The following is a 71,019-nucleotide window of genomic DNA, read 5'->3' on the forward strand; positions in this document are numbered from 1 at the left end:
TAAACTGTTTCATGGCATTCAACACACCTGAACTGATGAAACGATATCACTTCTTGATAACATTACAAAAGGCCAAAAAAGGACTAGATTTTTCATTTTCCCAAAGATACATTGTGATTTGATGTACGCTTATACTTGTTTGATGCGCTGATTAAATAGACTAATGTACCAAATGTGGAGTGAAGTCACTTTCAAACCATTGTTTGTTTTCCATGTCCTTTGAGGTCTTGGGTGTTGAGCCTGTTGATGGGAATTAGCTAGGTCACTTTCAGTTACGGTCCTCTTATTGTGGTGTGGGTGAACATATTATTCAAAATACAAGACTTGCTTTAAAACTATGGACATATGAACCTTGTCATATGGGAAAGAATACTTTTTTTATATGTAAATTTTGCCATTTTTTTACATTTAAAATTTCATTACTTTGTGATGCTTTGCCTGTAATTTCTGTTTATTTACCTTAGATTCTCTGCAGCTCTGAACTGTAGATACAGAGACGTTCCTTAATTCCCCAAACATTACGGTCCAATGCGATTTTTTCCTGCAGTCTCTGATAGACCATCTCCATCCTAGAATACCACAGATCAACCCTACTGCCAAATTACAAAGACAGCAGTTAGGCTCTGGTGAACATTGCATTAATGAGCCGTTTAAATAATTTCTCAGCCTCATAGGTCACTGAGAGTGGCCGGCATGAGAAGATGGCTTTCCACTATTTCATTGCTGACATTCCTCATATGCCCAGAGCCACTCAAGCGGTTTCAGCCAGGCTACTGAAACTGATAGAACAGGAACGAACAACAGATTGATTTTTTCTTTTAGATGTTGGGAGCATCCAAGATACAGACATAAAGCTACTGGGTTTTTATTATTTGCATTATTAAAGAACTTAGTATACAGAAGTTTTTTACTTTATCCTGTTTTGCAGAATTATCTATGTAAATTTGGTTTTATGTCAAATAAAATCTCTAATAACCAAAGGGCAGGATAGTGTAGGAGATTAAAAAACTTAAAAGCGACCCACACAGATAGATAGATAGATAGATAGATAGATAGATAGATAGATAGATAGATAGATAGATAGATAGATAGATAGATAGATAGATAGATAGATAGATAGATAGATAGATAGATAGATAGATAGATAGATAGATAGATAGATAGATAGATAGATAGATAGATAGATAGATAGATCAGTCCTTGCCCTCTCATTTTTCTGCCTGACCAGCAGGTATCGCCAGTGTCCCCTTTCCTGGTCTTTGTGTTTGCCAGTAATCTGTTTGTTTGTATCTACTAAAAGCCCTTGGGTTGAACCGAATGTGCTAATGGGTGGAGAAGTGTGACTCCATGGTGCACAAGAAACTTGACCAAAATGAGTCTTGGAGCTTCTTTCAGATGGGGGGGGGGGGGCTGGGGGCTCATGCCATGTATGGGATGCCACCAGAAGAAAACCAGTGTAGGCTTGCCCTCCAGACCTACCCTGTAAACCTCTCAGTAATTACATACATTCAGTTTAGCAGAAGCTCCTTTTCTGTCACGCCGCGTGCAGGGTGAGTGGGGAATCAGGGTCAGACAGACGGAAATCCAAAACACAGGGTTCATTGCAGGCAGACAAGGCACAACATGTAGACCTCAATGACAGAAACCTGGAAAATAAAACAAGACCATTAACAGGGTACCAGAAACAGGATGGACACACAGAACAGGCACAGGGACAAGAAACAGGACAACCACTGACATACCACAGGGAATGCAGACAGGCAGAGGGGCACCAAAAAAGGAGACACAGTGGGAACACCAACAGGAGGAACAGAGGGACCAGGAGTGGACAATGGAGACACAGAGGGACGAGAAGCAGACACAGGAGGCCGGAAAGGAAAGGATTGGGGAGCCCGAAGGAACCCAAGCGGGGAAAGAGGCAGCAGTCGCAGGGGCTGCAGGTGACTGTGAGGCCGGAGCCGGAGGGACCCTCAGCGAATGCGAAGCAGGAGTAGGAGGGGACCTCGAAGGGGGTGAGGAGGCAGGCGGAGGGACAGAAGGAGGAGGCGAGGTGGAAGTTGGAGCGGGTACCATGGGAGGCGAGGAGGAAGTCGGAGGGGACCTCAGCGCAGGTGAAGAGGCAGGCAAAGCCACGGCAGGTGATGGCGTAGCCACAGCTGGCAAAGGTGTAGCCAACTGACAAGTCGGAGTGGGGGGACCCGCAGCCGACTGAGGAGCCAAAGCAAAGGAACCCACAGGCAACCGATGATGATGCTGGGGGCGGGGGTCAAAGATGGCCGACGAGGCACCGGAGGGGGACACGCAGGCGACCGCCGAGCAGAAGCCTGGGGGACCACAAGCATCTGCTGAGCAAGAGCCGGAGGACCCATAGGTGCCCCTCGAGCCACCGCCAAGGAGACCGAGGGCAAGCCAGGGGGCAGGATGGGCGGGACTCGACCCCAGCGCAGGTGTCCCCTCCCTTTCCAGGAGACTGAGAGGTGGAGAACTGGCCAGGATCTGTCCTGTTTTGGTGGCGGAGGAGTTACTTCCCTGGAGGGGTCCACTGCGGCCATCAGGGAAATCCACAAGGGGTCCCATTTGAGTGATGGTCTGGCAATTGACCTCCTCAGTTACAGGGACTGGTGTCACGGGGGCTGGTGTGGCGGAATCTCAGTCAGGAACCGGGGGGACTGAAGCCGAAGGGATAGGAACCAGGGGGACTGGATCTGGAGTCTCTGTGGGCAGGGCAGGGAGGAGCAGAGCAGGAGCTGCTGTGGGCGGAGCTGGGACATCAGGTACAGACAGGTCAGGCACATCAAGTACGGGCAGGTCAGGAATCGTGGGGGAGTGGAGCATCGTCCGCTGGAACAGGAACCTCCGGGGGCGCAGATGGAACAAGCGGCGCAGGAACCTCTGAAGGCACAGCCGGAACCTTGGGCGGCAGCGGAGGTACAGGAACCTGGGGCGGCGGCGGAAGCGCAGAAACCTGGGGCGGCAGTGGAGCAGGGACCGCCGGTACAGGAACCTCAGTGGGTGCAGCGGGAACCTCAGGCGCTGCCAGGGTTGGCGCCTTAGGAGCAGGCGTTGCCCCTTTAAGGACCTCAGAGAGCCATCCAGGAACAGGTGGGGCAGGGACCGGCAAAGCAGGGGACTGCACCCCTGCTGTGGGCATCACCTGCTTTGGAGTCTTGGGGACCCGCGGTATGGCATCCCAAACGGACCTGGCCAGTCCCTGAAAAGGGGCAAGCTGCCGATCCAGGCAGTAAAACAGCAGGCGGCAGCTGTGAAACGGCGGTGTCGTTGTCATGCACCCCCATGGGCGAAGTAATGGTGTCATCCAGAGCGAACACCACCGGATTTAACATTTGGAAGGGCTCCTCTCGATGTACGGCGGGTGAAGAAGCGAAGACGGAGATGGTCCCTAAGAAAATTGTCGGTCTGTCTTCTGGCCTCTGATTTTTCTTCTTCTTCTTTTGCCGGCGAGCTGTTATTGGCGGGGGTAGGGGTTCTTCAGAGAGGACTGACGGTGAATACGGGCACAGCTCGCTGTTAAGCGGTATAAGCTGGGTCCTAACCTCGGTCACCCTCCTGAACAATTGCTGGAGCTTCTTGCGCACCTCTTCCACAAGATGCGCGTCAGTGTCTAGGGACATCCCCTCGAGGGTCCTCCCGGACTTCAGACTGTGTGAGCCAGTATAGTACCGCTTCTACTAGACCGAGGTAATGATAGATAGCGATCCTTAGTCAGGGGGGTACCTTTTTTGTGAGTCCTGTCATTCTGTCACACCACGTGCAGGGCCACCAAGCACCGAGTGGAGAATCAGGGTCAAGCAGACAGAAATCCAAAAGACAGGGTTTATTTCAGGCAGACAAGGCACAACACGGTGTAGACTTCAGTGACAGGACTGGGGAAACGTACTCGAACACGAACTGAAATACACAGGACTTAATGGGAAAAACAAGTAACAGCTGATAACAATCGGGATTGCACGTCAGGTTAATGAGGGTGTGTGGTACACAAGAGGACCGGACGAGCAGGTCATGACATTTTCCTAACATGCTGATGTTAACAAGAATAGCTTGTTAGATAGCTAGGAAGATTGTTCCAACCTCCAGAACCACACACATAGATAGATAGATAGATAGATAGATAGATAGATAGATAGATAGATAGATAGATAGATAGCAGGGCCACCTATTTATTGAATAGTTGTTTTGCTTGATTGATTGGCTAATTGATCGGTTGATTGGCAGATTGGACCACCTATTATGTTTCCTTATTAATATATTGATTGATTGATTGATTGATTGATTAGACTTCCTATTATATATTTATTGCTTCACTTCTTATTAAATAATTATTGATTGATTGGTTGATTAATTGGTTGATTTGATCTGATCCCAAGGGTAAATTTTGTAGAGGAAATTTCCACCTGAAGTGTGGCACAAAAGAACGAGAAAAAAAAAAACAAAAGGAGACCACTGATTACAAAGATTGGGTGCAGATTAGTCTTCCTTTGCAAAGCTTTTATATAAATTATAACTATATTTTCACTTAGTTGTTTCCATGACACTTTAGACAGTCACGCTTTTCTCTTACATGTGACTCCACAACCTTTCTTGGGCTGTGAAACTGGAGAAGTTGACACTATCCAATTAAAACTGAAAAGGCAGCCTTTTCTCTTTGTGATGCTGACCTTTCAGTGTAAGTTTCTGAGATCCTTATGAAAACGAAGCTGCTATCACCTTCTAACACACGGTGTGTCACTTGTAAATGTTATGGGATTGGAAAATTAAAACAGAGTTATTCAAATTCTTTCCTGAAGTGAAAAAGTCATCCAAGTTAATGTACATCACCTCACTCATGACAGATAAGTCATCGGTGGCATTTTTAAAGGTCGATTTCATAAACAATAGTTATTAATCAGGTAATAAAGAATCACAGGCATGTAAGAGTGTTTAAGCTCTCCAGATCCTGGAGAGTAATTAATTTACCTGCAGAGATACAAACTAAATTAAAATAAAATTGCACGCATTAGTGAATGCCACAGGGAAAATCACTACAAAGTTATATAAGCCTATACAAATAAAGTAAATCGTTTAACCTGAGGTGGCCAATCTTACCTTGCTTTTCCATCACCTGCTGGTATCACTCCACCAGCCTGCAGCACAGGACCCACCTGCCCAACACAGTGAAAGTCTGCTCTATGATCACCGGACTCCCGGTCAGAGCATTTTCATCCCTGAGTGAGCAGCAAACTGTGACAACAGCATGTAGGATTCTGCATCCCCTCCCATGCTCTGTTCCCAGAGTCTGAGTGGCTCCCCTCAGGACGACAGCTTCACTGTCCCGGCTGCAGGGTCGCAGAAGAGGAGAGTGACCTTTGTTCCCAGGGCCGTTCAACTCCTGGAACCTGTCAGTCATTCCGCACTTGTCATCCCCCCCCCATTGCCCACTAACAATCCCGCATAAGGCCAAGTGTGTATTTGGATAACCTTTAGTGCTACAACAGTGCTAACCACTGCGCCATCATGCCACCCCCCCTTAAGACCATTTTCTCTGAGTGATATGTACCAGATCAGTAAGAGTTCAGGTCATAAATATTTACAACTGCCTGTCAATATGGCAAATAAAATTGCATGTAAATGGTTGGGGTTGTTGCAGTAGCTTCTGTAGGATATTACATAGCGACAAAAGGATCTATATAACATTTAATTTCAACTCAAGGCAAATTAACTTCTACTGATTCAGCTCTTTCTGCAAATAGATCTCTATTACACCTGGGCTATTGTGCAAGACAACTACGTGGGGTTATTTAGGGCAGGGCTGTCCAACCCTGCTGCTGGAGATCTCCCACCCTGCATGGCTTAGGTGCAGCACTAATTTAACACACCTGATACAGATAATCAGGCCCTTCAGATATATCTCAGTATTAGTCAGCTTAGCTTCAACATAGCTGGCTCTAATAATGACATGCTACTGAAGGCTCTGATTATCTCATTACACACCTAAGCTCGGCAGGGTGCTCGACCTCCGGGAACAGGGTTGGGCAGCCCTGATTTAGGGCTTGCTCTGGTATGACACACCCACCGGAGAGGACAGGACCTGGGAACAGAGCAGCGACAGCTATCTGTACAGCAGCCTTCAGGGTTATGCACCATGTTCAAGGACCCAGCAATGATGTAGTCACTCTGCCAGCCATGGTATTTCGATGAGTAACCTTCCATGCGCAGACCTAAGCAAAGCACAACCTTAAATGTATGAAGTCCCACCGAGATTCCAACAACTCTGATCGCCGAGTTCAAAGTCTATGGTACTAACCATTACGCCATAGACGTTGCAAATAGCCGACAAAACACAAGATTAATTCCAAGCCCTTCCTAGCCGGTTTAAATATAATTTGATGTGTATGCGGTTGAACTTATATCACAGACTGTGATGAATGTTAAAGACTCAAGGCCAGTATTTATAGAAGATTTTGAACTGCTAATTAATTATCTTATTCATCATACACTACCTTCTGCACCTTCAAAAAATGGAATGAATTTAGCGTTATATAGTCAAGTGTGATTTGTTAATCCTGCGTTTGATAAATACGAACGAAAAACTGCCCTCCAATAAAATTTTATAATGACAGTTCATTTCATCTCAATCTGCAATACTGTGAAGGTATTGATGGGTTCAAAGGCAAGTCCTCGGAAAACGCTATAGCGATAGATCTTAAATGCATCAATTATTTTAAAACCGTTTTAAAATAAAACGTCCGTTTTCTAAGACTTCATCTACTTCCATTCGCTACACTTATGCAAAAATATATACTTCACTTCAAAAGAAGGTGAACAATTGATTCGTCTGTTTAGCAATAGCATTCCCATTCATTCCCTCCCTCGTCTTCGGTCATACTGCAACTATATATGCATATATATGGAATTTTAATTTTTAATTTCACCTGAATCATGAATTTCCTCAGAGCCATTAACTACTTTAGTCAAACGCGCCTAACCTCGTATTTGTTCTGACCGTTATCTGGAAGGGAAACTTATAGAAATTTATCAACATATAAAATACATTTTAATTTACTATAATCGGCAATATAAATAATCGTAATTATTAATATAATATCAAATGTACCTGGACTGTATGCCAAAAATGCGGATTCTTACTGCCATCTAGTGGTCATTAGTGTACATGTCTTTAAATTAACGACTCAAAAGCGCGATTACTTTTAAATATTACCCGCAATATTCTTTGCTTGACCCGATAATGCTGAATAAATACTCTTCATATATAAAATAATTAAACCGGATATAACTATGTGCAACGTTGTCAGTAGAATGTCAGAGAATTTATCTGCTGTTGTTTATGGCATAGGCCTATCAGTATTGCTTACTAGTATAAGTGAGTTTTTAGTAGCACTACTTACTATAAATGCCGTGCATTTCGCAAAGCCAGTCTATAAAATAACAATAAATTATTAATAGGCAAAAAAAGCGTTTTATTGGCAAATGTGTGATTATTTGCACAAAAATATCTAACAACAGTTACTGTAGAAGTTACCGTATAGTTGTAATACCCATTGGAAATGTAGTAGAAAGGACGTAAAATTTCTCTATTTATCCGAGAATAAACCTGCGGAAAAGATGACCCACGGTCCTGTGGGTGGCGCTGTTTCAGATGAAGCGCCAGAGTCAGTGTCGAAGACGGGAATTATTTCCCATGCATACACCGCATAACCGTAGGTTCAAAGTGAAGAATCCGACTGGCATTCTACTGAGCGTCTACCCCAGCCGTGTACCCTAGAATAAGCTGTAGGCCCAACGCGAGTCTGAATGGATGGATGGATGGATGGAATCGAAAAGGGAGCCAAATTTGATCTCCACTGAATGAAAGTGAACCTTATTTGGGAATAAACCAACAATCGATTGCATGTGGGTACAAACAATATTTACTGAGCAGTGGCTATAATATTAATCTTTTTTTTCTTAAATTTCTGGTTTCAGCATGGCTATGGCAAGGAAATGGACAGTAAATGTTACATGCAACTGAAAGCAGATCAGTCAATGGCGACATGATCTATGCGTGATGCTGTGAATTATGATCGAGTGGCTACACCATTATCGGTGAGAGGATGCTATATTGACGGGGGAAAACCCAGTCATGCTGTCAAAACCGAGAAAGCGGAATGACTGAGCTGAATTTGATGATAAGTAAAAATCCCTGTAGTTTCAACATTAAACGTACAGTCTCATGTACGCTTTGGGATGACCCTGAACCAAGAAATATGAATAGAATATTGAAATTGTCTTAATAAAACACTAAGAATAACTTATATTAAAATGAATGTTTTTGCGGCTTATAAAAATAAGGTTAGAGGTGTCCCTGAAATTAGAAAACAGTTTTAGGAAATGCAATCTAACAGAACCGCTCAATGTGTGCGGAGGAAGGATAATCCCATCGTCGATTTAATCGGTGCGGCTGAAACTGGCGAGTTTGATTTTCGCCACTGAAATTTCGGACATTAAAACGCCGGCATCCCTAAACTGAGCGGGTGTAGGTATACATCCAGAAGGCTCCGGTACGGGTGGCGGGGGCGTGGGGGGCGTTGTAGGTCGTTGGGACGCATGCGCTTGGACCGAAAGCAGTCGGTCTGGAAAGCCCACAGCAAACGGATGTAATCAAAGCAAAGATTTACCTCTTATCTAGCATACATGGTGAAATTGTAAGTACCGGCACGTAGGAATGTGTCTGCAGACTCTGTGATTGTATGAGGAATAATTGTAGACATACTCCAATGTGGCAATCAATGCAAGTTGATATAAATGACGATTTTGTTTCTAGTGACTGTCCTGCATAATTTAAACCACAGTCTGCCGAAACAGTCTTTTTCGATGATCTGATGAGTGACAAAAACCATGCATCTTGAAAATGCATTTGCGGCGATCGGAAGTGTCTGTTGCACAACATGGTTTGATGCGCTTTTGCGTTAGTATTCTCGATAATAATGAAATCACCAGGAGCATTTCGCTCTTGATTCCGCTGTCGATGTTCACGCCTGTTTTAGGGTTTAGATACGTCGCCTCTGAGTTTTGGTGGGCTGCTGGTTTTTTTGGGTACGGTCGCATTTGAGAGTAAAGCCTGCTACCGTTATCGCAGCTTCTGCCACTATACTTTGGATAGATGGGGGACGCCTGCTGTCACTGCTGGGCACAGTTTGCCTTTCCTATAAACTACACGTATTATATCATTAGGAAAAGGTGAATAAATGAGCATGCACGTGCTTGCGCAAAAAACAAACAAACAAAAAACATATGTCGCTGCTGTGTATTTGCTAAAACTCATTACAGCTCCTTCAGAACTCTGGGCATCTATTTGCAATATTAACCGCCTTTAAATGTTTTATCTTATACACGTAGACTAAAGTAAAAACAGGGAAAATATGTTATCACGTCTAATGGTTCGACTTTTATAAGTTGTTCCGCTGGTGATTTTATCAAGGTAAGATGCGGACTTTCCCCGTCGTAACGGCGTAAATTGGTGTTTTGTAGAATGAACGCATTTTATAACGTCTCAAATAAACGCATACGTGTAACTATTATTCTGAATTGTGTAATTAAGATTAAGGCAGAATTATATTTATTAATAATTTATTATTATTTATCCGTTCTATATTGATAGGTCAGGTAGCTTTCGAATATGTCCACCTGTAACATGCCTTATAGATTCTTATAACTCGTTTAAAATATTATAGATTGTTTTTTATTAGTTTTGACGTATCTGTAAAGAAAGCGCTCTTTTTGGTTGTGCGGCTCCCCTCACGTTGATCAGCATTCTAAACCGTTCGCGTACAGGCGCTGCCGAGCTGCTGCACGCCCCTGCGGCCGGAAGGTGGCGTATTCGCGTCCCAGGAGAGGAATACAATACCATGCTTAACACTAATCGATGTAGTTCATCTTAAATATGCATGTCTTGTTCGTGCTAAGGACGTTTTCAGTGCTATCTGTTTAAATTTGTGTAATTTACTAACAAAATGTCGACGCCCAGATGATATATTGTATTAAATTTTACTGTAATGGAAATTTTTAGTGTAACTGTGCAATAAAATATTAGCAGTACTTAGCAGTAGTGACCCTTTACTTGATCTGCGGTTAGAAAGTTGCTGGATAGATATATGTAGGCCTGTCTAATTAGCTGTAAATTATGAATTAAGGAATCCTTGGATCATGTGGCCAGTGCTGAGCAGTGCTGGCCGATGTACTTATTTACAAACTGTCAGGCCGCATGTATGAGACAGGCAGCAAATATAAAGAAACTGCACCCATAATCTAATCCAGTACAGATGATGACGCGTCTGTTCCTCTGTCCACTGGGGGTGCCCTTTGGCGCTGTCTTGGGGATGTCCCGCAGGGCAGCGTTTTACACCGTATTTTGAAAGGTATACAGACGCTCCTCTACTCACGAAAGAGATACGTTCCGAACGGCCGTTCGTGACTTGAAATGTTCGTAAGTTGTTATTCAGCATCATTTAAGGGTATACTCAAATCTGCATGCATAAATAAGTATGATATAATGTCAATACATGTTGTCTTATCATAAAACACATTAATAATGATACATAAAACAAACATAATCTCAAGAAAGCACGTTTTACCGTTACGCAAGTACAATGAACTAGGATGCTGGGAGTACGCACGCTACTGTTCTGGTAGCCCAATAAACCCAATTTGGACTTACAGTCCTCTTCGTTCGTATGCCCGAAAGTTTGTAAGTTGAAAGTAAGTCTGTACCTATATCGAAAATTTTCCTGCATCATTAACCTACAGCTCTAATTATCTATCCATCCATCTTCCAACCGCTTATCCAAGACATGATCATGGGGACAATTTAATAAATTATATGGCATTTCTGTTTGTTACGTAAATACCCATAATCAAAACACATAATTTGTCGTTAGGATACGCAGTCTGTAACACTACATGAATTCTAAAAAAAAGCGTTTTAGTCTTGATACAAAACATATAGAGCTGCTCGTTTACATGCTGAAATTTAAGTGTATGAAGTTAAAAGTTCATTACGGCAAAATGATTTTTATGCCCGTCTACTCCAGCCTATTTGGGGTCTGCTTTGTTAGTTTGTTATATGTTGGTCTTCATCCAACTATATCTAGTGATACATAAAACAGACAGGCATCTATAAATCGCCTTTACTGTCTGGTTCTGCATGTGTGTGCCCTTTGATGGACTGGAATCCTGCCCACAGTGTTTATATCTACCTTGTGCCCTGTCCTGCCTGGGACAGACTCCAGGCTCACGTGACAGTCATAAACCATTATGGAAGATGGATGGACGTTCAGATTTGTAGATATTCAGCTGCTGACATTCGCGCTACATTTTATGTATGTAATAGGTAGGGGGCGCTGCTGGTGTTTGCCAACATTACATGAGGGGTGGAGATACCGGTTAACGGGGGCATACAGTAAAATTCAGTTTGAATTAACATGGAAAGGGATCATTTATACAGATTGGAACCGTGGTGTAGATGTCTTCTGCTATGAACAGTAACTCAAAGTAACCTCTGTTGCGGATAAATGTATCTGCCAATTATTATCTTTAATTTCGCAATTTGCTAATTATTAGAAGTTAGTGAACATTACCATACCGTATAGTTATGAGGCTGCTTGCAAAGACTATATTTGGAGGGTTTTTTTTCAGGGCGTATAAGGCGCGTATGGCTGATGCAAACTGCGCGTGAATGTGGCGCTCGCATTATTGCAAACCGTTCCCCTGCTCCTTGTTTATCTGATGAGCTCCCAGCTGCTCGAACACGTGGCTAATTAATCTCTCCGGGCAGTCACGTGACCGCTATTCTCTTTGTTTTGTTGTATCCATTCCCCAGGAATGTCGCCTTGGGAATTACCATATGGTTAATGTGAAACAGGATATACAGGGTATCAATTTGGTAGAAATCACTTTTTTCCCAGAAGGAGGAAAGTATGACTCGTAAACAATTTGTTGTGTTGCATGTCATATTTAATAAATTGTGGCAGAAAAGTACATCCACAAAACCTTTCAGTCACGGGGAGTCCCGATTGTTTTCGCAGGTTTGAGTCGTTCTTAGACTCTGTTATGCGTCATTGCTGTTATTCATCTTTATTTGGTTGTTTTTACCATTACTTGGCGGATGCTTTTTCAAGAAGTGACACATTTTTTATAAAGCAGGGTCAGACGGTCCCTGGAGCAATTCAGGTTTAGGGCCGTGCTGAAGGGCCCAATAGTGACATCACTGTGCTGACCCTGGGATTTGAACCAGCAACCTTCCGATCACAGGAACAGAAGCCTATAACACTGCTGGGAGATGTATAGCTGATGATGTATAGCTTAAAGCTCTTCATTTACACAATGTATAAATCTGGTAGATTTTAGCAGAGAAAAAAAATCAGAATACATGGCATGTAAGGTTTTTTTCCATTTTAATCTCAACATTAACATTTTGAGTATCTGCTAATTGTGGTACAAATGCAATATATATTTATCAACTACTAAGCTTTAAATGAGGTATTTGTCTCAGTACACTTAAAATACATGGCAAACTATCTACATTTAGTGTTGTAGCAGCATTGTGCGAGTATGCTAACAGGGGAACGTAATGGTCATGTTGCTGAAAGTGAAGCTATGCCACTACGCCACAGGAATGAATCCCCGACCAACATCATTCACACAAACCTGCTTCTTTGTTATATTCAGGTACAATTTTCACAGAAATGAACAGAAATATGTAGAGTATTTCTTAAAGCGCAAATTGTGCACTGTTTCCAAATTAAATGCAATAAAGAAATCAGCCGTAAAAATATCACTGTATTTCACGATATTTTCTCAAAAAGTCCACATGCGTCTCTAGCACAAAATATACAATGGAGCGCAGAAAAAACCTTTAAGTGGTCATTAAGCAAACTTTAAAAAAAAGTCTGAAGTCTGCATACGTTTTATCGTGGCCAGAGATACATCTGAATTCTCATTGGTGCCATATCTACATGTAATGGTGGTTTGGGGAATATGCTGTATGTATGTTTTGGAATATATTTAAATGTGTTTTTTTATGTTTTAAATATGTAAGAACATCTGTCTTTCTAATTATTGCCATATAATGTGCTACATTGCACATTGTGTTATATAATTACATTTGCATTGCATTTACATGTATTTATTTGGCAGACACTTTTGCCGAAAGCCCCGTACAAGCGAGGCACAAACAGTACAGTATGAGATTCAAAGCTGCATAACAGGTGACCTCACTGTCACCTCACGCCTCCTCAAGGCAGGGCTTAAAAATTCTGCCTCCTATATGAGGCTGCTTATCCTCCGGACGTTTGCGATGTTTTCCTGCATAGCGTGTGAACGTGTGTCCTGCGATGGACTGGCGTTCCCTCCAGGGTGTGCCCCCCCCCCCCCCCCCCCTTGAATCCCGTGCTTCATCGAATCGCATCGTTATCGCTTTTGCCTCCCTATTGGATGAGCATCTGAAGATGAGTGTGTGAAGTGACCCAGATTGCGTGACGTATCTGCACAGCCTCTCATCTTGGGGGTGGGCTGCTTTTAGCGATGCTTCTACAGAGATTGAATGTCTCTCCTCTATGGTTTCTGGGTCTTCAAACAGTCCAATGGGACGCTGGTCACCTGACTTGGATCCTGTGCTCACTTCAGTCCGCTTCGTGGGGGCTTCCAAGATCGTGTGCACCTTTAGTGTAGTGTGGGCACATGCAAACAGTAACAATCAATCTCCGTCCAAGACACTAGTACCAGTCAGAGTGGCTCAGGTTTATTTATTGGCTCTGATATTATATTTGCGTTTCTCAGGGGACTTCTTTGATTGGGCCTCTGGCCTACTGTAGTGGTGTTCAATTCCCAAGACAGATGATGACTAATCACCTGAGGTTAATTATTTCATGGAGGGCAAGACCGGAATACGCTTGCAGCCGAAATGTTTTCATGCTACGTGACTAGTAACATGTCTGACTTCTCGCCATTAAATACATAAATATTCCTGAGTTTCTCAGCAGACTAAGTCCCTGTACCTTTGATCAGAAGATCACCAGCCCAAGCCCTGGCCTCAGCAGAATAGTCACATGTTTGTGGGCTCTTGAGTGAGGCCCTTAACCACCGGTTCCAGCCTCCCCCCCCCCCCCACCCCCACCCACACTCTTACCTCCAAGACCTTTCGACTTGACATATGTCTCATGGAGAGCAAAGAGAATCATACCTGTACTCATACTTGTACAACAGCAAATAAGATTAAATGAAGATTTAATTAAAAAAAGAAAGACAGTTTTGTACACATACTACTTGGCATAATCTCTTACGTTTACCCCAATAAATAAAACAACTTTATATAATATATTCTTAGCACTGATAGCATCAAGTCTTAGAATTACATATAAAGGCAACACTTTACTTCATTGGGCACAAATAATACAGAATTTCACTATCACTGATGTATTAATCACCCACAAACTACGTCTTAGTTACATACTGGTCTCACATTGTTTCATCACTTACTATATTTCTTACTATTTATGTTAATTCTGTAAACCTTTGTGAACTATTGAAGGAATTACAGAAGGGACAAGTAATGAATAACACATGTGAGATACTGATCTCATGTTTGTTCATGAATGAATCGTGACACATCTTTTATATCAAGCTGTGACCGCCTATTCTAACGATTACATAGACTTAGCAGACACCTTCATTCAAATCAAAGTATGCGGCTGAGAAAAAAGTAGAGTCGGACAGTCCTGGAAGCAACTGAGGGTTAAGGGCCGTGCTCAAGGGCCCAATAGTGACATCACTCAGCTGACCTTGGGATTTGAACCAGCAACCTGCAGAACAACATGCTAGGTTACTCTGAGTGATTAAAAATGAGACAGACAGACAGATAGATCGAGCAGTATCTTTCAGTTGGATTTTCTGCCATTCTGTATCTCATCCTTCCCAGTACTCTGTCGCCCCCTGCAGGCCGATGGGATCGGAGCGGAAGGAGACGGAGCATCGGCAGCCAGAGGCAGAGGAGGCGGCATGGTCGCGACCCGCCGCGAGAGAGCGCGCCCCCAACGCCTGCTGCTTCTGCTGGTGCTGCTGCTGCAGCTGCTCCTGGTGAGAGTGCGTGGAGGCCTCTTGCTCCACCCCCTGGCCGTCCCCGTGAGGTGGGGGCCAGCAGAATGAGGGGTGCACAGCTACAGGCTGGAGGAATGAGCTGCATAATTCTCTCCCTCTGGGTGGGTGGTGCAGCAACAGATGGATGCATCCTCATTAAAGCCTGTTAACACTTCATTGTGGCGAGGCGGGGGCTCAGAATGAAATCCCACCCGGGGTCGTAATCTCATTACACTCAAGCGGACTCCCCAGCTGCTGCAAAGCTGGCTGGATTAATTACCCAGGCTGGTGAGTGGGGGGGGCTTCACTTGCAGCCTCCGCCCTTGCAGGAATAGGTGTTTGCAGGTTCTGGAGGAAAAGCACCTGCGCTCCCAGTCTAAATATCACTGCACATGGGGAGGGATGTTTGCATGATCAAACATTGCACTAAATAGGGGGTAAGACATGGAGCTATGGACCATGAATAAATGTATACATCTGTTACCATGGCAACACTGCATTAACAAGGCTGGTGAAAAGGCGGTTCAAATCCTTTAATGTGTAGATCAGTGGCATACCATATGGGGGACTTGAACCAGTAAACGTCAGCCTATGTGTCTGTGACCATGAGTGCTCTGGTGCCCCCTACTGGCTGTGCGTTGTATTTTTGGTGTAATACATGCACTGTGGGAGTGCTTCCAGGAGGGGCTGTTGCGGGGGAAATGGCCTACCAAACACACAGCGTTCTCCATCCAATCAACCGTCTGTTGCCTTGCAGTCTCACTGTGCGGAATGGAGATGGTGGAGAGGGAGAGCCCAGCAACATCAAGATAGAGGGGGCAGGAAACTGCGAAGACAGGTCAGTTTGACAACGCCTCCTGTGTCCAACCCCAGTAGCACAGCTCTACTACAGCTTTCTGCGGCAGAATAAGTTTCATTTGTGAAAAACTTGAATGAAGCTGGTTTTCAAACCACTGTCAAGTTGGGGACTTAAAATACTGAGAATACCTCATAGAGATCCCACTTACAATGTTTTTTCTCTCAGATTCTGCTTCACTGCATGTCCACTCAGTAGGTTAGGGATCTCTGCCCATATCCGGATGGTTGTGGGTTCGAATCCCATGGGCGATATCTCACTGTTACCGCTAATATGATATCCCGTGTTGGCCGGACTGTGTGCACCGTGTCCAAGGTGTCCTGCTGCCTGTCCCCCCACCTACTCCCCAGCACTGATCTCACCGTGGAGGAGGTGTGTTCCTGGGGGCAGTCCTTTGACCGGATGATGAGCTGCCCCACTGGGAGGGAGGCCTTCCGCAGCTTCCTCAGGACGGAGTTCAGTGAGGAGAACATGCTCTTCTGGCTGGCCTGTGAGGACCTCAAGAAGGAGACTAGGGAGGGTGCCATCAAGGAGAAAGTCCGGACCATATATGAAGACTACATCTCTATTCTTTCACCCAAAGAGGTCAGTGGGATGCATTTTATCGAAGCCTGGTTATATTTGTGCTGCTCCAAACTTCCTGTACAAATTTGAAAAAAAATGTTGCGCTGAAACAAGGTCCCTTTGTACGCTTTTCCCTTCTAAATCTAGTGTCTGTACTACTCCTTACTTTTTAAAAGTATGAATAAACTTAAGGGAGGGAAGTGAAACTGGCACTGTCACCATCAGCGTTTTGTCGGCCTGTTTCTATGACGCCTAAGTTGGGATATTTAATGCTGAATATAAATAACACTTCAGTTTCAATTAGAAATGTACAGGTGCTCCCTGTGTTACGATGATCTGTGTTCGGATATTTGAAGTTTACAACGGGCGAATGTATCTCACTTTCAGTACATTACTCTAAAAAATACACAAGACATTCAACACTTTATTAAAGAAATGGGCAAAACCAATAACAGACAGCCTAGCTGTGGGCTAATGTAAGTATGTTTGAGGTATGCTAGGTTAGGTTGCATTTTTACCTTATGATATTTTCACCTTACGAGAGGTTTATCTGCACGTAACCCCTTTGTAACCCGAGGAGCGTCTGTACGTACACCCAGCATGTACACTGTCTTCACTACCATGAAAAAATGACTGCTACCAAGCAGACCAATCACATTTCCCGCGGTGTGCCTTGCTGTCAGGTGTAGTTACTTTCCTGCGGAGCTGCACATCAGGCTACGGTGTAGGGTCCACGCCTACGATTTACTTACAGTGTGGAGTCGACGCAGGAGTATAAATCAGACTATGCACTCATAGTCTCTGGTTCAAGTCAATGTCTGTTCTGTAATTTGGAAAATGATGTGCAGCTCAGTGGTTTAGGTATCTGTAATCGGAAGGTTGCTAGTTTGAATCTCATACTTGGCAGAATAACCCCACATCTGCTAAGGCCAGTGAGCAAGTACCAACACTTCTGTATGTTATTTCTTTATTTATTTAGCAGAGGGTTTCATGTAAAGTGACAAACACCTTTTTGAGACAGGGTTAAGGACCTTGCTCAGGGGCCCAACAGTGACATGTGAATTCCTCCTCTCCCCGGAACGTAGGTCAGCCTGGACTCCCGGGTCCGAGAAGTGATCAACCGGAACATGCTGGAGCCCTCGTCCTGCACATTCGACGACGCCCAGTTTCAGATCTACACCCTGATGCAACGGGACTCGTACCCACGCTACATGGCCTCACCGGCCTACGCTGACCTCCTTCAGAGGCTTGTGGAGAAGGAGCCCAAATCGTAGGCCCCGCCTTCTCTCACTGGCTGTTCTCCCTAACTCTCTCGGAGTAGAATGACAGAAAGGGCCCATGTGTCCATGCAGGGAAATTTTCCCGCCAAAACATTGGCTTGAGTTGAAAGGGTGATTCCCGACCTGGATATTCCTGCACCATGACCACAGGCTGCGTTGCATCCCAAGTACGAGCTGTTTTGGATTTACACGGAAAGATGATCCGGACAAAAACAAACCTCTTTTTTAATCTGTTTTTGTTCCACGTTACGTAATTTTTTGTTATGGATCGAAGTGAGAAAGGGGTTCTTATAATTGTGAAAAGTGAACTTGTAGGTTGTGTCTTCGGTGCTTTTGTTCTTACGGTGTTTAGAAAAGGGAATTTTGACATGGTCTTTAATGTCTGTGAGCCGAATGGGAAGAATCAGTCCAACAAGGCAACGCTCTCGGAAGATACCGGAATGTGGCCCGAAAGGCATATTTATAAGATATCAGATCTTTCTTGTGTGACTTGCATTTCTCCTTGACTCCATGATAGATGTGACAACACCACCCAGAATGAAGTGATTTCCATTTTTTCCAAATATTTATATTTTTAAAAGAATAGTGGACTTTGAATGCCCATTTATATTACATTTGACTATGAACCATTCCACTTATTGTCCGTTCAGTTCAGGGATCAAGCATAATAATAATAATAATAATAATAATAATAATAAAGAAATATTATATTGTATTTTATTATAGTAAAATCCCGTTATAACGGACTTCAAGGGACCTGGCAAAACAGTCTATTATATCCAAAGTCCGTTATATCCAGAGTTGCTGTATGGCCAGAACACAACTACAGGACGCCATTTACTCACGCCACACCCCAGCAGACACACGTGTGGTACATATTATTATATTGTACATGTAGTAATCCATCTTTACCTGAGCAGATGCGTGACTATTAATAATCCTGACTACGTATCTGCGCTGGATATCACCGTTATACCCGAATAAAACTACAGCTAAAAAGCAGCTCTGAGGACCAAATTGTTTGTCCGTTATTTGAAGTTTCCTCTATAATGGGATTTTACTGTATATTATATTATATCCATCCATCCATCCATTTTCCAAACTGCTTATCCTATTGGGTCGCGGGGGGTCCGGAGCCCATCCCGGAATCAATGGGCACGAGGCAGGGAACAACCCAGGATGGGGGGCCAGCCCATCGCAGGGCACACTCACACACCATTCACTCACACATGCACACCTACGGGCAATTCAGCAACTCCAATTAGCCTCAGCATGTTTTTGGACCGTGGGGGGAAACCGGAGTACCCGGAGGAAACCCCACGACGACACGGGGAGAACATGCAAACTCCGCACACATGTGACCCAGGCGGAGACTCGAACCCGGGTCCCAGAGGTGTGAGGCGACAGTGCTAACCACTGCACCACCATGCCGCCCCCTATTATATTATATGATAATTGCATATATTCCTTCATGATTCAGAGCAAATTCGTCCTATCTCGAAGCGTTGTTTCTGGGCGCAGTTGACACTTAAATGAATGTGTTTGTATCAATGAAAAGAGAAAGGCCATATATTTTAGTTACCCTTTACCTAGCTATGAATTACTCTGCTGGGCGGCCCTTTCCTTTATTCTGACTTTTTTCCCCACGGAGAGCTACACCGGGCACGTGCCTTTTTATTCGCTATGAACCGTCTGCATCTACACGGCCTTTGAATGTGTTTTTTTTTCTTGCAACAAGAAAACCGAGGTGGTCCTCCGGTGCTTACATTCTTCTTAACATGTGCAATCGGAAATATAGGGGGAAGAGAGTTTCATTGTTATTGATATAAATGTATTTAAAATCAAAATGAATTTATCATTTGTATTGAAGCTGTATGTGTTTATAATATTTAATTTATATTTTACATAGAACTGAAATACTGTAGACAATTCTGTTCTTAAAGTATAATAAAGCACAACAATTTTATCCAGTTTTATTTCTTACCAATTGTCTTGCAAGCCGCATCGAGTGTTTGATGATAAATTAAATGACGATTCTAATACGCAAATAAAACTGACAATTAGCGTAAAGTTAAATATCCCACGTTAAAATTGCATTTCCAAGCAGGCACCCGAGGCGCGCTTCTTTCGGGGTCCGCTCCAATTTGTGCAACGGATCACTAGGGATTACCTTTAAGGAGCACATCACGCCAACCGTGGATCGCAAACATATGTCTAATTTAAATGAAAAAAAAGAGTTAAACAACCCGCAATATTAGGTACGCCTGATGTGTATCTTGAGAAATATTATGCTCATACATCACGTGATGCTGAGGTTTTTTTTTATAGACGTCCGCTATTTTCATGGGAAGACGTCTTTGATGAAAATAGCTCTGTAAATAAACTAATGACAGTATTTGTTTAATAATAATCTTCCCCGTAGACCGCACGGTTCTTTTACCACAGAAGATCACGACGAGCTGAAGCACATGCACCTGCGATCAGGACAAAAGCATCTATTGGGGGCGCCGTGCTCCTCCTCACTATCATGTATCAATTAAAATGCATAGCCCTCGAAATTCTGTTTTAAATGGGGTTTTGCATACTCCGCGAGCTGTTAACATGCACGGTGGGAAATATAATATCCCACAATCCGCTGTTTTTATCATGTGGCGTATTAAGTATGACAATAGGTTTGTCATGGGAAATATTCTTATTTTGAGGGTAGAATTATGATTTTATGCTCATCCACATATGTAAAAATGTTGATGAATTGGAAACTAGACTATTATACTATGTAGTATGATCTCAAAAGGGTTTTAGAGCATTTATATTTTCTTAATATTTTTTAACTAATAGTTAAAACCAAACAGCTAACTGGTCAAATTAGTATTATAATTAGGGCAGTGGTCTACTGGTTCACAGACTAGACGTTTTTAAGTCATTAAATCTTTCATTTTCCAATTTTTCATTTCAGTGATCTGCATAGACTGTTTCATAGATTAGTGGACTGCAGATATTTAATTTTTATGAGAAAAAAATAATGCAAGTCTGAAGCCATGCTATTTTATCCTAGGGCCCATAGTTACTGACGGAGTGGTGGCTTGGAGGATCGGGCTCTGTGCCAGAAACTGGAAGGCTGCAGGTTCAAATCCCGTGAATGCCCACAGTGATTCGCCTGAGCAAGGCCCCTAACCTGCAATCGCTTCGTCCTGAGTATGACGTTCACCTACATCCAGCCCTATAAGGAGGCCCTCTGAATTACAGGGAATAACTTGGGGGTTGGTGGCAGGATTGGCCCTCCAGCCCCCAGGAAAACACTCACAGTGGTGCGTGTTCCTCACCTCCATAGTTAAACCAGAGGCATTATAAATGGGTACCTTCACCCATGTTGTACATTACTTTTTATTTATGTAGCATATACGTTTACTCAAAGTGACACGCATTTTGTATTTTTTGAGAGAGCATGGTCTGCCAGTCCCTGGAGCCACTGAGAGTTAAGGGTCTTAAACAAGAGCATAATGAAATCACTCTGATGACCCTGCGATTTGAACCACCAGCCTTCCAATCACAGGCACACCATCCAAATCCACTAAAACATATGCTAAATCACCCCCATCCCAAAACAAAGCAAACTGAGGTTAGCATTGATCAAAAATTTAATGTCAAACTACATATAAAAAAAGAAAAAAAACATTAACATCAGTTGTAGTCTGACAGTTAAATCTAATGAGGACTTAAAAGATGAGAAGCTTTTGGACATGATGGTTCTGTTACAAACACAGGTATGTGGGCATGTTTTTCGTTTGTGGCCCTTTAACCTGGCTGTAAAAACGGCAGGGCAGGAGTGGACTGGGGGGAGAGACCCCACCTGCGTCCGGCCTTGCCGCTTTCACCGAGCGCCAGGGTCGACTGGAAGCAGAAACGTTCGGCCGCCCCCCCCGCCCATTTTCCACGGAAGCTGGGACAAACTAGAGATCTGGTTCAGGGAATCTGCCGTCGTACATCTAGATGAAATCTTGACCTGGGACTAGCAGAACTGCAAATGAAATACAAAACAAAATGAAACAGTATTAGAACAGAAGAGGTACTTAATTCATCCATCTGCAGAAATTGGGCAGCTTTCAAATACCACTTTTTATGGGCATTGCTCAAGGGCCCCTACAATGAGGTTTATCTGCTGCACGTAGGATTTGAGCCCATAACTTTCCAGGCATGAAAACGGATCCTTAACCTCCTGATTGAGCTACATGCCAATAAATGAACAATATCTGTAGATTTACAAGTCAGTGTTTCTTTTAGTATCCTGACCACCTTTGATACAAAATTACATAACTTCACCCAACAGCCCTTGTGTTTCCCAGCGTCAACACAACCATCCAACTGGCACCATCACAGCACAGACACAAATTAAATTGAGACTCTTTACAAGAACACGGCCAACGTGGTCAAGTGTAGGGAGGTCACCTTCCACCGGTTTCCACACTCATTGCAGACTACAAATGTGGTCATCGGTTCATCGGCACTCCGGGTCTGAACCTGCAGGAGTCAGATGGAAAAGGGAGGTCAAATGTGCCTCGTAATCTGGCTCACAATGGAAGAGATCAAAATACACTAAACATCCATGATTACTTATAATGATCTATACAATCATAGTACATTTACAAACGAATAGGCAAGCAAACAGGCCTTAAAATATATTGTTATACTGTAACAGTAAATTTGTGAAAAATTATGCAAATACTAATAAATAAAAAGTACTGAAGCCAAGCAAACAGACAGAAACAAAACCAAGCAAGCAAACAAGCAGACAGAAACAAAAACAAAACCAAGCAAGCAAACAAGCAGACAGAAACAAAAACAAAACCAAGCAAGCAAACAGGAACAAGTACAGACAAAACAGCACAGACCTGGGTGTAGGTACAGTTCTTCTTTTTGCATTTCCCACAGGTGAACAGGTCGGTTTGCGTGCCGCCCGTCTTGGCCATTTGGTGCTCTCGAATGGCCTCTTTGGTCAGGTTCTTGCGCATCTCCTTCAGTTCATCACTGGCCATCTCCTGTTGCAGGGAACGAGATGCAACCAAACCTGTGTGAGATGAGTGGCGTGCTCGCAAAGGCTTTCAGGAACGGAGCAGTTTGATCCGTAGCTGGGGGGTTATACCTTATTAGTGTGTACTTAAGGATGTGTGAGGGTGGGACTCGAACCCATAACCATAGAGTTCTAAGGCTGTGGCACTAACTTCTCCTGACCACCACCCCATCATAGATTCTTCTAAGAAGCATGACAAAATCCTTAAAACACAAGAACTTCACAGCTATATCGGAGGAACCAGGTGAAGATCTCTATAATGGTGTCAGGACCTGCGAAGGCCCCAAATGGGGGTAGGGGCTCACCTCCGCTGTCATACGGGCCATGCGGTCGGGCGGTACATTGCCGCAGAGAACGTTCTTGCGGAGGTTGGGGTTCTTCAGGTCCCTAAGGTTGGCGATCCGACTGCGCACGCGGTTCTTGTACTTCGTGTCCGTGTTTTTAAGCTCCTGGAAGATGCGTGCTGCAGAGTTAAGGGGCGCGTTCGAACCTCAGATGGGGGAGGCAACCCACATACAGAAGACTGCACCCTCATCCTAGACCTATAGCCTAATTAACGGCACTGTGAGGTCTCACACAAACAAATCAGTTACTACACAGCTACTGCCAACAGCTACACAATAATGCAGCACAAGACGCAATAATCTTTACATTCGCTCATTTACGATTTACAATTTCTTAATTTTCTAATTTCCAAAGTGATGTGCAACAGAGCAGGGCCAGACAGTCCCTTGAGCAACTGGAGATCAAGAGTCTTGTTCAGGATTCCAAGGGTCTGCTGACTCTAGGATTTGAACCGGCAACCTTCCGATCATGGGCACAGCATCCAGGCCTGCCCTTTGATTTGAGGGCATCTGATCATTTAGCCATTTCCGACGTACCCAGAGATTTAAAACCTTGCCCAGATCAGGAGACTGCCAGAGGAATTGATCTATTTATTATCTCCTGGGCCGGTGAAGGATATAGTCCTCGATCTGGGCCCCGAGCTCGTCGCAGTCAGCACCAATAGCAATGTAATCATCTGGGAGTGAGAGACAGAGATGAAGAGTGATGTACAAACAGCTGGGTCGAGTGCACAAAACAGCTGAATTTGAGTCGGCCATGTTGCGAGAAAGGCAATAGGGGACAGGGGGCGGGGCTTACCACCAGCTCGCAAGGCACTGGCAAGCATCTGCCTGCATTTGTTCCGGACGGAGTCCGAGGTGCTGGGGGCTCTAGGGAACGTGGTGATCAGTGTGTCTGGGGCCACAGCGCCAGGTTCGCTGCTGGAATTGCTGCTGGAGCTACTGGGAGGGGAACGGCGCCATCAGACCGGCATTCAGAGAGGGGGTGGTAAGGACCTCGCGGCATGGTCCAGAGTCACCTTTCCTCGCGAGGTTCTGGGCTGTTCTGTGAGGATGATACGGCCTGCGTGGTGGGCTCCTTCCTCTTCTCCTCTGCCAGCTTCTCTCCCCCTCCCGGTTCATCTGTCAATCATAACATCTTCAGACGCGGTCTGATACGTACGCAAAGCGGCATGTCGCGTAATAAAACACTCCACCGCTTTGAGTACAAATATATCCCTCATTCAGTCATCTCCATACAGCTAAAGTGAGAGACAGTAAAACAAAAATCTTCGGGAAAACAAATCTTCAAGCCAGTGCTGCCCTCTGGTGGTACTACACTGGAAATATGATTGTCACTAAAAACAAACATGCTAGTATTTTAAGAGTTAAGAGTAGCAAGAGAACACTGGAACATTTACCTAGAAGCTTCTTCCACGACTTAATAAGTGACTTGGCCAGCGTTGTGACCTCCTCATCAGTGCTCTGCTTACGGATGGCGTTCACCGACATCCCGATGCGGGTGGACTAATGGAGAAGGCGATGTTATTTCTTTATAATCACTCCTCATCAGTATCCCATACATATAAAGGCGGCGGTGTCCGGCTATGGGGAGCCAAGTGTTTTCGTTTATAAAATACATTCTGTGCCACAAAAAAGCATTTTTGATGACGGAATCAAGTAATTCCTCGCTGCCTTCTGTCCACAAAAGCAAAAAGACTTCACTGTCTTTCGTGCACAGAAATCAAAAAGAAATGTTTCATTTTGTGCACAGAATTTAGTGGACGAAATGCATTTTGTGAATTAAAAAAAGTCACGTTGTGTGACATTTCGTGAATGATAGTCAAGGTGGACCGGTGACTTTGATTCTGCAGACGTGTGTAATTATGTTTAACTCGCATTTACGTGTGATGAAAATACAAACAGGGTGGCGCAGTGATTAGCGCTGCTGCCTCGCAGCAAGAAGGTCCTGGGTTTTATCCCAGGTCCTTTCTGTGTGGAGTTTGCACGCTCTTGCCACCCCCCCCGAGACCCCAGTTGGGATTAGGCGGTTTCAGAAAATGGACTGATGAAAAAATACAAATGACTCCTGGACTCATACTTTTACTGTTGTATGCACTCATTGGTGTCAATATTTTTTCATTACACTTTCGATATTTTTAAGTCAAGCCAGTGAAAAATCTCGGAGCTGATTCTCTCCAATTGTACTGTCCCATCTTCCGCCGAGTAACACTGTACCCTACAGTTCACATCAAGCACACCGGGGAACCTGCACCTCATAAGCAACAATAAAATGGCGAATATTAATGGATTAACACAAGGAGTCACAGACTGTCTGCGGACCCTCGTAGAATCGCTGGCGTCGCAAACTACTGATGGAGTTAGTGACTTGATCAGGTGCACTGAATGTTCAGGGGGACGACCAGGGACTGGACAGTCACTGGCCAACTGCCTATCGTAAGGAGGGCTCTTGTTATGTGCCTAATTAGTGATTAGTTACTAAAAGTATGAGCCCCGGAGTTATTTGTATTTTTACTACATTTAAACGCAAGTTAAATGCCATGACATGTGTTTGCAAAATCAAAGCCGCAATCCAAGTTCTGGTCATTGCAAGGTACCACCCCTCCCCCCAAGGCACCTGCTACGTACCTCTCCTTCTTCAGTGAAAGATTAAAGGCGTTTCATACCTTTGTGATACCTTTCGTGACTCAGCAAAAGATTAATTTCGCCCACAAAATGACTTTCTTTAATTCACAAAATGCATTTCGTCCACAAATTAAATGTGCATCATTCATGAAATGCATTTTGACCACAAAATGACTTTCTCCTGTCCACAAAATCCTGCTACCAATTCAGCACACAAAATGAAACATTCCTTTTGATTTCTGTGCACGAAAGTGGAGTTTTTGTTGCTTTTGTGGACAGAATGCAGCAAGGTATTTCTTGATTTCATCACTGAATGCTGCTTTATGTGGCACAGAATGTATGTATTTTGTACGCAAAAGGAGAACTTGAGATTTGGCACCCCATATCCGGCGGCCTCTCACCTGTAGCAGTTCGAGTGTCATTGGAATGTTCTTCAGCTCTCTGAGCAGGTCCAGAGCTCCGGACTGTGAGTGCAATTTCAACAATTACTTAATTTTGTTTCCGAAATTACAGTCCACAGCGGCAAAAACAACAATTGTAATGCATTACTGCGACCACACAGTCCCAGCAATATATTCTGGATTGTTCAGACAATAGCAGCTAAACGTTACATAGCCGTTACATTTATTGAGCTGATGCTTTTAATCCACAAAGAGGTAAAATTGAGGGAGCAGGCTCAGTCTCTGGAGTATTTTGGGGTCACGGGCACAGAGAGCTAACCCACTGACTCACACGCTGCATTTTAATTACATGTTAAGGTAGTAGTATAAATATTGTAGTGCATTATTGCACCTGCAAACTCGCTGAGCAGGTTCAGAGCTTCAGATTGTAAGTACTTCAGTCATTTGCTTAATTTTAATTACTCAATTGCTAGCTAAGGCAGCAAAACAGGTACTGTGTTGTATTTTTGCAATTGCACACTGTCCCAGCTGGGTATTCCAGATGATTCCCGGCAAATGCATCCCAAGGCCGACAGACGCATGGCGAAAAACACCGTTTCGGTTGGGGGGCGCGATCGCGACCGGCCATCGCCGCCGCCGCCGCCGCGATCCTCCGTGCGCCCGCATGTTCCCCGGCATCCTGGCGCCGAGGGAGGCGCGCCGCCGCGGCATTATGTCTAACTACCAGCGGGAGGACCGCGGAGGCCTCGGATCCGTAAAGTCACATTTTAAAAACTCGTGAAGATTTTTTTATTTAAAAAAACAGCGCGCTTTCATGCAAACGCACCCAGGCGAGCCGGGTATAAGGTCAGATAAAGCCGGCTGAAGACACCCTTTATATACACACGGGGCATGCCGGGAGAGCCGAAATAAAGGCAACCCGCCGGGCACCATACACCGCGAATAAGGAAGCCCTCTTTAAATACTTAGTCACTTTAATTTAACATACAGCACAAAAGTATGAAACAGTCCCCGATCATGAATATTTATTCGGTGATCTAGTCTCCTGTGAGCGGCTTCCCGACACAGGCATGATCCCCCTTCTCATCTCTCACCCCGTTTTTCTTCTGCGCCATCTTATCCATTTTCTTGGCGATCCGGATGATTTCCTCCTCTTCTCTCTTGCCCATCGCTCGCTGCCTTGCGCCACAAGTCTTATTCAATAAAAAATTAAATGTACAAATAGTTAAAAAATAAAAAAAACAAAACGAAAAGGGTCAGGCCAGCAGCTCGGCGACAGTGCACAGGCGCATCAGTACGCTGGGCGGGCGCAGCTGACCCGGGGAGGGAAGGATCAGCGACTCGGCGAGGGGGCCGATGGCCGATGCACTGATTGCCGCTGCGTCTGCGCACGATCGCGCTCCTCTCCGCCTTCTACCTGCGGCCACTTTGCTTTTCCTATAAACCTTTCCCTCTTTTTGGCACCTTGGTGGGAAAACAGACAGAAAAGGACCGAAAATTCATTCATTTTAAATGTATAAATCTGCATCAGATTTACTTGCTTTGCATTAAAAGACACAAAATTCGGTCAGTTCTAGCTTTTTTATTGGAATTAATTGTGTGCCAAGATTTACTGACACAATTTGCGAAATAATTTAGTTGAAATTTGCGCTGCTTCCATGCCACGCATGCGCACTGCCAGTTCAGTTGAGACACCTCGGTTTATGTGTGATTGGAATATATTTCCTAACGGGATGATCTCATAAACATACCATAAATATATGTTCCTATTATGTTTAAGAGCCTACCTATAATCGTAATATGGTAATGGAGAAATATGCTCATTTCCTGGTCTCACTTGGTGAAAAAGCTGCCAAATTGTATAGTTAAATTTAGCCTACTCTTACTTAAGTGCTGAAAATGCCAGACTGCGATAAATGAATGCATAGAGACTGACTGACAAAATACATGCCAATCTGTTGATTATTAGTATTTATTAGATTCGTTCCTACAATGATGCAAATCCGGGAAACGTGCTTCTGTAGAAGTATTAATGAGCATTTAATCTCCGCGCGCCTGCCCGATCGCTAGATCGGAATACTCGGCGTTTGTTAATGGTTTTGCCGCTATCGGTCTGATGACTGGCTTGGTCACTTGGTTTCGGTTACATCTGCAGAAGCTGTTCGGTGGGAAAGAGGTGCGGCATGTCGCTGCCCGCTAATTTTTAAGGGGGTCACTGCTCACATGAAACTGCACGGCTGGGGTCCCCCTTCCGCTACCTGTCATCGAGAATGAAGTACGGTTTTGAGTACGACCAGTGCTTGAAGTGGTCCGGTACTCACCGGTACCCCGTTACAACACCTCTCTGCTTTTCTCATTAGAGTACCCTGGAACCTCTAGTACTGAGTAACAAGGGGGGTAACCCCTATCTGTTTTTCCATACTTCAAGCACTACGAGTAGTACAACTTGCTAACTGTTTGTTAGTGTCCTGCAATGGCCTTGCGCCCGTTGTTTCCGACGTAGGCCAAGTGTGGAAACCCCTCATTCCTTCAACATGCATGGTCTTTGGCTTTACCAGTATATCTTAAAGTGCCACCGCCATGCAAATATTTTTCAATCGACCCAATTGCCGTCAAAGTGGAAGCTAAGGGTGTAGATTTCGGGCTCCTGGTGAAAGCCGTGATAAAATTAGAAAGTCACAGCATGTTGCAAATCACAACTCAAGACAACGCCCCCGCCTGTTGATTGAGATGCTTTACAGATTAGCTCCGATATAAGACGGAAAGTAAACAATACGGACTTGGTAAAAATAAATACAAGCAAGAGTATGACGTCTACGCAAGGTAATATGACAACGTATATGGGGAAATAATCGACACAGAAGCTAAACGTTTATACCTATATTTAACAGTCGATTCAGGCTTCCTGTGCTAGTTTAATATAGATTAATGCAGGTTCTACGAACTTGTTACCAGACCCGTAACCGGAACATGAAATACGAAGCTCAATAAGGAGCGAGAGAGCCTACAATGACATCCTTAATACAATTTAAATTTAAACAGCCCCCGGCCCATTTAAAATGAATTTTGCTATACGCTGTGCCGATCAGCATTTAATGACATTGCAAACACAAGGTCTTATAGCATAATTTATTGTAAATCCATTTAATTCAAATAAGTAGCATTTCCACAATGGATTTCATTACACATCCAAACGCATCTTTACCAAGAGGAAATGGCTTTTTCGTGATAAACAGCTATTTCCACAAGAGTTAGAACACAACACTAGCCATGTAGGTGCTGAAGTTCTGGGTCCCCGTCGCTCTCGCTGTAACCGTGGAAGTTTCATAAAGGACTAAGCTGGATGCTCAATCCCACAGCGTCTCCTGGGCTAAGACTCTGTTGTGGGGTTGGTGGTGTGTCTACCGTTCAGCGACGTTAGCTTGTCTTAGCGACGCGACGGACCTAAGAGCTTACAGAGGACTCAGCTTTCAGCCCGAGTTTGTGCTGGTGTGCGTTCGAAGGCCGACGTCGTGAGATCAGCTGATCGGAGGGAGCTGTTTCTCGATGAACTGCTTGATGTCCATCATCTCCTGTAAGAAGGGTGTCGTGGTGAGATAAAGATACAGACAATCCTGGAAAACCAGCAGGATTGTGCGTTGCTCAGAGAGTTGAGATTCTGGGACCATCACTGGAAGGTTGTCGGTTCAAATCCCAGTTCAGCCCTTGTCCAAGGCACTTAAGCCCCAATTGCTCTGGTTTGCTGTCTGACCCTGCATTCTCAATTTTAAGCTGCGGTAAATAAAACTAAATGCTAAATAAATGTACATGTATACTATGTGGACAAAAGTATTCGGACAAACCTCAATCATTGAATTCAGGTGTTTCATCCAGATCTATTCCTACATGTGTATAGAATCAAGCATCTAGTCATGCAGTCAGGTTTACCAACATTTGTGAAAGAATGGGTCGTTCTGAAGAGCTCAGTGAATTCAAGTGTGATTCTGTCATAGTATACCACCTTGTAATAAGTCAGTTTGTGGAATTTGTTTCCTGCTAGATATTCCACATTCAAAATGGCAGACTACATAAAGTAACAGAGCGGGGTCTCAGCACTGAGGTGCATAGTGTGTAAGGTCGCCAACACTCTGACTCAGTAACTGCAGAGCTCCAAACTTCCTCTGACATTAACCCCAGAATAAAAACTGTGCACCAGGAGCTTCATGGAATCGGCTTCCATGGCAGATCAACTGCAAGCAAGCCTCACATCACCAAGCGCAATGCCAAGCGTCGGATGGAGGGGTGTAAAGCAGGGGTCCCCAAACACCGGGGTGTGGACTGGTACCGGGCCGTGGAGCATTTCGTGCCAGGCCGCAGTGAGCGGATAACAGAGGCTGTTTTATTTTGGAAAACGCTTCCATCTGTGGCTCATAGGTGGCGATGAGGCAACGCACTTGGTGATTAGTTATATATTGTGCACCTCATTAAAAGTATGTTTCAAACAACAACTCTGCCAGTGTTCTGGATTAAGATCAAGGCAGAATATCCAGCGATCGGCAAAAAAGCACTATCTTTGTGAAGCGGGATTTCCTGCAGTGACAGCGGCCAAAGCCAAATTATGGCGTAGACTGGACATAAGTACCACACTTGGGGTGACATTGTCTCCCATTACCCCCAGATGAGACCGGCTCGTAAGAGGGAAACGAGCACAAGGCTCCCGCTAATTCTGCGGGATGGTGAGGCATATTTTTACACACTGAATTGTTTTTAGTCGTTTCTATACCGGTCCGTGAAAATATTGTTTTACATGAAATTGGTTCATGCCACAAAAAACGTTGGGGACCGTTCCACCTCCCTGTACGTCTCTTAACACGCCCTCCCCTGCCCCGATCTGTGGGACTGTTAACGGAATAAAACCGGTCCGTGGTGGCAAAAAGTTTGCGGACCACTGGTGTAAAGCACGCTGCCACCGGACTCTGAAATACAGGAAACGTGTTCTGTGGAGTGATGAATCTCACTTCTCTGTCTGGCAGTCTGATGGACGAGCTTGGTAGATGCCAGGAGAACGTTACCTGCCTGACTGCATTGTGCCAGATGTAAAGTTTGGTGAAGGAGGGATAATGGTATGGGGTTGTTTTTCAGGGGTTCAGCTAGGCCCCTTAGTTCCAGTGAAGGGACTCTATGGGTTAGGACTCTGATCCTGAGATCAGACGGTTGCTTGTTCACCCAGCTTGGGTTCTTCAGCAAGATCCATAATCCCAGTTGCTCTAGATACTAGCTGATGCTGCTTTCTCAGCTCTGCTTTAATTAAATTAATTTAATTTGATTAAAACGACTGCTAAATAAATGTGAATCTAACTGATCTGCAACCACCTGCTTCCAGAGCTCACTGACCTGCGGGCAGGACCCATGCTGCATTCCTGGGTAGGTTCTAAAGTGCACGTTGGCCGGGTTGAGAAAGCTCTTCAGCTTCTCCACGGTCAGACAGCCAAAGACGAGGGGCACCAGCATGTCAGCCTCTCCGTGGCACTGTAGGATCTGCGTGTCCTTGTTGGCGCTGCCCGTCGCACCCTGCATGAGGTTAGAAGCGGGTTAGCACTTTTTGCCTGTGACCGTAAGGTTGCTGATTCAAATCCCAGAGTCGGCCGAGTGATTTTATAATTGGGCCCTTGGGCAAGACGTTTAACCCCATTTGCTGCAGGGACTGGCTGACCCAACTGTGCGTCGCTTTGGATAAACAAGTCTGATAAACAAACAAAAGTGTAAATGTTTTTGAGCGGAGAATCATGCTTCTCTGAAATAAATGAACGGAGATATTGATGTTCAGCTCATGAATTATCTGAAAGACAATGGGCATATTCTATATAGTACTGCGATGTATTAATGCATTCTTGATAACTCGGAAACTGAAAATTTCCAACCTCCTCCTTAAACAAGTACTATAGAACAGCTCAAGGGAATGGATTCGTAATGCAAATTCACGCAAATGAATGTTAATTCAGCTAGCATTTAATGCTAACATAACATGACGATTCTCACGGATGTGCTAGCAGAAATTAGCACGCAGCAAATCATGGTGTACACAGGAAATAAGTTCCTCTTCGGTTTTACGTCACTGTTGGTCTCCAAACCCGGCACCCGCCGGTAACTAGTCACTCTTCACAGTACGGCTCGTGTTCGCGTCAGATCAAGTATGCCAGGGGAAAAGCACACTAACAGTCTTTGCCTTGCATTCATTCCCAGCAGCTGTGACAGTCTGCATGTAATGGGGGGGGGGGTGTCAGCTTGGAGGGGCTCCAATCTTTCACAGGTTTTTAAACATCATTTCAGATACAACGATGCAACAAATTTATATACAGTGAAACAGTAATGATTATTCAGCGAAGTCATCCTGATCCATGGTTCCCCTCAAGACTGAAGCCCGAGCCCACACAGGCCACCTGAACGGGGACGGCTGATGATGACATGCATGTGGGCGGGGCCAGGCCATGGGGCCGTCACTGAGCACGAGCGGAATACCTGCGGGAAGGAGCCGCGCAGAGGAAGCCAGCAGCTGAGCGCCACCACGCCAGCCAGCTTCTGCTGGGACGTCAGAGCCGTGTAGAGGGACAGCGCCCCCCCCTGCCCGCACACAGAAACACACAGAACAAAAGGCGGCGCACTTGTAAATAACGCCATCTCTCTTTGGTGCATTGCTAATTAGCTAGCATACGCGTGCTGTCGGAACAATTCTCCAGATGTGTCCAAAAATGGTAATTATTCCCAAAACAGAAATTTTGCTAATATATTTCAACCTAAAATTAATGGAGTATCACAGAACACGAATAAACCATTAGAAGGACCGTCCCGGAATCTACTGGAATTTTCCAGAATCCCGCAAGCACTCTCCCTAGCCAGCTTTTACACAGTATGCATTAGTACTTTACACACTGTCACTTATCAGCCCTGATATGAGTCACTCATCCCTGCTGTGCACCCAGACACTTCAATGATTCTGCCTCATCACCCTCACCCTCCTCCAACCACAAAACATGTAGCTATCAGACTTTGCGTAATTGATCCCCCTTAAGCAATCAGGCAGCCGGACATGTTACACAGGAAATTCACAAGCAAAATGAATCTCGTTCTAAAAACTCATACTTTTCAACCTAAGATAATTGCTTGATTTTAAAACCATTGGATACAAATGGCCATTCAACACAAAACTTGTAGTATCCATACTGTTATTTGATGCACTACTAATATAAACCCTGTACAAAACAGGGTTTATAACCCTGTGTATGTCTTGGATAGAGCCGGAAGACACATCATCCTGTTATTGTTGAATGCATCCAAGTTGAGTCGTACAGTGTGGTTTAATATTTAATACTTCCCCCATCAGTGAATAATGCCTGAGGCTTTTATTTGTGGGTGAGGCATTCAGCTTGGCATAAATTCTCAGACCTCAGATGTTATATACGAGCTGACAGCATGCCCAGCTTCTCCTTCCTCTTGATGAGGCAGGGGAGCTAGCGGACAAGGAAGCCCAGCTCTGAGATTCACAGTACCTGCGAGAATCCGCCCAGGATTATCCGGTGGGCAGGGATGCCATTCTTAACTTCCTGGTCTATCAGCGATTTTACTGCAAAAGCACACAGATCGCAGTGAGGATATATTCTAGGGCAGTGTTTCTCAAGCCCGCCCTTGGGGACCCCCAGATAATTCACATTTTTGCTCCCTCTCAGGTCCCAGCACACTTGTACCTGGTATTCAGAGTTCCTGATTGGTTGGGAACTTGGCAGGAGCAGAGATGTGGACTCTCTGGGGGTCCCCCAGGGCTGCGTTGAGAAACTCTGTTCTAGGTTGAATGTCTGATAAAAAGTCAGGCAAACAAATATGCTTTAATTTAAACTTAAACCATCCTACTGACATTGCCTCAAAAGGATCGATCATAAACTGGCGATTTCATTCAATTCTATGGTTTTGAGAACAAGTTTTTGAACCCCCTTGGAAATAGGATTTCAGCATTACTGCCCCCCAAAATGTGACCAGATCTTCATTTGTCATCATAATGCATTTTCAGCATATGAATTTCCACCACCAATGTATGAGCATTGTTTTTTTTTTTTAAATCTATTATCTGTAATTGGGCGAAATTAATAAAATAATTCCTTATTAGACTAATTTGAACTGTTCAGTGTGTCACAGTCAGGTTTTGTTACATATGTGCGTAAACAACATGCAGCCAATCAGATCAGAGCTCTAAGGATCACATGACTTACACTTACGTCACACACATGGAGCATGGGGTAAACCTACTGTTTTCTGCTGCTTGTTTAATGCCTGATTCATCTTCTTCGGCATCTGGACTAAGACCAATTATATCGAACCTTCAAATAAAAAAGAAGGCACTGTTTATGCACAGAGTACACAATGCAGTGTTGGAAGGGTACTTTAAGCAAAATACCCAATTTTCGTAACCTTTGATAGTGACAGACTTCAGAGATAAAAGTAAAACCCAATATTTGCTACCCGTCCCTTCAATATGCAATTGATGACCAAATGTGACGCCCTATAAACTGGCCAGTATCTACAGTTCAACAAGCAGAGCAGTTTGCACACAACGCAAAGGTGGCAGGTCCATATCTAAGGTAACACACATAAATTGTAACCTTTCCCTCTACTGCAAGTTTATTGGATAAAAGCGTCAGGATAACAGAAAAAAAAATTTAACTTTTAAGAAATGAATCACTTGTTAATGTCTCTTGGAAGTAGGCAGATCAACCACAGGCTCGCCGAAAGGGTGTGTATTCAAGAAGATACTAAGGGATGAGCTTACCAAGAAGGCATCGTCATCTTCATGTTCAACGTGACTGGCATAAGTGGCCTACAGCAATTTTCATAACAAAATAACAATATCATTAAAACATAGCAGAGTACAGTGAAACAGAGATCACGTCATTCACGTTAAAGACTTCCTAGATGTTCGTACATCTCAAATGATCCATCAAGTCTAAGACATATCTCCTGAATCACCTTAACTTGCTTCCCAGGCAGCGAAGAACCTCACACTCAGATTTCAATCAGAAGTGCCATTAACTATAGTGGTTCTGAGTAACGCATATTGACTGTAAGGGTTTTATCTCTGTCCCAGGGTGCTTTCTGGATTTGCCATATATACTGATATCATCTGGGTGTCACCAATTTAAAACAGGACTTACGCATGGGGGCAAATGTATTTAACGTGGGGGGTCCTGATTCCAGCAAAAGCCTCCGCCCATCCATGCCTGACGGATGAGAATTGGGTTTGGGAGAAACATGATCACAGAAAACGAACATTCTTCCTGTAATAGGTGCTAAAATTCAAATTCAGTAAAGACACTATGAATAGAGACAGGTCTAGATAGAGAGGTGATACACCTACCCAGTATCTCCAAGTCCATGGAGAAATATTACCTGTAGAAAAAAAATTAACAAAAAATAACGCATCCATATTTGAATCTGTATGTTCTTCATTTAATAAGAACAGGAATTTGGCGTCTGTTTATACATCTAGCAGCAGACGATGCAAAAGCTTGCTGGCAATGAACAAAGAACCAATAAACCGGATGCAATATTACAGCTGCAACTTTCCAAGCAGACCGTTCATCATAAACTTGATGCCGCAAAACCACCACCAACTACTTTAATACAGCATCTGGCTGTATCCAATGGCCATTTTTAACCGCATTTTAGTTTCGTAATCCAATGTAACCTTTGATATATATATATATATATATTTTAAATCGTAACATTATTGTGAGAAACATTACAACATCATTTGAAACAAAAACGAGGAACTCTCTATGCTTCTGATGGATCGGAGCGCCGAAAGCTAGGACGGATCAGCGAGTCAATATTTCGTGCAAGTTAATATCCACCCCCCTCCACCCCCGTCCTGCGCAAACCATCACCGACGCATGGTGCACCGACTTACCGCCGCGGTGGCTTTCCGAGCGGCCGGTACGATGGCAGGAAGCGGCGCTGACATGTTGTTACCGCACATGCAACACGCTGGAGGCTGACATCCAACAAGAGAAATACCGATATATGACAGTTGATGAAGGGAACCTGGGCACCTTATTCCACTTTCCTTTTACGTCCGATCTCTGTTACTTTACATCGATCGACAGATTCCTTCATATGTCGACGCCTGGTTTGTCGCTTAATGTGCAAGGATCAGACAGACGACTGCCCGTCCGTGTTGTCCGTATCGTGCTGTCAGGTTTAAGATAAAAGATGAGGCGTCCGTAACAAGCCAGACGTGAGCTGCTTTCGGCCACTGACACGGTTTTTAGGAAATCCCGCCTCCACCGCGCGTCGATTGGATAACTGATTTCCCTCTGTGGAAATCCGGGCTATCGTTTGGTGAATGGGATTATCAATCAAATCCCAACCAAATACTCTCAGTTAGTTTGTAACCGGTCTTTAAATACAGTACATGTGTGAACTGTTTTAGACCTTGAATTGTGTAGGTCAAATTCAGAAAGACTCAGATTGCACTACTGGGTTTCTGGACTGCCTCATACTATGTATGCGTGCTGCAATGGGAATATACCGCACGTCCCCAGGAACTGCTGTGAGCTAATTAAATCTAATTAATTGGGTCTATACATCACGGCTGTGAAGGGAAGAGGCCACTGCGGACTCGACCCAATCAGGAGCGAAACTGTAAAACACGTCCCTACTGTACAAAGTCCCTCTGGATGTGTTAATGTCTCTGGATATTACAATTTCCAGATACATTATTAAGTTAAAATCCAACTACTACGGAAACTTAGCTATCAATAAATTATACTGGAATAATCGTTAATTATTTAATTGCGTAGCTAACCGTTAAGTCTCTGAGTATGCTGAAATGTAGCTTTTCACGTTACTTGACTTGAATCTGAATTAAATGACTTAAAATGATTGAAGCAGCAACGACGGACAGCAGCTGTTTCATTATGTATTATGTTTTACGGGTGTCTTCTTGGAAATTGACTGAATAACTAAATTTGTCCAGCAGACAAACGCATGTAATTTAATGTAATGTCGCTTACTTTTTGTGTGCGCTATAAATGATGTGGTAATTGCGAGTTCAGAATAATACAGTGTAAAATAAAGACCTTCCCAGAACTAACAGTACTGCATATACTGTACATACGGTTTCCGTGTCGTCACTGCCGTAAAGTGAAACTTCCGGTCGATGCCGCATGGCTGCACGGCGTTTTTACGACATTTGCCCTTGGTTATTACAGTAGCATAATACTACGAAATAAACTGCTGTATCCTCAGCTATGTCTACGTCAAAGACAACGGGAGGAAAGGCAATTGACATTTTAAGGAATCTCCCTCGAATAAGTCTAGCAAATCTCAGGCCAAACCCCGGAGCCAGAAAAACCGTAAGTCTGGGGGAGTCTGCTACCTGCTGACCTCGTAAAGGTTCTTCAGATGCTTGGAGCTACTGCTTTTTGGGGACTGATTAGAATAAAAGGGCATTCAGATGTTTAGATCGTTACATTAATTTGTTGTGCATGACTCTCTTTCATTGTTGATATAACGTGAACTGGCTTCTGTACTTTTCAATGTCTTGCTGAGAGATTTTGCTGCCCTTTAATAAGTAAATATTCTATGAAAGATAATTTGTTTAATAAAGGCGCAGGCAGAGGATTTTTGTCTTGCAATGCCTGGTTTTGTAATCTAGGTTTATATTTTATTACATTGTTTTAGACGGTGTGTATTGCCATAGCTGTACGATGTCAACTATATATTGAAACAATATATTTTGTTATTTTTTAACGCATTCTATTCAGATGTCCATTTGGGTCATGTTTTACTTGGGCCTATCCCCGAGTATACATTTAATGAAAATAGATTTATTAATCTTTCATTAATTAGGGCTAAATCAGGCAGATCGATTGCCTTCAATAAGCACCGCATCTCTTTTTGGCATTGTGAAAACGCATGCTTCCAGCTGGTGCTGTGCATAAGCCGGAAATTGTAACATGTTAAGTTTATTTACAGTGAACATAAAAGTGTAGCGTTCGATAAAAGCACATTTTGTAGGAAAGACGGCGTGGAAGAGGCGCGCACGGAGGAAACAAAAGCGGTCGCGGCCACAAGGGGGAGCGCCAGCGCGGAAATCGACCGCGCCTGGGCTTCGAGGGCGGACAGACGCCCTTTTACCTCGCTATCCCCAAATATGGATACAACGAAGGCCACAGGTACCTGAGCAAAAGCTTCTTTCTAGGACGTTAATAATCTATGAGTTTATTTTACTGTTACTTTTAATTTATTAGTTATTAGCAGGTAAAGCCTCACATCCTGCTTAATTTTATTTTCTAGTCGGAGACCACAGTACCAGCCATTGAGCCTCAGAAGACTTCAGTACTTGATAGATCTGGGTAGAGTGGACACCTCCCAGCCCATCGACCTCACGCAGTTGGTAAATGGCAGGGGTGTGACCGTGCAGCCTCTGAAGAGGGACTATGGAGTCCAGCTGGTGGAGGAGGTGAGGAACTCTCTATGTATTTTCAGATATACGGTACTGTTCATAATGGATATGTATCACAGGTAATGTATGGTAATGGCTGCAAAGACTAAAATAGGCTAATTTGCAGTTATTCTGCTATTTTAATATAGACTCTGAGGCCTAATCCCAAACTAGTCCCTATACACTCCGCCTCACCACTCCGCTTTCGTTTGCGTGTTCCCGAGACCCGTCGCCATGTTGAAGTGCGTCTTATAGCAGCAAGGGCTAAGGGGGAGTGGGCGATTGTGGTCTCCTGAAACGAGTCAGCAGCGATGGTGGCTCGCGCGATTCCACTACCACTTCCGTATCCCATAATCCCTAGCGCACGGGAAACAGAACAGCATGGAAATAGACATGGAGGATAGTGCATCGCCATATAAATGTAATAATTGATTATGTAATAATTGGATTCTAGTAGCACTGTGAAATACACATAGAAAGTCCATCGGTACAGAAAAAAATTAGGAAGACAGCTATTTTTTACTTCTGTTTCAAATCTTTCTTGTGACAATTTCCTTCAGTTTAAGTCCATAGGGCGTGTTGTGAGGGTGACTCAGTGGGAGTGGAACTGGAAATGAATGCAGAGTGTCGAGGGTATGGTTTGGGATTGGGCCTGAATGCTGCATTGATGGATGGATGGATGGATGGATGGATGGATGGATGGATTATTAGTAATGAGCAATAATAAGGATGTCCTCTAGGTGGCAGTATTTAATCATTCTTCAACAATACCAACCCCTACGTGGTCTGCTTGGCCCTTTTCTTCCATTCCTCTTCTTCTTCACTACCTCAAATGGCTCTGACATTGCGTTGTCATGTGAAGCCTTCTTCAGAAAATGGACTCTTTATAATTCTTGCATGTGGTTTCAGGGTGCTGACATCTTTTCGGCAAAGATCAACATCGAGGTCCAGAGAGCTACTGAGGGAGCGGTAGCAGCTGTAGAGCGGAACGGGGGAGTCATTACGACAGGATTTTACGATTTCAGGAGTCTCAGTGAGTGTCCACTGGGGGCCTGAAGCAGCACGAATTCCCAAGCTAATGTTGAAGCCTCGATGCTAACTGCCATTGAACTTGGTGTATGTTCATCATTTCTATATTACAGCGATCCTGTGCAAGCCTGTGCCGTTTTTCCAGTCCGGCCAACCAATTCCCAAGAGGATGCTTCCTGGCGAAGACATGGTCCGATACTACACCAGTGCGGAAAACCGTGGCTACCTGGCCGATCCGGAGGAGGTGGAGCGGGCCAGGCAAGAACTGGCCCGGAAGTATGGCTACATTCTGCCAGACATCTCCAAAGATGAGCTTTTCCAGATGCTCTTGATGAGGAAGGACCGTCGGCAGATCTTCTTTGGACTCGCTCCCGGTTGGGTCGTCAACATGGCCGAACGGAAGATCCTGAAGCCGACTGACGAGAAGCTGCTCCAGTATTACGGCTCATAGTGGAACTGGAGTCGTTGATGAGGATGATTGTAGGGTGTAATTAAAGCACTGTAAGCCACATGTCCTGGAATCGCATTTCAGCTACTGCGTTGAACTGACATCGCCAAGGAATGCTTTGTTGGTGTAGCCGTTATCCAGAATTAATAAATTATACAATTAAATTGCTTAAAGTAACAATAATAAGTGGTAGGTTTGATGTGATTTGCAGCATTTTTTCATGGGAGGTGAGTTTTTGGTACGGGTAGTGGGGAGACGGACATGTGTTGCTTGTCTTTGATTTGGTCGTATCATGTGTTAGATATTTCCCATTGGCTCTGGCTGTGCTATTGAGCATCTTAGCCAATGACAACTTTGGTCGGCACAGAGACGGAAGGAACAGGACTCACCGCAGGTGAAAGGGAAGTGAGGCAAGGCGAGTGATCCCGACTGAAAACAGGAAACAGATGCCTTATGGGGGGCTCCACGTGTCTGAGCCATCGGGGGGGCGAACGTGGGATTAGTCATTAGCAGCTGCATCCTGGCTGGGGCCTCGGGTTCAGTAAGGGGCCCAGGAACGTCAGCCTACCAGATTACCCCGTGAAATCCGGATCAGATACCAGGCATTTTTTATTTCTCTGAGCACAATGATAAAAGAATGCTAGGAATGTTTTAGTGTTGGCACTGGGGGAGGCGGGAGAAGAGCCATACCTGTTTTTTTGAGATTGTCAGACCATTCTTGGAATTTCATACTGCATCCCGACTGGATAAGGTCTGACGTTGGATAAATGCCGTAAATTTTTTGAGTGGGCCGAAACTCTAGACTGACCTGTCTCTTACTTTTTTATTCTCAGGGCTACATGCTCCCCTTAACTCTCTTTTGAAAACAGTGTTTACCTAATCCTGTGGACATGTTTGCCTGTCAGCCACCATTTAACCTGCAACTTTGTTGTGGGGCAAGTGGAAAATTAAAGAACTTAAAACCGCCATGTCTACGTTTCTGTGTGTTCAGGCCAGATTAAAAGCATCTCAGGAGACCAGGAGGACTTCCCTAAATACGTGAATGTCAGCCATTATAAACAAAGAGATAGACAAATAGGTATTTGCGGATTGCCTTAAACCCGGGTGGGTGATTAAGGTAGCGATTATCTGATATTGGCTGTTATTCCAAACAATAGCTTGCCATTTATTAGATTCTGCATGGTATTAATTGCGCAGGGCGTAGATTATTTCTATTGTATTGATTTTTCTCAAGAGTTTTCCTTAAATGTTAAATGGATAATATGTTTGAGCTGCACTACAGGACAGCCTGCTCCCAATAAAATGGAAGTGTTGAAATGTTATTTCATTGAAACTTACACAGAGTAATGCAATACATGCAAACCCGTATTTAAGGATATAATTAAGCACTCGGAAAATGAATTGTATGCTTCTCCTGTGCTGTTTTTTATGAGATTTTTATATATATATATATATATATATATATATATATATATATATATATATATATATATATATATATAAAGAAATGGGGTATGCTTATACTTGGCACACTTGCTATTAATAGAGCAGTATTTAACAACTATTGTTTACAGAGATGTGGCCGTAGAAATGAAGTTGGTACGTCGGGGGCCTTTATCAAAGGAAGCATATGTTGGTGTGCGCGCTAGCTGCAGTCATTGTGTGAACTGGTACACGTAGTTCTCACTGCCACCGTCTTCCTGATTCTGCAGTGATTTCACTCACAGCGACCCCTGCAGGAGAGTCAGTGCAAATGCCAAAATAAGGAACTAATTTCATTTACCGTCATAAATGCTGGTCAATTCAAGTGGGCTTTATTTTCATGCCATCCTTTCACTGGTTTAGAGTGCCATGAAAGGGAGCCCCCCCCCCCCCAGGACCATGGAGTAACAGACCAGCAGCAAGTGACAAGGGGAGGGTTTGCACAGCACTTAAAGTCTACAAAACACAGGACAGTGCAAAACCGGGGCTGGACACAGGGGTTAATATACATAGTGCATTATGTACAGTACCTGGCCATACCTACTGAAAATCATTTGTTTTTCCAACAAGATAATGGCCTTTGAGGTGATATAAGTACTGTATTATCTCCTGAACAAGGAAAGAGGTGGAGTGCTGTGACAGATGACCTGGCCCCCACAATCCTCCCCACCAACCGAAACCCCATAGGGCTGCTTTGGCATGAGTTGCATTGGAGAGTAAGAGCAAGGCAGCCAACTTGGGTATAGAACTTGTGGAAACTCCTTCAGAACTATTGGAGAAGCGTTCCAGGTTGAGATATTGAACACTTCTCTCGGTTGTTGCAGTATTAGATATGTATTATTTCATTACCTAGTGCCCCGTTACTATAAGGTGAATAACAGCTAAAACAGAGACAAATGCATTAAAAGACGTGTGTTGCGACTTTTGCCTGGTACTGTGTGTAAACACAGAGTAATACAACAGCTAAAAAAATGATACAAACATTGTCTTGAATACCAATAAACAGAAAAATAATAATCAAAATAACCATGCATTATTATAATGACCAGGGTATTATTATAATGTATATATTTTGACCTTTAAATGAGTTTACTCAACAGAATTAATTTAAATAGTTATAAAAATGCATAACTGTTAAACTAAATGAAATAAAAAAAACTTTAAATGGTTATTATTAATACTTAGTTGACATACGCCCCCTTAAGACCATGCATTGCAAATTTTTTCGGATCTTTGCATCCCCCTGGTCATAAATCTCCCCTAAACTTAGGGAGATGCCTCAAATATATCCTTCAAAGCTGGGGTTTTCCAGACTCATCCGTTACTTCTGCATCTGCTCCGGGGTGTCAGCCTGTTACTGTGTGTTTGGTCGGTCTCTAGAACCAATTGTTTTCACCAAGTTATTTATGGAGGTTCAGAGGTTAAAACAGCAGTTCTGCGTGACCCCGTAAGATCGAGTGTCTCGTGCACCGCTGTGAACCTGCACGCTGGTAGCTGCTATTTATTTACATGCCAGCCCTTGGCAGGATAACCAGCTCGAAACCTTTTAGCGTTTACGCTTTAAATAAATCACACCACAGGAAAGAAACTACTGGATTATTGTTTATGGGAGAGTGTGTGTTCTTATCTACAAAGAAACAGGGACCCTTTTGTATCTGGATAAGGTCTTGAACTGTTGGGACAGAGATGAAGAAGGAATATATGCATTTAGATGTTTTCAGAAGAGTGTGGAATTAATTTCTTCCCCAGAAAAGAAAAGACTATAAAAGAGAACATTTTTCTTTGAATGAGTGGGGAAGTTTAATTATATAATCCAGCCTAGGTCAGGGTGACAGACTGTCTTATTTCGTCAGCAGTGGCCTGCAGCAAAGATCTGAAAGACTGTATAAGCCTCACAACAAACACAATGTGTTCGGAATAATTTGATGTATTTGTCTGGACACTTCACACTATCTAATCTAATATAGAATGATGCCGGATAGGCCAGATTGAATCATTTTTGCGTGATTCCCTTTCAGACGATGGCATCAATTCCGCGGTGTCTCGCAGGTTTTGAATGCTGCAGACTGATTCCAGTTAATAATTAAAACGTAATTACGGGACAGTGCCCCCGTCTAAGGAAAGCGACAAACAAAAAGAGAGAGAATCTTGGGCTGTCAGTGCTTCCTGGGTGTCCTCCTCAGCTGAAAGATAAACCGGGGTTTCAGGTGGATTGGAATAGAATGGAGTGTGTGTGTGTGGGGGGGGGGGGGGGGTTGGCGGGGGCTACCCGCTGTGTCAATACAGTACCTCATCAAAGCTGAACACCAAATACAGATTAGAGCTCCATTATGACCCAAGAGCAGAATACAAGCTACTATTTGCAAATAATGGAACTGAATGTTGATATGCCTCTGGTTTGATTAATCCCTTCATTGGTGAGGGGGGCACATTAATTCTCTAAACAAAGTAAGTGTTTAAAGAGAAGTGAGTGCTTTAAATCCTCAACACTGGGGTATAAGGGGTGTTGGAAGTAAACTTGGAAATGGAGGGGCGGGGTGCAGTCCACCCTGGAGGAGTTCGGAGGTTCCGTCTGGGGTCCTGAGTCTGTTGGTTAAGGGCGTAGGTTATGTGCCTGTCAGGTGTCTGTCGTTTTCTGTCCCGGCTCATGCTGTGAAGGCCCAGGAGTGGGCAGGGCACAACCAGGCTGACAGCCTCCTACACAAGGAGGTGGGGGCTTCATTGTGTTCCGCTAATGAGCCCCCATTAAGCAGGGCCCATGCTGGGGGGCTTGTAATCCTCTCAGCCGCCGATCAGAGCCCTAGGAGACCACACCTGTAGGGGGAGCGGGAAAAGGGAGGGCTGGGTGAGCCCCCCCTCCCCACACACACACACACACCTGATTAGGGAGGGATGTCGAATTGAATGGAGTCTGGTTAGAGACTGAGATGTCGTCCATGGCCTGCTGGGCCAATACAATCACACCATTTCTGGCGAGCAGGAGAGGCCCTGAATGTGTTCACACGTCAAGCCCGGAGGACAATGCAGCTGTCTGGATTACCGCCTGACCAAAAGAAAGAAAAAAAATACTGACGAACCACTGTGTGGACATCAGATAAACTCACATGTGGGATCTACATAGCAAACGCTATTTTGCACACAGTGAGGAGCAAAGCTTGATCAGCTGACCTTCATCTCCGCAGACAGGGAACACTCCATGCAAAATGTGTAGGAGTATGAATAATGAAACTTTGTGGTGGTTCAGTTTTCAAACTTGACATCACAAGTTCTTGCTTACTTGTGTTGCTGGATGCTTATTGCTCTACGGTAACACGTATGGCAGTTTTTGGACATTCACTTCATTTTACTTTTATGTGACCAATTACACCTGAAAATATTTCTAGTACACAGGCTGTACGTGACAAATAAAGGTGATTCAGATTCTGATTTCCGCCGTTAGTAACAATTACCTGGTAGAAATGAGACATTTGGACACAGCCCTTTTTCTAAGGAGTCCATGTGAATCTAATCCATCAGTATTTACTTTTTTTTTCCCCAAAAAAGTCCAAAGAAAAAATGGCCAGTTATTTTCCAGCAGATCTGCAGATTACAGACTTTATCCTGTTGGATCCTACTTTTGTGCATCACAGAAACTTCCAGGCATCATTTCATCCAGAGAGGGGAGCAGTCCGGTATATCCAACCCAGCAATAATATCCATCCCCTGGCAAGTGAAGTCTCTTGGTCCCTTTGGTCCTGTGGTGTCCCACAGACTGCAGGTACGACATGGAGAACAAGAGAGCCATCTAATATATCCCCAGTCCAATACAATGGCACATTGTGACTTGAAGACTTCTGAAAACAATCCCTATTTAGGAAACATAATGGGCATTGAGAAGAGGGATATGCTCTCCGTTTGGACTTTCATTGAAATGCTTGCGTCACTGAACAATACAAACCAATACTTAAACATCTCACAGATTAGGCGACTTTTTTTCTACGTAAACTGCCTAACGACGATCAAACCGTTAAATTAAATGACATTTTTAAAACGAATTATTTTAAATAAATCGTCTGTGCAAAATGCGCGCATGGACAAATTGAATCATACTAAATTCCGAATGAATCGATGGATTTATTCTTTAATTTACATAGGCCTAGTGGGTTATTTTATGTCCTGTCTAATACAAACCACACAGTATGAATACGCAATAGCAGAATGATACGTATTCGATGGTTTGTTAATTCACAAAAAAAGTCAACCGAAACTAACATTATTGTATTCATGCTGTGTTGTTCAAGCTAATTAATTAACCCCATTAACACGTTTAACGTGGCTGCAAATTTCGCGTGTGTTTAACGTGTTGATGTGGATTCCAGGCCTTAATTCTAACAGCATGTGAAGCTATTCATTTAGAACTCAATTTATATGATGAATATCGCTTTAATGTGTCTGTGTCAAAAAAACAAATGACAGGCCATCTTCTCATAGAGCCATTAAAATCCGGAGAGTTTTTATCACGATCCTCATAGTCAATCACCACTCACTCCGTATTTAAAAAGAAGCTGGTTTGATATGATTCGAAACAAAACAGCGGTAATGGGTTTTCGAGGCTTAATTACATTATAAACGATATATAATCACACGCAATGCCATTTCATCTAATTGCTCTATAATAAGCTCAGTGTGATCTTGTTTTATTTTCAATCAAGGTGACATAAAACAGGCCAAATAAAAAGTATGAAAATCCGAAAAATCATGTTAATTCTAAACCAAAATTCGAATTGATATGTTCTGAGGAAAGTGTCTGTGATCTCATTGCTGTAACTAAATATGCTTAGTGCTTAATGGACTTATACATCATTCAACGTTTTCGACAAAATACCGTTTCACCGTCTTATTCGCTTTAAACTACAAAACAAACTTCCTCAGAGTATAAGTTCATGCAAGAATGCAATCGCCATTTTCTTTTTCCCTTTGTGATTTTTGTATAAAACAAGATCATTCAATTCGATTATCTTAGTTTCACATCATTAGGATGTCAAATAAACATGCGTAATCCCATTGATTAATTAGGCCTATACTATGACACGTCTTGCGGGACGTTTTGCGCATGTTTCCTCCCCGTAGGAGACGCTTGGACCCGTTTCGCATGCTTTGATGAAGGATAACTTTCAAAAAGGAGGTAAAAACCTCCTCTGATCACTCCGTTATTTAATTAACCGGAGTCCGATTTTGAAGTGATCTGTCTGTTTGGGGGCGGGTGTGAACGATTTGCTCAATGAATTTTGTGAATAGTGAGGCCCTAAAGTCATACTTGGAAAGGGATCGTCTGCCACGAAGCAGGTGCAGGCTAATATGCACCGAGATGCCCCCCTCCAGGGCGTGTGTATTGAGGCCGGTTTTGCGGTCTTCATATCAGCGCTGAACTTAGTCTCTCCGCTAAACTCAAGACAAATAAAAACTGTGCCGCAGTTTCAAAATACAGAGAAGAACAGAAACAACAGAAAAGAAATAGCTATTATCCGAGGTTTTAAAAACGGCTTTACAGACACCATGACAAAGTTAACACACGGGACAATAAAGCATAATAACATTTACATTTTCCGTATAGCAGACATTTAAACATATAAGCCGATACTTGATTGTGTATTTTCAAAACCACCAGAAGGAAGTCTATCTGTCCGTAAAATATTGTTAATCAATATCTGTAGTTTGAGCACTTGAAAGTAACTTTAAACCAAAGGAAATGCAGTATGCAGCTATGGTAAACGTACCGTCTGAAAACACACCAGCCTATTATTATAATTAGGCGTAATATATTTGACATTTTAAATGATTTAATTATTTTTATTAATGCTTTTCCGGACTGCATTTGTATTTTTCCTGGCAATTTGTGGACGTCATTCTGCAATAATAATGGACAAAATATTTAGAAAGTCGTTAATTCTGTGAATAGGCTATGTTAAGATTTTTGTTAGGCCGTGTATAATTCTGCTGAGATTAGCATATTCCCGTACATATACAGTAATTTAGATGAGCTCGGGTAGCAGAGGAGGACCTGGGGTTAACTTTAATTCGGTTGTTCAGATTGCTGTTTCCTGACACTGTTTTTTATTATTTATTTATTATTATTTTTTTAACAAACACCAGTGTCGAAAATACAATTGCGCTTCACGGACGTCAAAACCTTTGCGCAAATTTATAAACCCATGGCCGACCTGCCAGAGCGATGGAAACAACGTGGTTTTAAGTATACACATTTAACCTGGCAATAGCGCGCGGTTAATTCGCACTAGCGGAATCCCCTAAGAGCCAAAGGGTTTCCTTCCTGACCTTTTGGAGTTCCTGCAGGAATCTTATCACTCCGAAAAACCTTACACGGCTTCGGTCACAATGTCTAAAGGGTTTGTTTTTAAAAAATTAAAACTAGGGGAAGAGGAGGGGAGGAGGTCGGCCGTATGATATCTCCGAAAAAATGACGAAATGGTTTAAATTAATATAGACGTACATGTGTCTATTTACTCTATTCTGTGGCTATTCCAGTAATTTTACTCTAATGTAGAATGCTGCGTACTAATCATGTAATATATATCTGGCGCTGAAACGATATTTTCTTAAAAAGGTAACTTCTGACGCCTTGAGATATACTTTTTGTACCAAATAAATATTTGTAAATCCACTGTTGGAATGGCGCAGTAAAAGAAAAAAACAGGAAGAAAATAACTCTCTTCATCATGTTTGCCGAGATGTGTTTTAACAGATTGAGCGAAGCTTGATAAAATCCGACAACACCTGACTTGTGACCTGTTTTTTTTTTATATTAATGAATAACCAGTTCTACCAGGTGCTTTGATCTCCGGAGACGCTGGAGTCCTCTTTGTTTCTATTGATTTCCGTTATTTGTACTGAGCGGGTCGCTTATGTTCCCGATGTGATTTCGGGGAGATCGAAACAGAGATAGCTTCACCGCAGAATGGACCTTGCGGATAAACATTTTGACCTAAAGGCGTACATGGTGTGAATAATAATACATACAAAGTGGTTAAATCAAAAGTACAACCTCGTTGCCGAAATGGGAAAGAAGGAAATATAATGATTGCGACTGAATTGCTTTAATTTACTCTTAATATTACAGCCAATTTATTACAATTTTTCATCTTGGTACAGTGATATGAAAAGTGAATTATTTCGATCACTGTTATTTAACATAAGAACTTGAAGTGAGATCTAAGGCATTTATAATAAATTATTCTCAATTTGAGTGTTTCATTTTAATGTAATAATTGTGCGGAAAGTTCAACATGGTCCTTCTTGAGACGAAAACGAAACAGGATTAATCTTTTTCGTATTGTACATAATTTTATGCAATGCCACTTTTATCTCAGTAACACGGTCACTGTTTTATTTAGCCTACATTAATGATTTCCTGGAGCAGTGCCCTGAAAGCACCCTGTCCTGCACTAATTTAAAACACCCGTACTGTTTGTGTCTGGCAGCTGAATGAACTTTTAAAAACATACATTTTAAAATATATTGAGAAAATCTTATACGGGCAACAATACAGGGTGGTCCAAGATCTGACAGTCTGCAAAATCGTATACCCGTTGGGCATCATTAATTATAAAGAAGTATTGCGCGTATATTACCGTTCATTAGTAGGCTAGCCTAGCACACAAAGCATATCGAGGCACAGATTTTGAGACCCAAACGGAAAACCAAAAATGACATATTTGTATTATACATGGGAAATGTCAACTTAACCTTTTCAAGAGTGTTATGTAAGCAACCATTGTAATTTGACCGCCAAAGGGTACAACAGCAGAAACTCTTGTCTTTTAAACACGTTGTTGTTTAAAAAAAAAAAACGTAAAATTCAACGCCGCAGTTCAGATAATAAATATTTATGGTATACCATCAACTTCATCATTGGGAAAGATGAAGTACAACAGTTCGGGCTTAGTAAAACCGGTGATTTAATCACAGGAACAAAACGTGTGTTATTCAAGATGCATTGATTTTATTGCGGGACGTATTGAGAGTAAATGGACGCGCAGTGCACAGTGGATTAAAGACACACGTAACATGGATGGATGGCGGGGCGGGGGGGGGATAATAATTGCCACAGCGGTGGGACAACGCTTAATTTTCACACCTTTAAATCCACTCCTACTTGTTTCCCATTGGTTAACGTGGTGCTTAAAATCAGACTTCTTCTGTACCGGCTTGCTACTGATCCCCAAGGAATTAAAGGTCGACCGGCACCCCTTCCTCAGCCATGTACTTTGATAGAGTTCTGCCAAACTTTGACATCAGCGCGTCTAATCCGAATTTATCAAGCGATCGCGGGCAATGTTTGGAATTTAGGATGGAGACAAAGTCTCCCAGCAACGGGTCCTGCAGCCCCATCTCAATGGACTCCGAGTCCAACTGCTCCAGCCCGGACGGCAAACCCGAACCGGAACCGCGGGTTCGGCGCCCCTTGAACGCCTTCATCATTTGGACCAAGGAAGAGCGGAGACGTTTGGCGCAGCTGAACCCAGACCTGGAAAACACCGACCTAAGCAAAATTCTCGGTAAGTTGCGTGATTAAAATAAAGTTTAGCATTAATTTAATGATATGTAATCCGCAATTAAGCCTATAAATACTGAGTTGCTTTTTTATGGTGAATCAGAGATGTGGGGAAATTGTTGATAATAATGTAGTTTATTATTATGCTTTAAATACTATTGAATTCGGGGGATTGAGCAAGGAGCTGGAGTTTAGGCCTGTGTTTCCGTGTCCCCCCCACCCCCCCCCCCCGTAGGCCGAACCTGGAAGGGTATGTCTCTGGCGGAGAAGAGGCCGTACATGCAGGAGGCAGAGCGGCTCCGGGTCCAACACACCATCGACCACCCCAACTACAAATACCGCCCCCGGCGGAGGAAGCAGGCCAAGAAGGGCAGCAGGGCAGCGCCACCTGAAGGTTCCCAGCCAGCCTCCCTGCACTGCGACGGCTTCATCTCGGGACCATGTGACCTCAGCTACCTGATCCAGACTCAGTACCATCAGCGGATGGCCCAGTGTGCACCAAACTACTCCAGGGAGGCCCAACTGCCCTACAGCCCTGTCACGCAGCTCTCCTCCCCTCCCCCGCCTTACCCTTCTGCCCCTGCAGCGCCCCCTTGTGGCGAGCAGGGTGAGTGGCAGTCCTGTGGCTGTCACCTGTGCACAGGTACCCCCTCTCTGGAGTTCTACCTCGAGCAGGTCCGGGTGGACCTGCTCCAGGATCTGGACGCCAGCGAATTTGAACAGTACCTCAGTCCGGCTGCATGTGGACCTGAACCAATGGATGCAAGTTATTACACCCAGAACAGTCTTCGAGAGTTTGGCCTGTTGTCATAATGAAATCTGAAATGATTAATTCCTTTTTTTAACACATAGCTTTGTTATTTATTTAATTTATTGGAGTTACCAAAAATGCCAGAAAAAATAAATAAACCTAACAAATGCCATTTCTGTCTTTCCGGTTGTCTTTTTAATTCGTTAATTCTGTGTTACATTTTCATAAATAGCATTGTGACCCTATTCTGGATATTCGATGGGTTTTTATGAAGCTGATTACTATATTTGTCAGCTAACTATATCTACAGTTTTCTCTGTTAGTCTGCTGCGTTTAATTTGGCCATTTGAGGTTTTCCTAGCGCTCTTGCATTGGTATCATAGTTGAAGTTTTGCAAATAAGTAATTTGCGGGTAATTGGTACAGTTTGTTCTTCAGAGACACATGAACAGACCTTTCGAGTTCCTCTCCCGTGGGATTTTCAGGATCACTCAGTGCTTTCGAATGAATGCAAATGTTTATTGGCAACATTTACGATCTGTGGGGGGGGGGGGTTGGAGCGTTGTTGACATAATTTCCCAACTATTCGGCTGTGCTTGGGATATTGTTCTGTTCGAGCGGGAACTGTCTCTCTCTCGGGCCAAACTTTCCTCCACTTCCTGTTTCGGTTGAAACGTCCTGCAAATTCTCTAAAAATACGACAAAAATTGAAGTATCTGCCCACCTTGCAATCTTGGGGTGGAGTCCCGGCCTCCCAATGAAATATTATTTTCCTGTTGTGGTTGCTCCCGGTCTCACTATATCGAGGGCTGCAGCGAGCCCAGCGGATACAGGACTGCTTTACTGGGCCAGGTGACGACGGCTCACATTAAACAAATTACAGCCGGGGTATTTATACATCAACAGACAGCCCAAACAGGGGGCCGTCACTCATCCACGAGCCCATCTGAGTGCTCTCTCTAGAGCCTGTTAATGAAAAGTTGGTCGGGAAATAATGGAGTAACGAGGTTGTGGCGGGTTAATTGTGGGAGGCGTGACTTGGACTGGAGTACTGTTCCTCAGGATGGTCCGTGATTGGGGGGATGTGTCAACAATTAGATCACATACACACACACACACACACACACACACACATACCTTCTCCATCACATACATACACATACTGGCATCCACATTTGCATGTGACATATCATGTGACGTATCATGTGATGTATCATGTGACTCCTCCAAGGTGCTTTTATGGCCAGCAATATCATTCTAACAGGACATTATTATTCCCTCACAGGACTATTGTCTCCATAGTAGCACATGCTCACGAGCAACAAAAAACGTAAAAACAAATCAACAGGGATCTAGTACCTATGCTGCTTGGACCCTAAAAATGCACAAGATGGACAAATGTATGAGGAGACCTGGAGTTGGTCCACAGCTTTGTAGCTGTAACAGCTGCCACTCTTCTGGGAAGGCTTTCTACGAAATTTTGGAGTATGTCTGAGGGAATTTTTGCCCCTTTCATCCAGAAGAGGTCAGGCACTGATGTTGGAGGTGAAGGCCTGGCTCACAATCTTTTTATTTTAGATTATTCCAAAGGTGTTGCATGGGGTTGAGGTTAGGGCTTTGTGTGGACCAGTCAAGTTCTTCCACACCAAACTCACCCAATCATGTTTTTTTATGGAGCTGATTCTGTGGAATGGGGCAAAGACATGCTGGAACAGAGTTGGGCCTTCCCCAGTCAGTCACTCCATCCGACGCTTGGCATTGCGCTTAGTGACGTGAGGCTTGGATGCAGCTGCCATGGAAGCCGATTCCATGAAGCTCCCAGTACACAGTTGTTCTGGGGTTAATACCAGAGGAAGTTTGGAACTCAGCAGTTATTGAGTCGGAGCGTTAGTGACTTTTATGCACTATGCATCTCACCAAAGCATTCAGTCTTTTGGGGTAGGAGTCTACCAGCCTGCCACATCTTGACATCAATATTTACCCATCCATCCTTGCAAAATCTCTCTAAATCTGTCAGACTGTGGTCCACCTGAAGAAAAACAACCCTAAGGTGTGTTGTTGCCACCACCATGCTTCACCGTGGCTTTGGTGTATGTCTGGTGATGCACAGTGTTGGTTCTGCGCCAAACATACCTTCTGGAATTGTGGCCAGAAAGTTCAACCTTGGTTTAATCAGACCATAACACATCTTCCCACATGCTTTCGGGAGACTTGATGGGGTTTTTTGCCAGTTTTAGCCGGGCCTGGATGCTGTTCTTCATAAGAAAAGGCTTACGATCCTAACCCCATAGTCCAGACGTATGGAAAATAAGGAAAATATGAGAGATTGTTGTCACATGTAGTACACAACCACACAACCAGTACTTGCCATAAATTCCTGCAGTTCCCGCTGTGCGGCTGTAGGCCTCTTGGCAGCTTTCGTCTTGTCTTTTCATCAGTTCTCCGTAACATCACTGTTGTCCCACATTTCCTCCACTTCTTGATAACTGACGTCACTGTCTTTCATGGTATATCTAATGCTGTGGATTTGTTTTTTGTACCCTTTCAACAATGAGATTCCTTTGATGCTTTGGGACCTTCTGATGAATGTCCAGGTACAAGTGTAAGCAGCACTGGATCAGGAGATACACAATGTCTTCTAAACAAAGTGAGAACCAATAAGACAGCTATTCAGGAACATGCAGTGGTGAAGCCAGTACAGAGGTTCCTGGAAAAAGTCATGACTCACTTCTGGCATCTGATTCCACTCATGTTTTGGTTAGTCATTAATATCTAGCATTGACATTTAGGTGCTGTGATCAATTACTGTTGAAGTTCATTGATTAAACCTGACTGACTGAATTCCACTCTTCATTCAACTGAAGTTTGAAATTCCTTGGATTTCCCAAAGAAATATTTCCGTTTCACCCTAAGAAAAATGTGGACTTTGACTTATAAATAAATCAAATTCCTTGTTAGAAATTAAATCAATTTTTATTGAAGATATTAAAATATGGAATGTGGAATATTGATTTTTTTTTTTTATAACTCTGAGATATCTCTGTTTTTTTTATCCATAACTAGGACCCTATTTGTTTGTGTTCAACATTCTTTCAATATTTTCATCTATTCATAGTTGTTTTGTGCTTTAAACTTGAATGTCTATGTCATGAATAATTTCCTGTTTCTGTTGCTGTGCATTCTGGGTAATCCACAGCTATGTCTTATGATAATATCTGACTGTCAATTATCCTCTGAATCTTGGGTTTAAAAGAAAAGCGTATGTAACCTGTGGATTCTGCTTTTGGGTGATGTCTTTTAAAAGGCTCAGTAGGTAATGTTGTTCATCCCCACTTCTATTGTCAGTCAGTCTGTCTGTCTGTATGTCTGTCTGAGCGAGCACGGCTGGACTGGCCATCTGGCAAGCTGGGAATTTTCCCGCTGGGCCAATGGGGTTGTGGGCTGGCAAAATTTAACAAATTTTATTGTAAGTATATAGGTGTGGTGGGCCTGTATGGGCAATAATCCAGAACAAATTCTTAAAATACAGGCAGTATCCAGGTTACCAAAGAAATCCATCTCCTATGTCTGTTGAATTTGAATTTGAATTTGAAGGTAAGTAAAAATAATAATGCAGTACATAATAATAAATAATAATAATAATAATAATAATAATAGTAATAGGGACTGAATAGGCAAGAAGGGAGGGGGTGTTGCAGTAAACGTAAAAGAAAACTTGCAGGCAAGGGAGCTCACTGATAAAAATAAAAGTATAGAAGCTGTATGGGTAAAACTAGATGCTAAAAACTCAAATGGCCTAATTGCCGGTGTTTGTTATAGACACCTAATGTAGCTGCAGAGGAAGCAGAATGTTATATGACGATATCAGGATTATGAGTAAGAAAAATGATGTGGTGGTTATGGGTGATTTTAATTTACCTGGGATGCAGTGGGACACAGTCTGTGGCTCTTCTGTAAATGAACTTGAGATGGTGGAATTAGTACAGGATTGTTTATTTACTCAGTTTGTTAATATACCTACCAGGGGAGAAGCCCTTCTTGATCTTGTTTTCTCTAATAACTAGGATAGGATTGAAAAATTCTCCTGAGTAGTGATCATAAAAGGGTTAAATTCAAGGTTAATTTTAGTGTCCGAAAAGCAAAGTCCAAAACAAAAGTATACAATGTTAGGAAGTCTAACTTTAATGGTATGAGACTGAAACTATAAACTGTAAACTGAATGGAGTTAAATAGCAAAACGGTGGAAGAGACATTTTGAAGAGGAATTTATTAAAAGCACAACACTGCAAACTCAAGGGGACTTCATACCTGTTTCCAGCAAAACTAAACGTAGAAAACTGAAACCAAGGTGGTTTACTACAGAAATTAAGAATAAAGTCAGGAGGAAAAGGGCTCAATTCCACAAATGGAAATTAACTAATGATGTCAGAATAAAGCAGGAGTATCTAAGTCTACAGGTTGAGATCCACTAAGAGGAATGTCAAAAGGAAGATTACATTGGAGGCTAAGGATGACATCAAAAGTTTCTTCCAATATTTTAACTCCAAAATAGCTCTAAAAGCTGAAATCACTAATCTGCAGGATAGTAAGGGTCTTATAAATGAAAATGAAATTGATATAGTTAATAAGTTTAATGATTATTTTACTCAGGTGTTCACTGTAGAGGACATGAGTAACATACCAACGCTATTTATTATTATTATTATTATCATTATTATTCTTATTATGAACACTTGGAATATAATTAATTTATTCAGATCATCTTTCAATCTTGAGAATTAGATTTGTGATGTTTTACATTTAAATGAAGCTTGTTCATGCATTATAACTTACATATTGTCATTAATTTGGAAATAATTTCTTACTGCAAGTATTATTGGTGAATGCATTGGTCAGTGCTGTTTTCAGACAGTCTTCTTGAAAGCTTTAAAATCCATTAATCATTGATAGTTTCCGGAAGCAGCTGAGAGTGTGTATCTGATAAGATCAGACGGCCGCGTTTAATCACAGCTTTTCGACAGAGGCCTGAAAGGTTGGGGTCTAATTAGCCAGAACAGATTATCATGACCTCATCACTGGGGGGTGGGGTGTGCTTGGAAACCTTCACCTTATCTCTTCAGTGAGTCTCCTACCTCCCTCCTGGCTCGTACACCACCCAAAACCGAGCAGCTGATATTACCTCATATTTTGGGAGATTGACTCCCCAGCCAGACTCCCCGGGTACGACCTGGACTCTGGTCGGGGTGGTTCTGACTCTGCAGCCGGACTCTTCGGGTCCGACCTGGACTCTGGCTGGGGTGGTTCTGATTCCACAGCCGGGCTCCCCAGGTCTGACCTGGACTCTGGCTGGCGTGGTTCTGACTCCCCAGCCAGACTCCCCGGGTACGACCTGGACTCTGGCCGGTGTGGTTCTGACTCTGCAGCCGGACTCCCCGGGTACGACCTGGACTCTGGCTGGCGTGGTTCTGACTCTGCAGCCAGACTCCCCGGGTCCGACCTGGACTCTGGCCGGTGTGGTTCTGACTCTGCAGCCGGACTCTTCGGGCACGACCTGGACTCTGGCCAGTGTGTTTCTAACTCCCCAGCCAGACTCCCCGGGTCCGACCTGGACTCTGGCCGGTGTGGTTCTGACTCTGCAGCCAGACTCCCCGGGTCCGACCTGGACTCTGGCCGATGTGGTTCTGACTCTGCAGCCAGACTCCCCGGGTCCGACCTGGACTCTGGCCGGTGTGGTTCTGACTCCCCAGCCAGACTCCCCGTGTCCGACCTGGACTCTGGCCGGTGTGGTTCTGACTCCCCAGCCAGACTCCCCGGGTCCGACCTGGACTCTGGCCTGGGTGGTTCTGACTCTGCAGCCGGACTCTTCGGGTCCGACCTGGACTCTGGCCGGGGTGGTTCTGACTCTGCAGCCGGACTCCCCGGGTCCGACCTGGACTCTGGCCGGGGTGGTTCTGACTCTGCAGCCGGACTCCCCGGGTCCGACCTGGACTCTGGCCGGTGTGGTTCTGCACGGGATCTGTTGGGATGCTGTATGAACTCATCATCACTGAAGCTGATCCATGTTAAGCATCATGATGTCCTGAACGTTTGGTCCTGCATTTAAAATTATTCGGTCTGAACTCATTTTTAATATTCATCATAAACTAAGGTTAGATCACAAATTATGCTACTTTGATGAAAAAGAGAAATGAAAGTAAAATAGAGAAAAATACACTGAAGGGCCTGGATTATACATTCCATGCAGGGTGTCCCCGGCCTTGTGCAACGTTAAGCCAGCAATAAATAGTGGCTTAAAATGACCATGCTTATGCAACAATACGTCACAGTCACATTTTATATATATTCAGGAAAAAATTACTTTCCTATATAACTCTATGATCAGGGCTGTTCCCTCTTCTCTCCAGAAGCTCAAACTTTTCCTCTACTCTGTGTGTGTGTGTGTGTGTGTGTGGAGATACCTCCCACAACCCAGAACAATGCAGTTAGGCGATTAGCCATCTCTAAATTCCCCATAATGTGTGTGTGTGTGTGTCTGTGTGTGTGTGTACAGTGTGTGACTGGCATCCCGTCCAGGGTGTACCTCTGCCTACTGTCCTACGCTGCGTGGCATACTTTCCAGGTGACCTTCCCTTGGATCAGAAGTGTGTGCTTCTGTGGGTTATGACCTATGATCAGGAGGTTGTTGGTTCAAATCCCTTAATTGGCAGAGTGATTTTACCATTGGGTCTCTGAGCAGGGCCCTTAGCTCAGCAAAGGTTACTATGTTCGGTGTTAGTTTGCCTTTTATTTATATTTCACATAGATGCGCTGACTCACTGGTTTGAGGAGTAAACAGAACGGGATGCTGACTACCCCCGGCGGGCGAGAGGAGGACTGTCCTCTGAGCTCATGTTTGTTTCCTGTATGGCGTGCGCAATCTCGAGTGGAAAAAGCATCAAGCCCCATCCTGTACGTCCGACAAGGGAGCGTGAGTCAGTGCTGCCCGTCCAAGGGGGTGGCGGCCAAGGGGGTCGGACGGGGGCTTAATGATTATAGCAGGCGGGTTTTCCTGCTTTGAAGGAAAGTGTCGAATGGGGGGGTGGTTTTGCAGAAGGGCTACAGATGACTAATTTGGATGTACCCCACCAACACGAAACCCAACTCGAGTCATATTCCATCCATCCCAGCGGCCAGTGAAGGGGATGGCTCGCTTCCTCTGCCCGCTGCGCCAGAACCTTCCAGAAATTTCCGGGTGACTCTCGCGCAGGCATGCTGTCTTGCACATTTGCACGTTTTTCGGAGGCATCCCCCGGTGTCTGTTTCATCCATCCTCCATCCGGACACACAGAGACGCATTCCAGTGATGTCACAGGATTTCCCCTCGCCTTTGATCCTGTCCTGTAAACAGCGGGTGGCCCTCATCAGCTCGGACCTCCATGCCACGACCTCTTCCCTATGTTTCCATACAATGTGGCATTCAGTAGCTGCCACCGCTGCTGCATCCCTGTGAAGAGAGCCCCCCCCCCCCGCCCCCCGACACCCTCACAGCATCCTTCTTGTGCCCCCACCCCATTTGTTTACAGTTGCAGGGCTTAACACCTGCACTAAGATGCTAAGCTAAATCAAAGCCTTTAATACCGTCACTCCCCCCCCCCCCCCCACTGTCCCACTCTTGATGAAATAACCTCAAAGTGACAGAAATCCATTTCATAGTGGACTGTCCCTTTAAATAAACTTACCCCAATTGTTTCGACTCTAAGCTTGAAAGAAATACGGCTTCAGTCCTACGCTACACCCAGTCGTGACCTTTCTGCACACAGAAACTTCCAGAAGGTGTCTTGGCTAAGAGGTCTGCCTCGACATGAGAATGCCCCTTACCTGCTGGCTCAAACGAGGCCAGGCTTTTTCTTAAAGGTACAACGCCAAGGCCCCTCCCAAGGCTGAAGCCTACAGCCTTTTGAAACCCTGTTATCCAGCTCTTGAACCCCATTTAAATTAATTTTACAATTACAATTACAACTTATTTAGCAGATGCTTTTACCGAAAGCAAGGTCCGTCCCTGGAGCAATTTGGGGTTTAGGGAATTGCTGAGGGGTCCAACTGTTGTCCATGGGATTTAAACTCACAACCTTCCGATAAACAACGAGCCCTCTCACCCCAGCATTGCTACTATCGCTCCCCATGTAGCGGAAGCCGGTCGAAACACACAGCAGCTGGTAATAAGCTACCTGCATGGGGGGAGGGTCACCGTGTCAGCTTCGGCTGTGCCGTACCACTCGGGCAGAGTCGCCCAGGGGCCTGACTCTGGCTTCCCAGCCTGCAGGGACGGCCCGCCTTTCGGCCTTTATTTGTGAACTGTTTATAACCGGCACACTCTATCAGGGCCTGGCAACGCTTGTTATTCTTCCTGCCGTGTTTGTCGGCCCACAGCTGTAGTTTATTATTGCTGTGATCTTTTTCTCGTTTTTTTCATCCCTCGCAGAAAGACAGGAAGGCCAATCTGGAAAAGTGGTCCCCGTGTGTCATCGGAGGGCTGTTTCACCGGCGGTGCCCAGAGGGGGCCAGCCCTCTCTGGCGGGCATGCCTGGCAGGGCTGGGTGAGTGTCAGGCAGCCGGCCTGCACCCCAGGGGATCACTCAGTGGGCTCCGCTCAAGGCCTCGGGCCCATTCTTCAGGCCACGGGGGCCCCAGAGTGTCCGAGACCCTCCGTCTGCCTCCTTCCTGTGGATAAACACATGAGGAAGTGATCCGCCCATAGGTGGCGACCGCTGGGGGAGCAGGGAGGGGACGTGTGATCCGTTGTGGCCCTTGTTTTCCCAGCAAGCCATCAGAAAACGAGCAGCTGTGAGTCACGATGATAATTCTTATTTAACGGTGGGGGGGTGGGGGGGGGGGGGGGGGGGTGGGGGGGGGGGGGGGGGGGGTGGGGGGGTGGGGGGGGGGTGCGCCCTGAGTTTTTCTATATCCTTTAAAACCCCACCCCATTTTGCGAACACTTACCGAGCAAATTAAGTGTAGGAGATAGAAATGCACAGACCTCTCTCACTGCAGCCAATATCCCATGAACCTAAGCCAGTTCTGATGGACACATTTTTTTTCTATATCATCCTGTTGGACACATTGTGCCTCATATTTTGTTTCTGTGTAAACCAGTTGGATACAGTGTATCCTACGTTTGGTGTAGAGATCTGATTTGAGACATGCACAGACCACTCTCATAACAGCTGATTTCCCACCAACCTCAGCATGTTCTGAAGGACACACTGTGTCTCCTGTTGTTTCTATGTAATAAAGTTGGACACACATCACAGGTTTGTTTTTGTATATGATTCTCTTGCACACCATTTATCTTGTGGTTTCTATATATACTGAACAAAAATATAAACGCAACACTCTTGTTTCTGCTCCCATTTTTCATGAGATGGACTTAAAGACCTACAATTCATTCCAGATACACAATATTACCATTTCTCTCAAACATTTCTCACAAATCAGTCTAAATGTGTGATAGTGAGCACTTCTGCTTTGCTGAGATAATCCATCCCACCTCACAGGTGTGCCACATCAAGATGCTGATCTGACATCATGGGTAGTGCACAGGTGTACCTTATACTGCCCACAATAAAAGGCCACCCTGGAATGTGCAGTTTTTTGCTTTATTGGGGGTCTGGGGACTCAGAACCGGTCAGTATCTGGTGTGACCACCATTTGCCTCATGCAATGCAACACATCTTCTTCGCATAGAGTTTATCAGATTGTCAATTGTGGCCTGTGGAATGTTGGTCCACTCCTCTTCAATGGCTGTGCGAAGTTGTTGGATATTAGTGGGAACTGGTACACGCTGTCGTATACGCCGGTCAAGCACATCCCAAACATGCTCAACGGGTGACATGTCCGGTGAGTATGCTGGCCATGCAAGAACTGGGACATTTTCAGCTTCCAAGAACTGTGTACAGATCCTTGCAACATGGGGCCGTGCATTATCTGTCTGAGTGGCTGGTCTCAGACGATCTTGGAGGTGAACCTGCTGGATGTGGAGGTCCTGGGCTGGTGTGGTTACACGTGGTCTGCGGTTGTGAGGCCGGTTGGATGTACTGCCATATTCTCTGAAACGCCTTTGGAGACGGCTTATGGTTGAGAAATGAACATTCAATGCACGAGCAACAGATCTGGTTGACATTCCTGCTGTCCGCATGCCAATTGCACGCTCCCTCAATGCTTGTGGCATCTGTGGCATTTTGCTGTGAGACAAAACTGCACATTCCAGGGTGGCCTTTTATTGTGGGCAGTATAAGGTACACCTGTGCACTACCCATGATGTCAGATCAGCATCTTGATGTGGCACACCTGTGAGGTGGGATGGATTATCTCAGCAAAGCAGAAGTGCTCACTATCACACATTTAGACTGATTTGTGAGAAATGTTTGAGAGAAATGGTAATATTGTGTATCTGGAATGAATTGTAGATCTTTAAGTCCATCTCATGAAAAATGGGAGCAAAAACAAAAGTGTTGCGTTTATATTTTTGTTCAGTGTAAATCAGCTGGACACAATGTATCTCATGTTCTCTTTCTATATAATCCAGTTTGACACAATGTATCCATGCCTTGTCTCTATATCACGCATTCTTGAGAATAGGGACAAAATCTTATTTTGGAGGGATTTTTATTTTTACTTTTCAGTCATGCTAGGAAAATATATTTTAAAAGATCAAAGACTTGGCTATTAACTCTTTAATGGGCCAGACTCCCAGTGTTTTCCTTTTATCCTAAACAGTATTTTTTGCAGCTGAGGACTCCGTCAGTCACACAAAAATTCATAGTATTATAAAATAAGACACATTTGTAACACAAATAACGCACAGCAGGTAAACACAGTAAGTTAATTTTTGTAAACTATTCTGAACTTTTAATGACAGAAAAAAATCCGTCTGTTGAAGGTGACTCCTCAGTAACGGATCAGACACACAAAACACAAAATAGTACACAAGCATTTAAAAAACCTGGAAGTTTACAGAATGCCATTTCAAACACGAATCTCCTATTTTTGGTTATTTCAGATTTTAACCGAACTCACACTGAAACCTTTAAAATGTCTTACAGAGTTGACATAATTGTTACAGCTTTTCATTTCACAGCATAGTTTCAGTGAGTAGCCATTTACTTTTTTAAGGTTGCTAAGAATCCTGCTATTGCCAATCAATATATGCATTTAATTATTTTTATTTAGTTTTAATTTAGAAAGACTGTGGAGTTGACCTGTAAGGTTCAGACACTCCCGATTCAATATTATTTCATGAATTAAAAATAAAATAGAGAGATTTTCAGTGCTTGAGCAGTATTCTCCCTCGGAAAGCAGGAAGTGAGACAGGGATCCTTCGGATACAGCTGATTCTTTTGTCCCTGATTAAATTATATTTTTATAGAAATCTGATGGAGTTCATAAAAATCTGGGGCTCAACTTTAAAACGGGCAACATTTTCATAAAAGTATATATTTAAAATCAAAGATGATTATAACAGTAAAAAAGTACACCTATATTATCAGTAGGTATTATTAGTTTTTGAAGGTTTTGAAGGCATTTGACAGATTTTTAAATGGCTTGGGTAGTGAATACTTGTCTGGGACAAGCCAAGTTTAGAAGTTAACAAAATGGAAATTGACCAATAGATATGTATATCTTATTGATTTCATACAAGTAAATATTCTAAATATAATTTATCTATAATAATTTCACCCCCCCCCTAAAAAACAGAATTTGTATGTTGATATGTAATCATTTTTTGGCAGGATGTCATTTGGCCCAGTTCTGAAGAATGGGTGATATAATCCAATTAGACACAATGTATCTCCTGTTTTCCTTGTTCATGATCCAGCACTGAGATACACTGTATCTCATGTTACACACCCTATAGCTCATGTTTCATACACTGTATCTCACGTTTCACACCCTATAGCTCATGTTTCATACACTGTATCTCATGTTACACACCCTATAGCTCATGTTTCATACACTGTATCTCACGTTTCACACCCTATAGCTCATGTTTCATACACTGTATCTCATGTTACACACCCTATAGCTCATGTTTCATACACTGTATCTCATGTTACACACCCTATAGCTCATGTTTCATACACTGTATCCCACGTTACACACCCTATAGCTCATGTTTCATACACTGTATCTCACGTTTCACACCCTATAGCTCATGTTTCATACACTGTATCTCACGTTTCACACCCTATAGCTCATGTTTCATACACTGTATCTCATGTTACACACCCTATAGCTCATGTTTCATACACTGTATCTCACGTTTCACACCCTATAGCTCATGTTTCATACACTGTACCTCACGTTTCACACCCTATAGCTCATGTTTCATACACTGTACCTCACGTTTCACACCCTATAGCTCATGTTTCATACACTGTATCTCACGTTACACACCCTATAGCTCATGTTTCATACACTGTATCCCACGTTACACACCCTATAGCTCATGTTTCCTACACTGTATCTCACATTTCACACCCTATAGCTCATGTTTCATACACTGTATCTCACGTTTCACACCCTATAGCTCATGTTTCATACACTGTATCTCATGTTACACACCCTATAGCTCATGTTTCATACACTGTATCTCACGTTTCACACCCTATAGCTCATGTTTCATACACTGTACCTCACGTTTCACACCCTATAGCTCATGTTTCATACACTGTATCTCATGTTACACACCCTATAGCTCATGTTTCATACACTGTATCCCACGTTACACACCCTATAGCTCATGTTTCCTACACTGTATCTCACATTTCACACCCTATAGCTCATGTTTCATACTCTGTATCTCATGTTACACACCCTATAGCTCATGTTTCCTACACTGTATCTCACGTTTCACACCCTATAGCTCATGTTTCCTACACTGTATCTCACGTCTGGTTCCTATAGAGCTCTTCTGGACACACTGCACCTCAAGACCAGGCACTAACGACCACCGGAGGCTCCTTCAGCACCAGGCCACTGGCTCCTCACTGTCACGACCCTGCAAACCACGACACTGTTAAGGAATGCAGGTCATGTGACTGGCCCGTGTGTCAGCAAAAGACTGGGCACACCAGGGGAGCCTCTGTTCTCTCAATCTCTCAATCTCTCCATGCTCCCTTTCCCATGAAAAAGGGGTTTTTTAGGAGCGGTCCGGCGGGATTGGGAATGACATAACGGGCCAGCCTCCCATTGTATGCCTCAGTTTACATTGCACGTGAGAACAAGGACAGTAAGCCCCCTCCACAGGAATACAATGGGCTCATATTTATTTATTGCTTAGTGTCTAGCAGGGAGGGTCTCTTGAAGCTGATAGCGGAGCACAGCTTAAGGGATGATCGGGGTCCTGTCCTGCACAAACCCACCTGGCGTAAAACTCCAGGGTGTCCACCTCACTCGCCTGCCAAAAAAACAGGCAGGTTCTCGGACACCTCTAAAGCACAAATTGTTATCAGAGCTGCTGGTCACCTGGCCTTTGGCCATCATGGGTGAAAAAAATATGCTGTCCGTTTATTCCCCTAAAATATTTTCACATTTTTAATGTCTTATTAAATTTAATATTATGCTTCCTTTAGTTACCTTACACCTCGACATTTAGCTGGAAGAATTATAAGAATCATAGTTCATTCATCTTTCATAGCTGCTTATCCAGTACAGGGTTACTGGAGGTTAGAATCTTTCCCAGAATGCACTGGACATGAGGTGGGGGTGCACCTTAGACAGTCCCTCCAGTTCCATGCACTTATACTGGGCATTTTATAGACAGTGTGTTTTTGGACAGTGGGAGGAAGCCAGAGCTCCCAGTGAAAAGTCAGTGTGATCTTGTGGAGGACATGGAAACTCCACACACCCAAAGCCAAGGGGGGGGGGGCATTCAGACCCCCAACGCTGAAGGTGTGATGGGTGGATGGATCCATCCATCCACCCCCAACGCTCCAAGTGTGGCACCCAGCATTATAGTTGATTCGGGTGGCTAAATATAATCATGGATAGAAGCACGAGTTATAGAAGCTTAATGACTAGAATTAAAGGATTCTGCATCTTCCCAAAGTCACCAGAAGAGGGAGCTCTTTAAATTCCAAACTGCTTACATTCTACTGCGGCTCAGTTGAGATCCTCACGCATTATTTGATGAAAAAAAGATAAATAAATAATTCAGATGAAATGTTGCCATGGTGGCGAGATCTGCAGTTGCTCATGGCGCGTTACATTTTGGGTGATCTTAATTGGGGAGGAGAAACGCCCCAGTGGTAGAGGAAGGATGTTTGCCATAACAGCCATGGGCTTCTCTGCAGAGAGTCACATGCTGTGGGAATCCCTTAAGGTCGTGGCTGTGATATGTCACAATAAAAGTCCCAGAGGTAGACCTGCTCTTCAGCACTTATCAGGATAGGCAGGAGACACCCTGGACGGAATTCCATCACAGGGCACACACTATGGGCAATCCGGAGAAATCAATTAACCTACTGCACTGAAGATGGAAACCAGAGTAGTGGGTACACAAGACAACACACAAACCTCACTCACAGAGAAAGTGAGATTCCATCCCACATCCCCAGAGGTATGAAGAGACAGGTGTACATATGAGTGTAAGAGGAGCAGACATATCCAAACCCCAAAGTACCAAACTATTCAGCCTGGATCCAGGTCTGAGGCTTAGGCTGTCATGTGAGAGATCACATGACCCATTAAAGGAATCCGTATTACACATATTTACATACAGAAAGTCTAAAGACATACCTGCCTACTGGAGAGTGCGCTCCCTCGCTTTTTTGGCCTGTGCTTCCTGGGATAGGGTCCATCCCCTCCCTCCCCCTGTCATCTTCTCTTACTGAATACGTGCTTAGAAGATGAATAGCTAATGTGTCGTGTAATCATGTGATCCCTATGATACAATGTCATGTTCATCAATAACTCCAGAATGCAGCTGCAATTCAAGTAAAAAATATAGAAATCTTTCTGGTGTTCTACCTGCATGAGGACACCCCCAAAATAATGTCACGGGGACCCGGCTTGCCTTTCATTTTCCGCGCGATGAGTCGTACCGGAATTGTGGTCAGATCTCCAAACCCGATTCCAGAGATTAAGGCAAACCGCAGATTAAATTCTCAGAGCGGAGAATTCTTTCCAGATTAAAATGCAGATTAAGGAGGCAAGATCCGGGAATTAAAACATAACAGAAATATGACTTTCACACCCGTATTTGTCAGACAGTGGGACACTCAGTGCTGGACAGAGAAACGACTGAGCTAATTTAGGTGTCCGACTTAATGCCTGCGTCTTTATCATCCGGGCCATGTTTATTGCCTGACGCTAATATTCATAACCCGGAAAAACCTGCTGCCAAGATCGCACCGCGTTTCCATGTGATTAATCTTCCCGCTCATTGAGTGTGCCGTACAGCAGTCAGGCTACCTGAACATGGAGAGTAAGTAAGGCCGGAAGATTAGCGTGGCCTCGCTGGCATGGGAAACAGGTGTCCGTTGGATCCAAGCCATAACAAACACGTATAGCTATATCGGACCAAATATAGTCATCTCGGGGCTTCCTGTTGCAACTGGGGGGGGTTTACCAGCATGCATTTCACCCCAGCACTGAGGTAGGCCGAGGGCCTCGAGAAGGTGAACATGATCAAGCCCACCATTAAGTCAGGTCTAATCAAACCAATTGCCGTCCAATGAAAACAAAGTATAAGTGTTGGCGAGCGTGAACTGACAGAGGTTTTCCTGCGCCCCCCCCCTGCACCCCACCTGCAGCCGCTCTCGACCCAAGCTTGATAGCTCTTCCTTCCTGACCACCCTTGACTTCCTGCTCCCAGGCTTATCACCATCGAAAACACGATACAGGGGCCTTGCCCCCCCCCCCCCCCCCCATGGCCCCAAGCTCCTTAAAAGGAAGCGTTCGAGCCTGGGGGATCGGGTCTGAGGGACACTCGTCACCTGTGAGGCCTAGGCAATGCAGTTATTTATCATAAACAATATGGTTCCTATTTTACAAGCCAAAGAGGAAGAAAGCATTTGAGAGTTGGGTATGCTTAACTGTTTTATGCCTTACACTCCGGAGGATCATTGGCCTGGTTGCTGTGTGTGTGTGTGTGGGGGGGGGGGGGGGGGGGGGGAGTGAGGGGGCTTTCCGCTTTTTAAAAATGTTCTCATCAGTCGAGGCAGGAACTTCGGCATTTTAAAAAAAACCAAACAGCCAAGAGTTGAAAGACACTTCTGATGATGCCTCACTATCCATGCTGCCAGCAAGAGGGGTGAGGGATTCTGACTGGGGTGGCAGTGGAGGGGGGGTGCTTAAATATGAGTTTAATACTAAATTATATTTCTGGGGAAAAAAGAACTCTGGCCAATCATGTCCCTCTAATCAACAACAATCAAAAAGATAACTTAGATCTCATTATTAAAAGCTGTTACCAGGCAATAAAAATCCCTTTTTATAGACACTCCAAAATGTGAAAAGTATAGCTGTGCAGTAACTGTGTGAAAATCATCACTAACCGATGGTGATGGACCAGCAATCTCATCCAGGGTGTCCTCTGCCCTGTGCTTCCTGGGACAGGCTCCAGGCTCACTGCAGTTATGGGGGATGGACACAAAACATACATAACCATTGGATAAGCTTTGTGTGGCTCTGTGAGTTAGGATACGGTACATGAAATCACGGTATGGTGCATGATGGTTGTTGGTTCAAATCCCACAATTTGCTGAATAATCTGGCCAGCTATCCCAGGGACCAGCTAACCCTGCTTTCTCAAGCATTCATTGCCTTGGGTTAATGCAGTGGTTCTCAAACTCGGTCCGCGGGACCCACTGCCCTGCTTGTTTTCCAGCTATCCCTGCCCTACACACTGCTGATTACCTGGATCAGGTGTGTTCAGTCAATCAAAAGCTGAAAGACAGCTGGGACTTGTGTGTGTGGGGCAGGGATATCAGGAAAACAAGCAGGGCAGTGGGTCCAGAGGACTGACTTTGAGAACCACTGGGTTAATGTGTCTGCTGTATAAGTAAGATGCAATGACTGCCACATAATCAAAAGACTGACAGTCCCATCTTTAGATGGACCCCCATCCGGTATGTGGGGTAGGGGGGTCCCTGAAGGGCTTCCTTTGGATGCCCTCTTTGTCGTGGTGGGCGGGGCTCAGTGGCCTGCCGGTCCCTGATAGGAGCTCTGTTATTGAAAGGGTAGGGGGGCCATCAGATAAGGGCAAGCAGAGCACAGGATCCTGTGATAAGCGCCTGTTTTACATGGGAGGGAGCCAGAGCAACATAGAGGCCAAGTAGACCCCCCCCCACCCTCCACGGTAACAACAATAGCTCAAGATCCAGGTCCTGTCCCTCTGCAACCACCACTGACCGTCCAGTATCACGTCCCAAGATCGTAAGCAGGAGGGTGCTGGAGTGTAGCGGGATGTATCTGCCTGTGTGCTTGGAATGGTGGTGTGTGTGTGTCTGTTTGCAGGATGGGAATCCATCCGGCTGACCTGAGTCACCACGCTGAAGGCCTAGGTCAGCCGCGTATAAGCTGGTGAAAAGTGTGTGATTCATTTCACTTTTTTACTATTATTAATGCATGATGTCATCCTTTAACATGACAGAGTTTCGTTCATGTTGTGGACAAAAGTTCCCCCACTGGGTTCAGAGTCTCCCTCTGTGGATTCAGACGCTCTATCTGTGGTTGGAATTTTGCCGGCTCAAATCCCTGGGTGGGCAGAGCAAAGCCATACTTCAGTATATACGGTTAATCCTGTAGATGACAGGGGGACCTGACTGTGAGCAGACAGTGCCACAGGGCTCTGTACGGAGAAAGGTGAATCTCTTACTTTGGACGATAAGGGTGCCGTCTTTTCAGACGGAGGAGACTCTGCCAGCTTTGTTCTATCGAACAAGTGTTTTGGCATCGCCGGACCTGCGATTCAGGATTTATTCCAGTGCGCTTTTTTAAATGGATGAGTGATGTTTTAAGTACACAGAACAACACGAGCCACACAAGGGTGGAAGAGAGTCGAGGAGGAACCAGCTCTCCTGGCCCGGAAAAAAAGGATGGAGATGCGATGGCGTGTCAGGATTAAACCTGAGATTCCAGACGGGAACGATAGTGAAATATTATCTTTGTTTTATTGTAGTTACACAATTCATGTTCACAGAAATCTTAAATCAATCCCTCCATACATACATCCATCCATCAATGCCTCCAGCTTCCAAACACTTACCCAGCTGTCATGGTGGGCCCCCAGCCTGCACCAGGACACATGGCAGTGGGCATCTTTCATAGAATGCCAGTCATTTCAGCAAATAAAATCTGCTTTGCAGTCTGGGGTCTTTTCACGTACACCCTGGTGATTCCAGCATTGTGGATGTGACATATAGAGTCATATTGGAAAACAAAATGCCTCGAAGCATAGACTAGTTTTGCACCAATGAGTCAGTTTGCACATATTTTAATGTAATCTCTTGGATGGTATATAGAGAAACCTTCAAAGTTCATTTATTGGTTTGCATATTAGAGATGCGTAGCATTTATCAGGATTCATGTGACATCAAAAATGAATTGAATATATTTGTAGGGTGATGCTTTGAAAATGGATCAAATGCACATTGATGGAACTTTGGTTTCTGGATTGGAGTGGCTACAGGATTAGAGATTCTCCATGTATGAGAGGTAACTAGGTGGCTGGTATGTGTGACTTGTTTGGTTTGGCCTCTGTTCCTCTCATCAGAAAGCTGTGAGTTCAATTCCCACCTTTGGTAAAATAATTGCATCTCGTTTTGGGCCCTTGAGCAAGGCCCTTACCCCCAGAAGCACCAGACAGCCATATGCCCTGACATCAAGCTTCAATGTTGCCTGTATATGTGAGTAAATCTTAATAGCGAGAATGATAATGATGGGATATGTGAAAACGAGAAGCATTCCAGGGTACCTGTGCTCTTACAAATAAAGGATCGTTTCATGAGAGGAGAGAGGCGGAACATGGGTTGCAGTTAAGTCCTGAATCTCATTTACAGCAAGCATTTGGCGTACATGTCTGCTTACAGGGGTGTGGTAAATATCAAAGATCTAGATGGTCCAGTTTTTCCTAAATTGTCCGGTGCTGATTGGAGGAAATGTGCGATCAATATGAAAGAATCTTAAAACATTCTGTGCTGGGGAAAACCGAGTTCCTCCATTCAGAAATCGAATAGAAACCATAGCAGAGGATGCAAAGCAGGGGATATGGAGCACGAAACATCTCCCTCAATGCGTGTGGCCAAACTGGGAGGGAGAGAAAGTCACACTTTCTTCTGAAGTGGCTTCTCCAAAGGCAGTGACCAGATGGCGATTACTGAGCCAGGCTCTTCCTGAAACACGCACGCCTCTGATGCAGAAGTACCACGCCGTACACCTAAAACCCTCAAGTGTGAAGGCACAGCAGTGGTTTGAGAAGGTGACAGGCTCTGTCATTAAGAGGGCGGCTCAGCGGGTTAGGATGCGCTGCCTCTGATTGGAAGGCTGCCAGGTCGAATCCTGCGGTCAGCAGAAAGATTTTGCTGCTGGGCCCTCGAGCAAAGGCGCTAAACTCTCAAGAGCTTCAAGGACGGCCTGACCTTAATGTTTTAATTATATGGTACTTTGGATAAAAGCGTACTGGAGTGCTGGGTGGACAGAGGTACCACCAGAACGGCAGATAAAGACAAGGAGGCATGGAGTTGCACAAAGCCATCTTGCCAGCACAACAGCATGCTAAATAGATAAATGTAAATGCACCCAGGGATGATGTGTGGCTCTGCAGGTTAGGACTCGGAGCCAATGGTCAGAAGGTTGTTGGTTCAAATTCCGATTGGGCTTTTAACAGTGTTTAGTGCAGAAGCAGTTCGCCAATTGCGTCTCTTTCTGGATAAAAACGTTTCCTGGATGTAATATTTGATTGTTTGAATGAGATGGAATAACAGCACAGATGGATGAGATCGGGATCTTTAAGATTACAGGTATATTGTGAAAAGGAGTAGTT

At 44.1% G+C, this 71,019-nt stretch overlaps 5 protein-coding genes and 1 long non-coding RNA gene across 7 annotated transcripts; 3 read left to right on the plus strand and 3 right to left on the minus strand.

Moving 5' to 3' along the window:
• Positions 1-5,103: 5,103 nt before the first annotated feature.
• Positions 5,104-7,168, minus strand: LOC125739693 (uncharacterized). The gene is made up of 3 exons (XR_007397241.1): positions 7,112-7,168; positions 6,071-6,215; positions 5,104-5,159 (listed from the first exon to the last, which is right to left on the minus strand). It is a non-coding gene; the product is annotated as an uncharacterized LOC125739693 (long non-coding RNA).
• Positions 7,169-8,587: 1,419 nt separating this feature from the next.
• Positions 8,588-19,737, plus strand: LOC125740229 (regulator of G-protein signaling 20-like). Of its 2 annotated transcripts, none has more exons than XM_049011123.1 (5): positions 8,588-8,699; positions 14,989-15,126; positions 15,884-15,964; positions 16,333-16,567; positions 17,632-19,737. In XM_049011123.1, the coding sequence occupies exons 1-5, from the start codon at positions 8,689-8,691 to the stop codon at positions 17,818-17,820; spliced, it is 654 nt and encodes a 217-aa protein (XP_048867080.1). In that variant the 5' UTR covers positions 8,588-8,688; the 3' UTR covers positions 17,821-19,737. The 2 variants fall into 2 exon arrangements, with proteins under 2 accessions (XP_048867080.1, XP_048867081.1); XM_049011124.1 differs by having other exon boundaries at positions 8,636-8,699; positions 14,969-15,126.
• Positions 19,738-21,446: 1,709 nt separating this feature from the next.
• On the minus strand, positions 21,447-27,595 carry LOC125740230 (transcription elongation factor A protein 1-like). The gene is made up of 10 exons (XM_049011125.1): positions 27,359-27,595; positions 26,265-26,327; positions 24,639-24,744; positions 24,258-24,360; positions 24,038-24,180; positions 23,859-23,915; positions 23,200-23,354; positions 22,716-22,862; positions 22,273-22,344; positions 21,447-21,844 (listed from the first exon to the last, which is right to left on the minus strand). The coding sequence occupies exons 1-10, from the start codon at positions 27,431-27,433 to the stop codon at positions 21,836-21,838; spliced, it is 930 nt and encodes a 309-aa protein (XP_048867082.1). The 5' UTR covers positions 27,434-27,595; the 3' UTR covers positions 21,447-21,835.
• Positions 27,596-29,379: 1,784 nt separating this feature from the next.
• On the minus strand, positions 29,380-37,017 carry lypla1 (lysophospholipase 1). Its single transcript, XM_049011121.1, has 9 exons — positions 36,199-37,017; positions 35,647-35,678; positions 35,444-35,509; positions 35,062-35,109; positions 34,542-34,612; positions 33,791-33,864; positions 32,763-32,864; positions 31,638-31,814; positions 29,380-29,836 (listed from the first exon to the last, which is right to left on the minus strand). Exons 1-9 carry the CDS (start codon positions 36,265-36,267, stop codon positions 29,783-29,785), a joined length of 693 nt encoding a protein of 230 aa, XP_048867078.1. The 5' UTR covers positions 36,268-37,017; the 3' UTR covers positions 29,380-29,782.
• A 384-nt stretch (positions 37,018-37,401) lies between these two features.
• mrpl15 (mitochondrial ribosomal protein L15) lies at positions 37,402-41,178 on the plus strand. Its single transcript, XM_049011120.1, has 5 exons — positions 37,402-37,645; positions 38,310-38,467; positions 38,589-38,754; positions 39,646-39,769; positions 39,879-41,178. The coding sequence occupies exons 1-5, from the start codon at positions 37,541-37,543 to the stop codon at positions 40,214-40,216; spliced, it is 891 nt and encodes a 296-aa protein (XP_048867077.1). The 5' UTR covers positions 37,402-37,540; the 3' UTR covers positions 40,217-41,178.
• An 8,742-nt stretch (positions 41,179-49,920) lies between these two features.
• On the plus strand, positions 49,921-51,134 carry sox32 (SRY-box transcription factor 32). Its single transcript, XM_049011484.1, has 2 exons — positions 49,921-50,250; positions 50,482-51,134. Exons 1-2 carry the CDS (start codon positions 49,953-49,955, stop codon positions 51,057-51,059), a joined length of 876 nt encoding a protein of 291 aa, XP_048867441.1. The 5' UTR covers positions 49,921-49,952; the 3' UTR covers positions 51,060-51,134.
• The last annotated feature ends 19,885 nt before the right edge of the window (positions 51,135-71,019 follow it).

The sequence above is a fragment of the Brienomyrus brachyistius genome, chromosome 4 (assembly GCF_023856365.1).
Source record: "Brienomyrus brachyistius isolate T26 chromosome 4, BBRACH_0.4, whole genome shotgun sequence".
Taxonomy (NCBI): Eukaryota; Metazoa; Chordata; class Actinopteri; order Osteoglossiformes; family Mormyridae; genus Brienomyrus; species Brienomyrus brachyistius.

Bases quoted from the DNA above. Each gene is read 5' to 3' on its own strand.
- LOC125740230 (XM_049011125.1), bottom strand. From the start codon at position 27,433: ATGGGCAAGAGAGAAGAGGAGGAAATCATCCGGATCGCCAAGAAAATG. The intron at 22,863-23,199 runs GTGAGCCCCTAC...TCCCTGCAACAG, and splicing joins TGGCCCGTATGACAGCGGAG to GAGATGGCCAGTGATGAACT. The intron at 22,345-22,715 runs GTCTGTGCTGTT...TGACTCCTGCAG, and splicing joins AGAACTGTACCTACACCCAG to GTTCAGACCCGGAGTGCCGA.
- lypla1 (XM_049011121.1), bottom strand. From the start codon at position 36,267: ATGTGCGGTAACAACATGTCAGCGCCGCTTCCTGCCATCGTACCGGCC. The intron at 35,510-35,646 runs GTAGGTGTATCA...CTCATCCGTCAG, and splicing joins CATGGACTTGGAGATACTGG to GCATGGATGGGCGGAGGCTT. The intron at 32,865-33,790 runs GTACTGTGAATC...GTGTGCGGGCAG, and splicing joins TCCTGGGCGGATTCTCGCAG to GGGGGGGCGCTGTCCCTCTA.
- LOC125740229 (XM_049011123.1), top strand. The intron at 15,127-15,883 runs GTGAGAGTGCGT...GTTGCCTTGCAG, and splicing joins TGCTGCTGCAGCTGCTCCTG to TCTCACTGTGCGGAATGGAG. The intron at 15,965-16,332 runs GTCAGTTTGACA...CCTACTCCCCAG, and splicing joins GCAGGAAACTGCGAAGACAG to CACTGATCTCACCGTGGAGG.
- mrpl15 (XM_049011120.1), top strand. From the start codon at position 37,541: ATGTCTACGTCAAAGACAACGGGAGGAAAGGCAATTGACATTTTAAGG. The intron at 37,646-38,309 runs GTAAGTCTGGGG...CACATTTTGTAG, and splicing joins ACCCCGGAGCCAGAAAAACC to GAAAGACGGCGTGGAAGAGG. The intron at 39,770-39,878 runs GTGAGTGTCCAC...TCTATATTACAG, and splicing joins TTACGATTTCAGGAGTCTCA to CGATCCTGTGCAAGCCTGTG.
- sox32 (XM_049011484.1), top strand. From the start codon at position 49,953: ATGTACTTTGATAGAGTTCTGCCAAACTTTGACATCAGCGCGTCTAAT. The intron at 50,251-50,481 runs GTAAGTTGCGTG...CCCCCCCCGTAG, and splicing joins CGACCTAAGCAAAATTCTCG to GCCGAACCTGGAAGGGTATG.